The following is a 72,089-nucleotide window of genomic DNA, read 5'->3' on the forward strand; positions in this document are numbered from 1 at the left end:
CACATTATCAGCGCTTCCCAAAATGCCCGATCTTTTAAAATATAAAAACGGTTCCGGCCGGTGGTGACCTCAGAGACGGGAAATAACGCCCAAATGTCCGAAACGCGACTTTTACACCTTTTTACATGACATAAAAAATGATCAAAATGTCGCACAGTCCTAAAAATGATAGCAATGAAAACATCGGCTCATTTCGCAAAAAAATGCACATCCCCCAGCTCCGAACCCCAAAGTATAAAAAAAAAGTTATTAGTGTCAGAAGATGGCAACATTTTTTTTTTCTATTTTGTACACATTCGTTTAATTTTTGAAAATTTATTAAAACGCATTAAAACCTGTATAAATTTGGTATCACCGCGATCGTACCGAACCAAAGAATAAAGTAGAGGTGTTATTTGGAGCGCAGAGTGAAAGTCATAATAACTGAGTCCGCAAGAACGTGACGCACACACGTTTTTTAAAAATTTTTCCACATTTGGAATTTTTTGCCGGCTTCCCACTACATGGCAGGGAATAATAAATAACATCACGGGAAAGCAAAATTTGTTAAGCACAAAATAAGCCCTCACACAGCTCTGTACACGGAAAAATGAGAAGGTTATGGATTTTTGAAAATGGAGAGCAAGAAATGAGCGAAAATACCCTGCGTCCTTCAGGGGTTAATGAGCAAAAAAGAACTTTTTTGATCTTACCAATTGGCTGCAATGAAACAAAGAGTGAAACATTTAAAGGGCACCTACCACTACAAATCTACCTATAAAGGTAGATCGGGTGGTAGGTGGATCAATGGGACGTGAGGATAGCCCTTTTAAGGGCTAATCCTCACGTCCCTGCAATTTTTTGGTAACTTTTATCTAACGTTTATGCTAATTTTATTATGCGGCTACTGGGGCGTGGAGTAGCCGCATCTGAGGTTACACGAGGTGGCTACTCCACGCCCTGGTAGCCTCTTTTCTCGTAGCTGCGCGCCCTCGTCCGACGATCCTGCAGTCTGTGCATGTGCAGAACAGCAGGCCCGCGTCTGTGCAGCCTCGGCTTCGGAGCAGTGACTGCGCAGGCGCGGGCCTGCTGTTCTGCGCATGCGCAGACTGCAGGATCGTTGGACGAGGGCGCGCAGCTACGAGCAGCTGTGCGCCGAAGATGGTAAGTAGGAGAAAAGAGGCTACCGGGGCGTGGAGTAGCCGCCTCGTGTAACCTCAGATGCGGCTACTCCACTCCAGTAGCCGCATAATAAAATTAGCATAAACGTTAGATAAAAGTTACCAAAAAGTTGCGGGGACGTGAGGATTAGCCATTAAAAGGGCTATCCTCACGTCCCATTAATTCAACTACCACCCGATCTACCTTTATAGGTAGATTTGTGGTGGTAGGTTCCCTTTAAAGAAGTCTGAGCACTGTAGATGCCTGCACACTGTGTAATATTGTATAGGTACAGAATACAGAAGGGACTAGTTGTTGATCAAACCCTTAGGGAACAGTCCCATGTCGTGATGGTGGTAGCAGAATATCAAATAGCAATTTCCAATCATTCAAAGGAAACTGATTGGCTAATGACAACAGACTAGTTATGAGACGACACAATGATAGCTGTAAAGGGGACATGTTTCCTACACTTTACGGAGGGGGTTGGCCAGAGTACTCGGTGTCCACATAGCGCCCCCTTAAGGTCACATAACGCGACGGTCAAGAGATGTTCGCCCTGAACACAGGATCTTCACTACAGCCTGTGAGAGGTCACGTCAAGTCGCTGGGCACGTGGAGCCCCTTATACTCCGCCTGCTCCTCGTTGTCCACATGAGTGTCACATGGCAAACCCATGACTCGAATGAGGCTTGAGGCGCATCTTATTTGTACGGCGGCCGAAAGGGGTCAATGCGGAAGCGGGCGCCTCCTTATAGGTAAAATCTTTGATATTTTGTATCCCAGTGCATTATGTTTACATTTTCTCTTCGCTTCGTTGTGTGTATATTCCCTCAGTAACGCCGCAGAGTGGGCTTCCTTGTACCATAGTTATGGATCTATAGTTATGAATTTGATTCCTGTTTTCCAGAAGTAACAGTCTCTGGTTGTGGCTTATCAAACATGTCTTGTGTATAACCAGAATGGAGGAGGAGCGGAGTTATTCTTTAATTCTAGAAGCAATGTCAGGGGTCCATGACAAACGCAGTACAGGATCAGGGGTGTGTGGGTTATGTAGTGATCCCTGTATGCAGTAGTCATGTATATTCTGGTGTACTGGCTGTATTATGACCATCTGTAAATATATGTGTGTTAGTGTCAGAATTCTGAGCTTTCCTATGTGAGTGGATAAAAAACTAGAGGGTCACACAGCCCCCTATGTGAGGGGAGCAGAGTGCATGTTTGACTTCCTTTTCATTCACTTTTATGAGGCTCTTGGTTGATTAAAGAGATCTGATGTGTCTATAAAAGTGCATAACACCCACTATTGTGCCATTTACCATTCTCATACACTGGAGTTTGTGACCAAATACTTATTTCATGTTATGGATTAATAGGAAATTGGGGCAACAAGGGAAGAGAACCCAGACCATAAGTTAGTGGGAGCTATTTAATGGAAACCTGCCATCAGGGATCTAAGAAGGTAGATCCGATGTTAGGTTCCCTACTACCTGCCTCTTCCCCATACTACACCTTGGCTTATCTAAGAGTTTAGTAGAATCTAAGCAAAACATATATTTTATTTATGCAAATCAGTGGCCGAGGCTGGGCGTTTGCACTTCCCCGCCTCGCTCCTAACTTAAATTTTGCATCCTTGGTGATGGGCGGGATTGCCAATGGCTACAGGGGTGTCGAGTAGCCATTGCTCCAGGTCCACAGCATGGATACTCCATGCGCAGGTAGCCGCGGCCGATGATTTGAATAAATGAAATATAAGTTTTGCATTGATTGTACTAAACCAGTGATGGCGAACCTATGACACGCGTGTCAGCCATTTTTGGTGACACTCGGCCGCCCAGAGCCCGCGGTCCACCCCCCCTCCCTCTGTAATGTGCTGTCCCTGTGTAAATGTCCCGCCCCCGTCCCTGTGTTTCTACCCCCTGCTTACCTGTCAGGCGCCGCGTTGGTCCGCCCACCGTCTGCAACTCCTCCGGCTCCTCCAGGCTGCAATGCGCGCTGCTCGTCACGTGACTGAGGCGACCTGACGTCAGGTCACTTCAGTCACGTGACCCGAGGCGCGCGGTGCAACCTGGAGGTGCCGAGCCGTCTGCAGTAAAGCTACAGGGAAGAAGACATCACTGGGTAAGTATATAATTTTATTATTATATTATATTTAAAGGGAGGCGGCTAGGGGTATTTTTTGTAGTAAAAGGAGGCGGCTAGGGGTATTTTAGTAGTAAAGGGAGGCCACTAGGGGTAATTTAGTAGTAAAGGGAGGCTGCTGGGGTATTTTATTAGGGAAGGGAGGCTGCTGCAGCACATGTTATTAATAAGGGGAGGCCGCTGCTGGACATGTTATTACAAAATTAGGTTTTTTTTCTAAAGGTGACAGAGCATCCGAGTTTTGCTCGGTTTTTGGGCGAATTTTGACACACCAAGCTCAAAAGGTTGCCCATCACTGTACTAAACGCTTAGCTAAGATGAATACACTATGGGAATGAGGTTGATAGTAGAAAACTGCCATCAGATCTACCTTCTTAGGTAGATCTCTGATGGTAGGATTCCATCATTATGGTAACTTCTATCTCTATGCAGCACTGATGTTGTAGGTGTTATAGGCATATCCTAAACAAGTCTAATCATAGAATCAAGTTATTACATGAAGTGGCACTCATTGAAATTGCTAGTTGTACCCCATCCTTGGCAAAAATGATTTACGGGGTTAACTGTGATAAGAGAACTTCTTTGCCCTCCGTTCGTGTAATATCCACAGGGAGCCAGGTCAGCTTAAAGAGAACTCGTCATGCAAAATAACCCCCCTAAACTAAATATATTTTCATAAACTGCCATTAGAGAGCATTGCCTCTATCCCTTCATTGTCCCTCTACATGCCTGTAAACCTAAGCAATGAGGTCCTAAAGCTGTATGCAAATGACCTGTGAAATGTCCAATGAAGCATTAGCATATTCAAGCTGTCCACTCTATTCATGAGTGGGAGGCACAGCCACACCCTCAGTGCTTGACTGACAGCCTGTATAATGATGTGAGGCTGTATAATGATGTGTTTCCTGGTGCTGGTGGCCACGCCCCCTGCAGCCTGTGTGTGCATGTGTGTGTGTGTATAGGAGAGATACAGCAGCTCCAGGCAGCCATGTTACAGCAGAACATGTCAGATTCATGTGTAGCTGATGTCTGTGTCTCTGTATTAGGAGGATGCAGCATGTCAGCAGATGCAGCACACACACTAGCCATGCTTTACTATACATTACACACAGACATGAGAAGGGGGAGGAGAGGGGAGGGGGAACAGGAGTGACATCACTGCCTCTGACCATGTGACCAGCCTCATTTACATGATAAAGAATAGATGATTTTACAATGAATAATGTATGAAATAACTAGATAAAGGCTGGGATGGATCCTTGTGAGCTGCTCCAACAGATAGAGGTGACAGGACTAGTGACAGAGACCTGATGACAGGTGTCCTTTAATCAGTGGATATTACACGAACGGAGGGGAGCTCAGTTGTGAAAGTAAGAATAATGGAATGTACTATGCAGTGCCTTTTGAGATCTGTCACCAGTGAAATTCAGCCTTCTGGTGACAGGTTCCCTTTAAGGAAAAATTAGTAATATTTTATTTTGTCTCTACAGCAAAGGGAACTGTGACTTGAAAATATGATTACATTCTCAAACAGTTCTGACAGTGAGGAAGAGGAGGAGTGCAATGAAAGAACGTCACTGATCGCCTCTGAAAGCCCGCAGCTTCCTTCTTATCAGGATGGATCACAGCCTACTGAAGATCCTTCTGTTAAAAGGGTCAGAAAGGAATTTCACATATAGTAGTAACTGACATCTGAGAATTATATGTAGATGATTTTATTCACTATTCTGATGAATGTCATGTATACCCTGTATCTCACAATACCTGACAAATTTTGCCTTTTGTAACAAAAATTATGCAGCTATACTTCCAGTCTTTCTTGGATGTATTAATTGCTATTGACTCAATAGTGTAAGGGTATGCTTTCAGAAAAATTCAGTTTCTTCACTTCAGGAGTGTCTAAACATGCCTTAATAATTGTAACAGGTTTCCACACATATTAGGCCAAAAACTGTGCAGACCCATCCATGTTGGTTCAAACGGCAAATCATATCAGAAATCTAAAGCTGAATTTCTGATTTTAGGACCGTGGCAAAAATACATATGACATGTAATTTTGCCATGGTCCTTAGTTTAAGCAAATATATATTTATAAAGTTTATAATATTTATTTATAAAGTTTATTTCTGCCTCATGTCATGAATATAACCAAAGGGGTTAAGCAGCCAAGGGCAGAGCTCTTCTATGACCATGCATTCCTTATAGCGAGGCATTCCAGGTACATTCACTTCATCTTCCCCCACTCCTGATCTATGATAGACCCTACTTTATCCTCCCATTTCCACCTTTGCTTAACCATTGGGTCTCCTACCACCTAATCCAAAATTCCCCTATACAAAATCGCTATTAACCCCTGCATATTTCTAGGCGGTACAGCCTCACCTTTAACCTGTATGGAAGAAAAGGACATAGTCTTGGGAATAAATTGAGCCTGCAGAGCTTTTCAAATTTTTAGGTACTTTAAAAACATTGAGCGAAGAAGACTAAACTCATCAACCAATTGCTGGAAGGACTTCAACACTGATTGATCATATAACTGCGTAAGAAACTGCACACCTCTCTTACTCCACCCATGCATACCTTCCAACATATATAATTCCCCCAGAAATGGATTATCCCATTCTGTAAGGGTCCTACACATTACACTTAAAAAAGGTGCTAGGTTTAATTCAATATAATCCACTAGGTGGGATCCCCCATCTTTGCAAACATGCCAAGCTGGTAGCCCGTAATGGCAACTTTGTCCAATTGATTTGTAACCCGAAAAATCTGGGAGAGAAGCTCTATAACTATGGGAAGTGCTGATGTCACATGTGGCGTTTTGAACACGTCTTTGGCACGTTTTTAAGCAGTCCGTCATAAAGCACATACGTTTTTTGAAAACGCATCCGTTTTTGACAGTTTTGACCAATTATCTAATCAAACTGGTCAAAACTCACTCAGGGCATTGGTGCCATTTACAGCAATTGGACCAATTTCACAAAATTCGGCACAAAACTCCATTTCCTTAATGCCATAAGTGTTCCCATAATTATTCCCATTCAATGCTTAAAAAGCCTTTGACAGCATCTAATGAGACTACTGCCTCCTGCTCCGCGGCCTTCTGTGTCGCTTGCAGGTTCAAGTAGAGTTTCCAAATGTTAATGACGGTGGACTTGGATGGGATAAATCCTGCTTGGTCCTGATGTATTATTGACCCCACAACTCTACCCAGCCAGATAGCTAACACTTTCGCTAGGATTTTTATGTCAGATGTTAAGAGTGACACCGGTCTATAGGACTCCTTTCCCTCCTTAAGCAGACTATGACCACCTTGTAAGACAAGGCAGGAAGGCAATTACACTCAAAGTTTCCCCTATTGCAGTAACAGAGTAACAGCTGTATTCATAAGGCCCGTTCCACACTTGCGAGTGTGATGCGATGAACTCGCAACACAAGCTGCCGGGAACGCACGGCCCGAACGCTGCACCGCGGGAGTGAACTCAGCATGTCAGTTCACTCCTGCGGTGCAGCGTTCGGGCCGTGCGTTCTCGGCAGCTTGCGTTGCGAGTGTGATGCGAGTTCATCGCATCACACTCGCAAGTGTGGAACGGGCCTAACTCTTCCAATCTTGTAGGCCTCTCCAGCATATCCCTTGCCACCTAATCTAGCCTAAGCATTGCTATACTGCTCAGAAAGTCCTCCACTTGGGTCGTAGAATAATTTACCCTAGAGCAATAGAGTTGGGTTTTAAAAGTCTCAAATACTCCTAGAATACCCAGTGTATTGTCAATCAGCCTGCCCTCTGCATTTTGCATGTCATGCACAAAGGTATTTTCCTTCTGAGCCTGTGCCATCCTTGCCGATAACATTCCCATCTACTCCCCCCTCCGCATAATATTGCTGTTTCAGAAACATTTGTTTATTATCAGCCTGCTAGAACTGATAGTTTGTTAGCTGTTTCTGTGCTTCCATCCACAATCCTTGAGGGCGCGTTCACACGTTGCGTTTTGACCTGCGTTTTCATTGCGTTTGAAACGCATATACAACAGCTGAGGAGAGGTGATTTGCCTAATTACATCACTGTTAATGTTTCCGTTTACAAAACGCATCGTAAACGCGATGTTAACACATCCGCTAACAAAGCGTTAACACATATGTTAACATTGTGTTTACAAACATAAACAGTAATGTAATTAGGCAAATTACCTCACATCAGCTGTTGTATATGCGTTTCAAACGCAATGAAAACGCAACCAAAACGCAACGTGTGAACGCGCCCTGAGACTCTGGAGTTCCACACAATATTTGATTACCCCACCTGCCTGCATTTATCCTTACCTCTCTTAGGCCCCTTCCACACTTGCGTTGCAGATCATGTCAGAGCCTGAACAGGGTGCGATCAGGGTTTGGTCAGTGAAAACTGACATTTTGCTTCGGAGTTCAATCAGTTTTTCACGCGCAGGTAATGCACGTGAAAAGGACTCTGGACTGAGCTCTATCTTTTCTATGGCAATTGATGCATGAAAAACGCATTGCACTTGCATGTGTCTCAGGACGCGTTTACACGTTGCGCTTTGGTTGCGTTTTCATTGCGTTTTAAAATGCATTACAACAGCTGAGGAGAGGTGATTTGCCTAATTACATCACTATTTAAATTTGTTAATGCTATGTTAACGCATGCGTTTTGTAAACACAAACGTTACCAGTAATGTAATTAGGCAAATCACCTCATCTCAGCTGTTGTAATGCGTTTTAAAACGCAACCAAAGCGCAACGTGTGAACGTGCCCTCAGAGTGCAATGCGTTTTTGATGCATCTCCATAGACTTGTATGGTGCGTTTTTCACGCGCATAAGTTGCAAAAGTAGAGCATGCCGAGATTTAAACGCGTGTAAACACACGAACCCACGCACGCGTGAAAAAAAAGTCTGAAAAAGACCATTGATTACAATGGGTCAGAGTGTAATGCAAGTTCTGCACGTCAAAAGCACGCGCGAAAAACGCAAGTGTGGAAGGGGCCTTAGGTCGCGTTCACACGTTCCGCTAGCGCCGCGTTCATAACGCGACGCTAGTGCACAGGGGGCGGAGTTTGAGGCGATCGCATATGCGTTTCCAGAGAAACGCATGCGATCGGGTTATTAATTGCATGCGTTTCCCGGGAAACACATATGCGATTGGCCCGAGCCCCGCCCACTGTGTGCTAGCATCGCGTTATGAACGCGATGATAGCGGAACGTGTGAACGCGCCCTCAATCTTGTTTTTAAAAATCTCCCATAAGTGCACCTTCAGAAAATCCCACAAGATCCACCTAGACACAGTAGTCCCTCATTAAAGGAGTAGTAGTTTTTCTTTTACTTCAAGCAAATCTCAATAAAACGCCACTCCCAATCAGGTACCTATCTATACTGTCATCCAGCAATGTGTTGAAATCCAATACAACCACGTAGCGTACGTGTAGTGGATAACCCTGCCGCCAACAAATCTAGAAACTCTGCACATGCAAGAAAATGGAGGTTAAGGCCCCTTCTACACTAGCGAGTGTGATGCGATGAACTCGCATCACACTCGCAACGCAAGCTGCCGGGAACGCACGGCCCGAACGCTGCACCGCGGGAGTGAACTGACATGCTGAGTTCACTCCCGCGGTGCAGCGTTCGGGACGTGCGTTCCCGGCAGCTTGCGTTGCGAGTGTGATGCGAGTTCATCGCATCACACTCGCTAGTGTAGAAGGGGCCTAAGTAGATCACTCCGAACTCCAGCGGCACATTTTCCCCCTGGCACCTTCCACAGTTGAGGATACTTGAGCTTTATAAACAGAACATAACACAATTCAGTTTTCCCCATGATACCACTTTTATCTTCTGACCTACTCGTTCAGATACTCCATTGATGCCATTGTGTGAATCTAAATCTACATTCACGTAAATGTCTATATCCTTATATATTAGAATAGTAGCAGTTGAGATTGCATTGGATCCTTGCATGGTCCGAATTAAATCAGCTACATGAGCTTAGCAATGGGAAAAAATTCTAATAGTTTTCCTGCAACATAATAAAAGAAAAAAAAAATCTAAAACCCTTATAATTTTTTTTTCATGATGGGTTTAACAAGTTTCCATTACTCCAACAGAACCAATACAGTGGCAGCACACAAGTACTGGGAGATGGATCAAATGGTGAAACCTCAGGAGCAGCAGTCTCTATTAGAGAAGTTCCACTGGACAGTGAAGAAGAAGAGCTGACACTTAAATACGGGGCTAAACATGTTATCATGCTCTTTGTGCCGGTCACTCTCTGCATGGTCGTGGTGGTGGCAACAATAAAATCAGTCAGTTTTTACACTGAAAAAAATGGACAGCTGTAAGTATTTTTCAGTGATAGCGATATGACTTTCATTGTCTTACATAAACATTTGTCCTCTATCATTGCAGTAGATAGCGGTGATATAACCTGAGCTTTGTTGCCTGATCGAGTATGTTAGCAAAATGTCCCAATCATAGTTAATTTTTTATATTAAAAAAAAAAAAAAGTTAAGCAAACACATGGCTATTTGTAATCACCTCTAAACATTGTGCATGTTCTAAGTACCGTAGAATGTCCTGGTGTTGCTGATGGCATTTTGGTTCTCTCCATGTTCCTTTATGTAGGTTACTGGTAACTGTGATGTAATAGACAGCTGCAGAATATTATGGTTTCAACTATTTACTGTCACCATGGGCTCCAAAAATTAAATGATTTATTAATAATTTAAGGCAACCTAACATGAGGAGTCTACTATTAGAAGTACATCTGATTGTAGATTCCTCCTGCCTGCCCCTGCTCTAATCTATAATTTACTAAACCTGGAACCTGACCTAACTTGTTAAAATCTTTATTTTAGTAATATGTAAATTAACTGCAGAGGCTACTGGGGCATGTAGTAGCCTGGCCGGCACTGGGAGGTATGGCTACTCCACGCCTACTAATGGCTATGCAGTTAATTTTATATATTACTAAAATAATATTTTTTAACATGTTGGGTTCCAGGGCTATTACATTACAGATTAGGGCAAAGGCAGACAGGAGGCATCTACCATCAGATTTACTTCTGCTGAGCAGAGGATGACTTGTCAGCCCAAGAGAGGGGGAGGAGGGACTTGCCATCAGACATGACACTCGCTGCCTTGCATGAGTAGCACATGCTCTTGGTACACCATGCTCTTTTAGGCAGGAATGCTTACAAACTTCATTTTCTGGGGATGTAAACTATGCATTTTTAAGCTAAAAACTGTGTGGGTTATAAGGCTAGTTAGGGACAATTTTATGGCAGGGGGTTACTGTTCAACATAAGGTACACGCTGCTAAAGAACAAGTATTAGTGGGAGAGGTTCAGGAAGCAGTGAGTGCTTATTTGGCTAACCCTGGGATGTTCTCTTAGGGGCAGTTGGTTAGTGCGTAGCATAAGGTGCTGCATTTGGCAAAGGAGCAAATGAGGAATTTCTTGCCACTGAAGCGGTATCTGATGGGGGGTTTCGTACTGACCCTGCTGAGATTAATGTCGTGTTTCATGACTTTTATTCTGATCGGTATAGCTCCAAGTGTACAGCCCCTGTCCAAGTGGTGAAAGATCTATTTGAGGCAGTGGTGGAGAGGAGGGTCTTCTTGGAATCTATGTGTCAGGCCCTGATTATTGTCCTACTGAAACCGGATAAGGACCCTTCCTCTCCTGACTCATAGCACCCATCTCTCTCCTTAATGGATATTTGAAAATCCTGGCTAAAATTTTGGTAACTAGCTTAAAAGGAACCTACCACCACAAATCTACCTATAAAGGTAGATTGGGTGGTAGGTGGATCAATGGGACGTGAGGATAGCCCTTTTAAGGGCTAATCCTCACGTCCCTGCACTTTTTTGATAACTTTAATTTGATATTTATTCAAATTTACTTATGCGGCTAGTGGGGCGTGGAGTAGCCGCATATGAGATTACACGAGGCGGCTACTCCACGCCCCGGTAGCCACTTTACCCCTCCTATTCACCCATCTTCGGCGCGCAGCTCCGCGTAGCTGCGCGCCCTCGTCTGGCGATCCTGCCGTCTGCGCATGCGCAGAAGAGCAGGCCCGCGCCTGTTTCGGAGTTGTGACCGCGCAGGCACGGGCCTGCTCTTCTGCGCATGCGCAGACGGCAGGATCGCCGGACGAGGGCGCGCAGCTATGCGGAGCTGCGCGCCGAAGATGGGTGAGTAGGAGGGGTAAAGTGGCTACCGGGGCGTGGAGTAGCCGCCTCGTGTAATCTCATATGCGGCTACTCCACGCCCCACTAGCCGCATAAGTAAATTTATCAAAAAAGTGCAGGGACGTGAGGATTAGCCCTTAAAAGGGCTATCCTCACGTCCCATTGATCCACCTACCACCCAATCTACCTTTATAGGTAGATTTGTGGTGGTAGGTGCCCTTTAAAGGGGTTTTCCCACAAAGAAAAGTTAGGCCCTATCCACAGGATAGGGCCTAAATTGCTGATCAGTGGGGGTCTCAGTGCTGTCAGACCCCTCGTTGCTCTGGATCAGGCCACTGTGCATGACAATTCTGCTACATTAATCTCTGTGGAGCTGCCGGAAATTGGGGGTCTCAGCACTAACTTTTCTTAGTGGGAAAACCCTGTTTTAAATAAAGTTATCGTATTTCTTGTCTACCCAGATCAGACCGTGTTCATGCCTGGAAAGGGGACAGATATTCAGATATTCAGAGGTTGTATTTTAATATTGCAGCCGCATCAGGACAGAGATCCTGGATTTATTCTATCCCAGAACACTGTGATTCCGTTGCGTGGAAGTACCCATGGTTGAATATTAGACCTCACTTTCAGGATTGGATTTATCTGCTTAATGTTTTCTCTCATGGTGCGAACAAATCTAAATATCTTTGAATCCTTTCCCTTAGAAAGAGGGACTCGGCAGGGTCGCCCCTTTTTTCGCTTTGGCCATTGAACCATTAACTTTAGCTATTTGAGAGGCTACCCTGATGAAATGCATTGTAAGGGGTTCTATCTTTGAAAAGTCCAAATATGCTGATGATACCCTAGTGTACCTTGCTGACAACGGTCCCTCCCTATCTTATCTTTTAGAACTGATTTGAGAAGTTGAGATTTCTCTGGGTTATGGGTTAATTGGATGAAATCTGTTTTGTCCCCCTAGTCCCCGGGTTATGTCTCAAATATATCCCTGTTTCACTCTTGGTAGTATTTCAATCCAGGTATTTGGGGGTTTAGGTCTACTTAATCCTTAAGGCCCCTTCCACACTTGCGTTGCAGATCAGGGTGATCAGGGTGCAATCAGGGTTTGGTCAGTGAAAAACTGACATTTTGCATCAGAGTTCAATCAGTTTTCAGTCAGAGTTTGTTCCGTGTCTCAGTTTTTCACACACATTTTCAATGCAATTTTTACGCGCAGGTAATGCACGTGAAAAGGACTGAGGTCTATCTTTTCTATGGCGATTGATGCGTGAAAAACGCATTGGACTTGCATGTGTCTCAGAGTACGATGCGTTTTTGATGCATCTCCATAGACTTGTATGGTGCGTTTTTCACATGTGTGACTTGCAAAAGTAGAGCATGCTGAGATTTAAACGCGCGTTATAAAAAACATGTGCGTGTGAAAAAAAAATGCAAGTTTAAAAAATCCCATTGATTACAATGGGTCAGAGTGCAATGCAAGTTCTGCATGTCAAAAGCACGCGCGTGAAAAACGCAAGTGTGGAAGGGGCCTAAGACTTTAAATTTTAGATCCGCTGATCGCCAAAACTGAAAAACAACTTTGTTAGTGGCAGCTATTACCGCTGTCCCTCTGTGGTAGGATAAATTCATTTTTAAATGATTTATCTCTCTAAATTTGCCATTTTGCAATATGTAGACTTCATTATTGCCATTGTCTTATTGTGTAGTTCTTTATTCTAGAATGCAGGGAGACCCATCTCCTCCCTGGCAGTTGGCTACCTTCAAGCCAGTGGTAATGTTACCTCTCAAAATACTTTTTTGCATTTACTGTATATACTCGTGTATAAGCCGAGTTTTTCAGCACAAAAAATGTGCTGAAAAACGTCCCCTTGGCTTATACACGAGTCAATACTACCAAAAATGAATTAAAAATGGACTAAAAAAATAATAAACTTATATACTCACCCTCTGGTGGCCCCGATGCGCAGCGCTGCTCCCCCGATGTCATCACGGCTCCTCTTCTGGCTTCCCGGCTGCTCTTCTTGCCTCAGCGTGCTGGGCGCCACCATGTTCTTCTCGCGGCGTATCATACTAGGCGCCGCCCGGGAAAGAACAATGGCGGCGCCCAGAACGCTGAAGCCAGAAGAGGAGCCGGGAAGCCAGAAGAGGAGCCGCAATGACATCGGGGGAGCAGCGCTGCGCATCGGGGCCACCGGAGGGTGAGTATATAAGTTTATTTTTTTTTTATTCTGGGCTGTGCTGTATACTACTGGGGGCAGTGCTGTATACTACTGGGGGCAGTGCTGTATACTTCTGTGGGCAGTGCTGTATACTTCTGTGGGCAGTGCTGTATACTTCTGTGGGCAGTGCTGTATACTATAGGGGGCTGGCTGGCTATAAACTGGGGGGTCTGTGACCAATGCATTTCCCACCCTCGGCTTATAATAGGTTTTCCCAGTTTTGGTGGTAAAATTAGGGGTCTCGGCTTATACTCGGGTCGGCCTATATTCGAGTATATACGGTAGACTGTTTTTTCACACTACATGCATCATATTGCGCTTCTCTTTCACTACTTTGTACTCCTACTATTCAAATTGATATAGACTTGTTGAAGCTGTCATTAAGTGGGTACATTACCTTTTGATATTTGCACTTTATTTATGCCAGGGAGTGTGTTTGTTTCCACTGTTACCAGCTTTCGTCTGGCTTTTTAAGTGTTTTTAACATTGCCCCCTATGTATTGTATATCTAATTATGTAAACCAATAAAATATTTTGTTCCCATGTATACACATCGAACTTTTCTTTTCTCTGTTTATTAGTAATCCTTTAATACTACATTTTTTTTTTGTTATTTGTAGCAGCAAGATTGTAAATACTGAACTGTATTGTAGGCCTGCTTTATAAGTGCTGCTTGGGAAGATACAGCATTTCTGCTTGGTATATACTGATGACATTTAACAGCTTTAAATGTTTCAACCATTTATAACATAGCTGGGATAGGCTTGTATATCAGAGCTGATTTTTCCTCATTATCTTTCTGATTCTTTCTTAATGTTTCTTTTTAGAATTTACACACCTTTTTCTGAGGATACCCCATCTGTTGGTGAAAGGCTTTTAAACTCTGTATTGAATACAATTATTATGATAAGTGTTATCCTTGTGATGACTATATTTTTGGTGTTGCTGTACAAGTATCGCTGCTACAAGGTAAGTAGATGGTTCTAAAACTCAAGTTATATTCAAAATGAAAAGTGGAATACAAAAATTTGTATGTAAATATGTACAAACAAAATAAGACCTTACAGAGCAATAAAATGGTCATATGAAACAATAGGAAAAATCGATTGTTACCAAACCACATTTATTCTGCCAAGTTGGTCATTTAGGTCTTCCTAGAAACCAAATTAATGGTAAGACTATTCTATTTTCGATTGCCCCTGATCTGTTGGCTAGAGAAAATCTGCCATGATGTCTACCCAGGACTGCATATAGAGAAAACCAGCTTCCTTATTCTCTCTCACTTAAAAGCAGTATAATTTGGTAATTTTTTGAGAAATACTGAGTATTAGTGATGTGACTTAAGCACTTGGGTTGAGATGGTAAGCTTATGTGAGCAGAGCCAGATTCCATTTTCTGTGTTGCCGCCTGCGACCATAAAATGTTGAAAACCAAAGCCAGTAGATAGGGTTTCTTGGTTGGATTAACTCAAAAGCCTTAAGATGGCTAATACTAAAAAAATACCCAGCCTTATTGTTCAGTGTTGGCTTATACGGTAATAGTGATGTGGAGCACAGGGATCCAATGTCATACTAGCTTGGTTTGTAAGCATGCGCATAATTCTATGAACTTTTGAAGTATCTTCTATTGGGTGAGGGGGATGGGTCTCCAATGTGATGGTGAAATAACCCCAAAGGAGACAGGAGAACATGGAAGTTGGAATGCAAAAGAGAAAAGCTCAGAGAAAAGCGCATGTGGGGTATGATAACCATAGTGTGAGTGATGCTAAAGAGGTGCTCCCCTATTGGCAGACAAAGTGCAGCATTTGATAAAGGTGGCACAGTCAAAGTCCTGGAACCTCCTTACTACCGCACCGCACAGACTTTGAGTAATTTTTGTTGTGCATATAGGTAACTCACAATGCATTTTAGCTTACCATCTAAGCTTTGTTTAGGAGAGGAACCTGCACTTTCCTCACTTAAAGATGGCTTAGATGGTACACCAAAACACATTATGAGCTATCTGTATGTACAATAAAAGATACTCAATCAAAATCTGTAGCAGCGCCTCTATTCCCAGCTGAAGTTCTACGTGCTCTCTATAAAGTATCTTCTAATAAAAATGCTCCACTGCCTCTCAGTTCAGTTTAAAAGACATCTACCATCAGAATTTCTGCTGGTAACTTACTGCCAAATATTTACTTGGTCAATGCATTGTCTAGAACAGGTTTTCGTAACTGTAGGATGTGCCTAAAAATGAAGCCCCCCCTCTAGTTTCTAAAACCTGTCCCTCAAACTATAAAATGCATCAGCGAAGTAAGTTTGGGCAGTCTACCATCAGAAATTAAAATGTCCTTTAATATTTATTATTTGATATCATATGCATTTTGTGAATAATGCAATGTCATTGTATGTGTAAGCACTGTGTTATGAAAAATTCGATGGATTGGATTAAGGCCCACAAACTTCACAATGATGCCTTCGATCACATGTAAGGAGTAAAAAGGTTGGCTAGGGTAACACTTAGATGCCTGCTCCTGACTTGACTAGGGTGTCAATAGAAGCTACATTCAGCAGATGCAACCAGGTAGTTGATTTATGATTAGAGATGAGCGACCCAAACTTTCCTTTCGTGTGTTCCCCGCACAACCTGGACATATTACTGGATTGGCTTCCGAACAGCCAATTAGCAAATTAATGTTTGTCCCGAAAAACGAGCGGGAAGTTGGGGTCCCCTCATACTTATGATGACTTTGGAACATCAGTCATGGCCTCTGAACATTTCTCTTCTTCATCCCCATAAACCCCTTGTTAAGTACATCACTTATTACAAGAAAGAGCTATGACCTATGTAATGTGTCACTGGCAATGGACACATCTTTTTAGCCTTTGATAGTATATAAGCATATTTCTATTTAAACTTGAACAATAACTTTTGTGTCACCTTTTGTTATATAATGGCAGTTTAATTTCTATCCATCTACAGTTAAAAGTATACAAAGCACATAATAACAAAGCCGACCAGACCCACTTTAACAGAATCACCTGCTATTTTATGAATTTAGGACTGTGCAGGCTCTCACATGATAGAAAATCTTAAATAAATGTATTAGGTATACAGACGGTCCCCTACCTAAGGACACCCGACTTACAGACAACCCATAGTTACAGACGGACCCCTCTGCCCACTGTGACCTCCGCTGAAGCTCTCTGGATGCTCTACCATAGTCCCAAACTTCAATGATCAGCTGTAAGGCGTCTGTAATGAAGCTTTATTGATAATCCTTGGTCCAATTACAGCTAAAATTTTGAAACTCCAATTGTCACTGGGGCAAAAGAAAAAAATTTGTCTAGAACTTCAATGATACAATATACAGTTTCGACTTACATACAAATTCAACTTAAGAACGAACCTCCGGACCCTATCTTGTAAGTAACCCGGGGACTGCCTGTATTTATATTGAATTTCAGCATGCCCCATCCTTTGTTCTCACAGGAGATAAGCTAACACTGGCAGCATATTTCTATAATTTTACATGTTGTTTCACATGTCCCCCAAACTGTGTTGCTGCTTTATCTATAATACTGCTGTGCTGTTTTCAGAGAATGTGTATTTTTGACTAATAAATAATTAAATCTGTATGGTTGAAACAATCTATTTTCAATCCTTGGCCCTCTTTTTATGTCCCATGCAGCTTAGTGCTGACCAGCCAGGACAGCTGCAAATATCTCATTCCCAGTCGTCCAGGAACCAGTCAATTACTTTTTAACACGCTTTCACCAACGAAAATGAATTCTAGTAAAAACTATGCCAGAGGTGAAGCATGTGGCCTGTAACAAATGTATTAGGTTTTAGCACCTTCCTTAAAAAAGTGTCATGACTTCAATTAAAATCGTCTAACAATTTCTACCAAATTCCCTTTATCTTATGTGCTTTGGTCTTTTCACCTCTGAAAAGAATGTATTTAGTGACCATACGGTTAAACTTCCCCAATTGGGTTGTTTTGTGTCTTTAATGTTCTAAATCCACATCATATTTGAGTATATGTTAAATACATCACAAAGTTTTTAGATTTGGTTAACATCCTGTAGACTGATTCCTCTAGAATGGTTCCTGAATTCTGACTATTTATTTTACAGTTCATTCATGGATGGCTCATTCTATCATCTTTGATGCTGCTTTTTATGTTCACATATATTTATCTTTGGTAAGTATGTAGTTATGGATCTTTTATTAGAAAAGTTTTTTTTTCCACATTATATGGTTTCTACATTTTATATCCAATGCTAATGATCAAGTTGCCTCATGGAGGCATAGTACCATTAAGTGCAATTGTATTTCAGTTGGCACATGACTAACATAGAAGATCATTTATTTGTATCAAGAATTTGAAGTAAGAGTAAAGCTACATGCTTGCTTCAGTGCCTTGACAGGCACTGTTCAATTGCAGAAATACAGAAGTCCTGTCCCCTAGAAGCAATATGGTGTCCTGAATAGGTCCATTATATCTACTCACGACACTGCCTCACATGGTTCAAGCATACAAGCTTGTCAAAAGATTAGAATATCAGCAAAAAGTATTTTTATATAAAAATTAATTATATAAAATAATTACAAACTGTGAACTTTTACAAGTATTTGTTAATGTTGATGATTATAGCTTACAGCCAAGGAAAACCAAAAAGTCATTGGGGGAGATTTATTAGAAGAGTCTGAGAGCAGAACTGTTTTGGTTGCAATAGGCAACTAGAACAGTTCTGCTCTCAGACACATTTGATAAATCTGCCCCTTTATCTCAGAAAATTAGAATAATTAACCCAAAACACTTTCAAAAGCTTCCTAAGTGTTTTAAAAGGTCCCTTAGGGTGGTTTCACATTGGCATTTTTTCACATCAGTGATTTTTTACTGATCCCATTTTGGCCTATGGACACATACAGATTCACTGAAAAAATCACTGAAGCCAGGAACAGAAAACCAATCTGTATGTGTCCATAGACCAAAATGAGTTCAGTGAAAAATTTGCTGAACCATTTATTCCAATGGGCTTTTTCACATTTCAGTTTTTTTCCACTGATCCACTGTTGTCAGTGAGCACAAAAAGAACAGGTTCTTAACTGATCAATGAACTGTAAAAAACCCATTAAAAAGAATGGTTCAGTAAGGCATCAGTGAAAAGGGACTGAAGCCAGGCAGAGAAAACCAATCTGTATGTGTCCATAGGCCAATATGAGTTCAGTTAAAAATCACTGAAAAAAAACATCAATGGGAAATCAGCCACAAGGCAGTCATTGGCAAACTGCACAAGGAGGGTAAGGGACAAAGATCATTGTTAAAGAAGCTGGCTGTTCACTGAGTACAGTATCATAGTGTATTAATGGAAGGTTTAGTGTAAGGAAAAAATGTGGTAGAAAAAGGTGCACAAGCAATTGGGATAACTGCAGGCCTTTTGTTAAGAAAAGGACATTCAAAAATTTGAGGGGGATTCACAAGGAGTGGACTGATGCTGGAGTCAGTACTTCAAGAGCCACCATACACAGTCAGATCCAGAACACGGGCTCATTTAAAGGGGTATTCCCATCAGGGCATTTACATTTAATTAAATTCATTTGCCTTATTCAAACATTTCTTCAATTGGATGTTAATTAAAAAAATGTTCCTGTGTGAAGATAATTTGTCATAAATGTAGTCATGTTGTCCCTCAGAAACCAGATAGCTACCTCGGATACGACCACGTCATACTCTGGCAGCGGTGGGCAGACTTGCGCTATAGAGCCCTGCCAAACCACCAGGATTCAGCGATCATTACCACAGGACGGCTGTAGGACCTGCAGAAACTCCCGGACATTTCATATACAAAAACCTTTTGTTTCTTTCTGCACTCAATCTATCAGACGTGGCCGTATCCGAGGAAGCTATCTCGTTTCTAAGGGACAACATGGCAACATTTATGAGAAATTATTTTCACACAGGAACATTTTTTTTAATAACATCTAATTGAAGAAATTTTTACATATGGCAGATTAATGAAACTGAATGTGAGTGCCCAGATGAGAATACCCCTTTAATGGGTAAAGACAATTCTGACCAATAGACAACATCAGAAGCATCTTACCTGGGGCAAGAAGAAAAAGAACTGGACTGTTGCTCCGTGGTCCAAGGTGTTGTTTTCAGAAATCAAAGTCTCAGAGTCTGGAGGAAGAGCATAAAGGCACAATCTGAGCTGCTTGACATCTTGTTTGAAGTTTCCCTTATCGGTGATGGTTTGGGGAGCCATGTCATCTGTCCACAATGTTTTATCAATATCATAGGCAGCACAGCCATCTACCAAGACATTCTAGAGCACTGCATGCTTCCTTCTGCCGACAAGCTTTTTGGAGATGGAATTTTCATTCTCCAACAGAAATTGGCACCTGTCCTTACTGACAAAAGTACCAATACCTGGTTTAGTAACCACAGTATCACTGTGTTTGATTGGCCAGCAAACTTTCCTTAACCCCATATGGAATCTATAGGGTATCGTCAAGAGGAAGATTAGAGACCCCAGACCCAACAATACAGACGAACTGAAGGATTCTATCAAAGCAACCTTCCATAACACCTCTGGCAGCGCAATCTCCTGATCTCTCCATGCCAGGTTGCATTTTTAGCAGTCATTCATGCAGAAGGAGCCTCAACCAAGTATTGATTGAGTTTACTGTATGTACTTTTCATTTGGTCAACATTTCTGTGTTCAATAAATTTTAAACAGTTGGTCTTATATAAGATTCTAATTTTGTGAGATAATGGGGCACATTTACTTACCCGATCCCTGCATGATCCCTGATCTGGACTGTCCAACAAGGATGAACCCTGACAACATTCATGAAGATCGTGCACCCGATATCCTGCATGTGTCGCTTCCCCGATCAGGTCCACCAGACTTCACCTTCTTCTTCTCGGTGTATGTAAGTGCATGGCTTGCAACACAATTTTTAAGTTAAATCCGGCGGTTTGTCCGAATCCGTCGGATCAGTCGATGGCCCGCCCCCTGATTTGTGTTGCATGAAAGCCGGCGGCAAAATCCGATCACGTGCGCCAAAAACCCCTTGTAAATCCTTGTCCCAGTGGCCCAAAACGTAAATAGTCGGGATGTACGAAGAAAGTGCAGTCCCGATGAGCCCCAATGACTTTTGGGTTTTCCTTGGCTGTAAGCCATAATCATCAACATTAACATAAATAAACACTAGAAAAAGTTCACTCTGTTTGTAATGACTATATAATATGAGTTTTACTTTTTGAATCGAATTACTGAAGAAAAATTTACTTTTTGCTGATATTCTAATTTACTGAGAAACACTTGGACATTTTATTTAAAGGGACAGTAGGAATGCATAATCTGACTATTTAACTGCTGGAAACTTATGACTTTATTCTGCTTTTGTAGTGAAGTTTTCAAGACATACAATGTGGCAATGGACTATCCAACCTTGTTCATGGTCATCTGGAATTTTGGAGCAGTAGGAATGATCTGCATTCACTGGAAAGGGCCTCTTCAGCTTCAACAGGCTTATCTTATCATGATCAGTGCTCTGATGGCCCTTGTTTTCATCAAATACTTGCCAGAGTGGTCAGCTTGGGTAATTCTAGGTGCCATATCTGTTTATGGTATGTATCTATTTGCCCCCTGTGTGTTGGCCCTTGGGCAATAGAATTGTACAGGATACAGACAGAATGTAGGTTGGAAAACCAGAAAAAGGTAAAGAGATATCGGTGTCTGCTGGCTTACTCAGACACGTAGAAAGCCATAGTGAGGTACAGTCATATGAGAATGTTTGTGCACCTCTATTAATCTTAATTATTTTTAGTTATCAAAATTTGTTTTTTTGCAACAGCTATTTCAGTTGGATATATCTAATAACTGATGGACACAGTGATATTTCAGGATTGAAATGTGGTTTAGTGTACTTACAGAAAATGTATGCATTAAAAAAATTTTTTGAAAGGTGAAAAAGTATGGGTACCCTTTTCATTTGCTTGATTTGAATACTCCTAGCTACTTTTTACTGACTTACTCCAGCCTTAGTGACAGCACTCCCACTGTACTGATATTGTTAACCTATGCAGGGCAAGTGTCAGCAATATTACAGAACCTCCTATAAAACTTTCTTTTTCTAAAACTGTAGAGATGTAAAATGTATTACCCTTAAGAAACTTGAACCCTGGTGATAACTGTATTATGCTTTTGCTGACAGACTTGCTAGCTGTATTGTGTCCAAAGGGCCCTTTGAGAATGCTGGTGGAAACTGCACAGGAAAGAAATGAGCCTATATTTCCAGCATTAATATATTCCTGTAAGTAGGTAACATATGTGTTCATCACATGCCAAATGTATACAGTGAATGACGGTGCGTGAAATGCAGTGACTGGGAAATGGTATTTTACAATTATATTGTCTAAAACATTCAGTCACTTGATCAGATGAGGTCACACCTTATGTATCGCTGTTTCCATTACCTTTTCACAATTACTGTTCAGTAAAGATTTAGACCTCATGCACACATCTGCATAGTAGTTCTATGTGTACAGAGCTAGGTTTCATACAGTACTGCACATGTTATGTATTACATGATACAGTAAAATTGTAGTGTATGGGTTTCATGACAAACTCATACACACATTGCGGACATGTCACTTATTGCTGTGGATCATGGTGCAAAGGTTGAGTTTCACCTCTTGCAACAGCAATATAACAGTATTATATGCATCAGAGGTTTCAGCTGGTTTCTGATGGATGCATATTGGGACTTAGCGTAGGGGCACATCCTGCAGCCTCTATGCAATGTGGTCAGACAACCGTACCATGTAAGGGGCCTTAGGCTGGGTTCACATCACCCAATTGGCTGCTGCCGCTGAACCCTGTGATGTCAATGTTTTAATATTGATAGTGACCTCTCTGGGTTCTGCTGAGGAACGTACGCGGGGGTGTGGGGAGAGATGCAATAAGCTGCATCCGCTCCCCTAGCCGTCCATTGCCTCTGTTAAGCACATATGTTGCTCAGGCGAAGGGTGAAAGGCTACGTCTTTCCATTCTGCTTTTTTCTGCGTACATTAGGTATAGTGGTCAGATGGAGGCAACAACTATGCCTCCAACTTCCACTATTTGTCAGTGGATACACTAAGAGTATACATCTGGTGCTTTTCCAATGTATACCCTTAGCATTTACCAAAAACTAGCTGTGAACCCAGCCTTACTCTGCAGGTGGCTGATGTCATATAAGACAATTAAAGGATACCTCTTACCACCAACTCTGCACATAGATGATGCCACACTTATTCCAGCATTTTTTGTTTTATTCATAGCCTCCACAATTCCCAAGCAATACAGTCTATCTCAATCAGCGCAAACTTGTCCAGTACAGATTTAGAACATTAATATTTATGTATTTTCATTGTATTTTGGTTATTCGATAGGATTTCAAATTTTTTATCTTTCTCTTTTTTTTTTTTTTTTTTTTTTTTTAACTTGAAAGCTGCCATGGTATGGATTGTGGGTATGGCTGATTCTGAAAATACAAATAGGAGAGTAAATCAGAGTTCAAAAGGTAAGTTTCCTTTAAGAATTTAAATATCCACCAAAGGGTGGTAAGTCAGCCCACCCAAAATCTCCTTCTGCTTCCACCCACCGTTCTGTTTGTTGCATGAGGTAATCTGAAGTCAGCAGATCAACACCAACAAAGATGGAAGCCTGACATGTTGAAGATGCCTCAGAAGATATACAGAAGTGGAGATGTACCGTAATAAAAATTATTATTTTTTTTTTTTTACATATCAACATATGTATGACCACACACCATGAATAGAAGACCTGTTTCATTTATACCTTCTAAGGCGTCCTGAATGTGTCAGGCTTTCATGTTTAGGCTACATTCACACTAACGTATGGGGGACGTATATACGGCCGACGTATATACGGCCGATATACGTCCCCCATACACTTCTATGGGCGCACGGCACCCTACGGGAGCGGTACGGTGGCGCACACGTGCGGCACCGTACCGTTCCGTACCCGGGAAAAAGATAGGACCTGACCTATCTTTTCCCGTAATACGGCGCCGTGCGCCATAGCAATGGAGAGGGGCGGGGGTGAGCTGCGCTCACCTCCTCCTCCTCTCCCCGTACACTGCCGTTGCCCGCTACGGTACGGTACGGGTGGGCAACGGCAGTGTGAATATAGCCTTAAAGTGACCTTCATACTGAGCAAAAAAAAACATAAGTCTGCACCATGTGTGCCAAGCAATATTTCCTCAAAGTGTTTTGCCTCTCTGTCACAATTTAGTACCTTTTTTGGTGCAATCATGTTTTGCAGCTCTGAAAAGACCTCCAATCAGGAAAATAGAGGGGTGGAACAAGCACGTGCTACTGACCAATGAGACCATAGCTTGTGCATCTTAGACACACCCACACAGACAAGTGTGGAGCTTGTAGCTAAGAGACTGAATCATATACATAAGTGAAAATGTGCAGGTTTATTCAGTGGCGAGAAATGTTTCAGTACAGACGGTCCCCTATTTAAGAATACTCAACTTACAGACGACCCCTAGTTACAAACGGACATCTGGATGTTGGTAATTTACTGTACTTTAGCCCTAGGCTACAATAAACAGCTATAACAGTTATCAAAGGTCTGTAATTTAAGATTTATTGTTGATCCTGGTTCTTATGACAATCCAACATTTTTAAAATCCAAATGTCACAGAGACCAAAAATATTTTGCCTGGGGTTACAATGTTAAAGTATACAGTTCTGACTTTCATAGAAATTCAACTTAAGAACAATCCTACAGACCCTACCTTGTAACCCGGGGACTGCCTGGTATTATAATTTTTGCAACTAGAGAAGAGTGTAATAACAAACCTTCCACCTCTCCCTTCCATCCATCAAATATCTATTGCATCTATCTATCTAAAACTGCAACACAGCACATTGGGCAGGTACTGGAGAGGACATAAAGCACATCATCACTGCTCTCCTGTCTGCCATTCCCTGCTGCTGATTGTAAGGTGAATAGGGGAAGCGTCACTCCTGTGATCCAAAGCTGCAGCCTCTCACGGGCTGAGCCCTCTCCATAGCCGGTGAGTCTTTGCTGCATATTGCAGCTAGCACCGATCGCGGGTGTTATTACAGCGACTGATGCCGGTAAAGCTGCTGGCAGCCTCAAAAAGATAGCGGCGCATGGGCGCCGCCATCTTGCCTGGGATCGTCGCTCCCCGCGACATCATCGGGGTGCGGCGATTCATCTCCACGGTAGCCTCGGGTCTTCCGAAGACCCGAGGCTATTTCGTTTTAACCCCTTCATTACAATGTGCTGATTGCACATTGTAATCAATGAGGAGGAAAATCTACATACTGTAGTATGGCAGTATATGATAGGATCGATCAGACAACCTAGGGTTAAAGTACCCTAGGGAGTCTGAAAAATAGTAAAAATAAAAAAAAAGTTATTTAAAAAAATATATATAATTAAAAAACCGAAAAATTAAAGTCACCCCCCTTTCCCTAGAACTGACATAAATATAAATAAACAGTAAAAATCATAAACACATTAAGTATCACCGCGTCCGAAAATGCCCGATCTATCAAAATATGATAAGGGTTTTTCAATGCGTTTAACTCCGTAACGTAAAATAGTGCCCAAAGTCAAAAATGGCACTTTTTCTGCCATTTTGAAAAATATTTTTTAAAAAATCTATAAAAAGTGATTAAAAGGTCGTACAGTCCTAAAAATGATATCATTGAAAATATTATCAAATGTCGCAAAAAATGACACTACCCACAGCTCCATACAACAAAGTATAAAAAAGTTATTAGCGCCAGAAGATGGCAAAATAAAAATAAAAAAATGTTGTACAGGAGGTTTTAATTTTTATAAATGTATGAAAACATTATAAAACCTATACAAATTTGGTATCCCCGTAATCATAACCCAAAGAATAAAGTAGACCTGTCATTTGGGGTGCACAGTGAAACCCGTAATATCCAAGCCCACAAGAAAATGGCACAAAATGTGTTTTTTCACCATTTTCACTGCGTTTGGAATTATTTTCCCGCTTCCCAGTACATGGCATGGAATATTCAATACCACCACTATGAAGTGCAATTTGTTACGCAGAAAACAAGCCATCACACAGCTCTTTACGTGTAAAAATAAAAAAGTTATAGATTTTTGAAGGTGGGGAGTGAAAAATGGAAATGAAAAAACAGGAAAGGGCCTTAACCGGTTAAATACAGTACAGACCAAAAGTTTGAACACACCTTCTCATTCAAAGAGTTTTCTGTATTTTTATGACTATAAAAATGGTAGATTCCACAATTTTTCTGAATTAACAAACAAGTGTCAAAAAACTGAAAATATGTCTTATATTCTATGTTCTTCAAAGTAGCCACCTTTTGCTTTGATTACTGTTTTGCACACTCTTGGCATTCTCTTGATGAGCTTCAAGAGGTAGTTACCAGAAAAGGTTTTCACATCACAGCTGTGCCCTGTCAGGTTTAATAAATGGGAATTCTTGCCTTTTAAATGGGGTTGTGTTGTGCAGAAGTCCAGTAGATACACCGCTGATCGTTATACTGAATAGACTGCCAGAATTTGTATTATGGCTAGAAGAAAGCAATTAGGTAAAGACGAGTGGCTATCATTACTTTAAGAAATGGAGGCCAGTCAGTCCAAAAAATTGGGAAAACTTTGAAAGTGTCCCCAGGTGCAGTTGCAAAAACCATCAAGCGCTACAAAGAAACTGGTTCACGTGAGGATGGCTCCAGGAAAGGAAGAGTCACCTCTGCTGCGGAGGATAAGTTCATGAGTCACCAGCCTCAGAAATTGCAGGTTAGCAGCTAAGATTAGAGACCATTAGAGACTGTGCAGTAGCCTTCATGGTAAAATAGCTGCTAGGAAACCACTGCTAAGGTCTAGCAACAAGCCAGATTTATTCAAAATTGAAGGTATACTGAACCAGCATGGATATCCCAGCATCTTGCAGTGGCATGCTATTCCTTACAGTTGGACCATCTCTCAACAGTAAAATGACCCCCAAAACACCTCCAGTTCGTGTAAGGGCTACTTGACCAAGAAGGAGAGTTTTGGTGTGCTATACCAGATGACCTGGCCTTCACAGTCACCAGACCTGAACCCAATCGAGATAGTTTGGGGTGAGCTGGACCGCAGAGGGAAGGCAAAAGGGCCAACAAGTGTTAAGCATCTCTGGGAACTCTTTCAAGACTGTTGGAAGACCATTTCAGGTGACTACCTTTTGAAGCTCATTAAGAGAATGCCAAGATTATGCAAAGCAGTAATCAAAGCAAAAGGTGGCTGCTTTGAAAAACATAGATTATAAGACCTATTTCAGTTGTTTCTCACACTTGTGTTAAATCATAGTTGTGATGCCTTTATAGTCATGAAAATACAGAAAATTCTTTGAATGAGAAGTTGTGTCCTGTACAAGTGTAAAGAAAGTTGAGGGTATATAGGGAGAGATAAGAGTGTAGGTGTGTGGCTAACATGTACATTCTCACTCTGTATTGTGGACAGAATGTGCCTAGCAATGGCCATCTGAGGGGTCACTGACAGAAGCTGATAGCAGTGGGAAGGCTACCGAATAGCAGTGAAATGAGCAACATTTTGATAACTAATCCAATTGCAGAAGGGCTGTAAATTGCCTGCCCCACAACATATCATTTTTTTTTTTAATGACGGTTACTCTTTAATGTATCTCTATAATGTCTGAAGCAGTAATACTGAATTGACCCACCCGTTTTGCAGCATTTTTGGGATTGTTTTTGTAAGCCCCTTTGCATCTGATGATGTTTACTGTCTAGCTTATAAATATATGAAGATCTTTTGACAAATTTTGGTTTCTTATGTCTCTTGATTGTGGAATAATGTATTTAGTATTGATGCTATGAGAACTATGGGATTCCCCCTATAGTAAGGCTGCACAAACCTTAACCATAATAACAACAAGTGAGCCACAAACTTAGCAATTGCCCTATTAACCCTCACAATTGGTCCCAAATGTTTCATGTCATGTCAAAGTGGCAATAATTGTTATTTTTGTTTTTTAACATAAATTTAGATGCATCAGGAAGCGATAATCCTGTATCTCAAGTGGACACGGAAGCTCCAGGGTCTCAAACTCAGACACCTAACAATAGGACTGCAGTGTCAGATGATGGAGACGAGGAAAGTAAGTGTAAATAGTATATTTACTCAATTACAAATGCTTAGTGCTTTAAATTTCGAATAATAGTGTACACACACATACATACACACACAGTATATATACACGGCCATTTTTTATCTTCTTGTATCTCCAGTTCTTTAGTTCACAGAACCACAAGCTTGATGCGATGTAAATAAAGGTCACACCACAGAATATAGAGAAGGTCAATATTTGCAGGGCACACAGCCCATTGTTTGCAGCCTGGATTCTGCACACATGTGCATGAGGGCTGAGAGATGTACACCAAGACATCATAGATGCAATAATAATAATAAAAGATAAATTGCCCCATAGGCCTAGTGTTAATGGATAAAATAAGGCCCTAATACCTGGGAGATATGGTTGATTGCTTGTCTCCCTTAGCAGTGGGGATAATACTTTCTGTGTCCCACACTGCAATGCTTATTTAGATTAGAGCTAGCCAAGTCGAGACATCTAATCCACAGACAGTAACCATCCCTATTATAATTATAGAGATGTTCCAAACCAAAAATTGCCTATTGTCAGGATTCGGGATCCTCTGGACCACCACGGAAAGTGGTACTAGCCGACACCTGGGACCGGAGTCTAAGTTACACCTGGTCTTCACCAGAGTCCACCGGGATGGTCTTGCTGTGGCAGGGTACACCAGGTTGTTCCACAGGTGCGACTAGCCTGCGGTGGCAGCCGAGGTCGAGGTACCCAAGTGGAAGACAGTCTTGTGGTCAGGTCCAGGCACAGTGTCAGGGCAGGCGGCAGAGATGCAACATCAAGTCCAATCTGGGGTCGGCAATGGGAGGTCCAGGCAGATGGGACCGGGGACACAGGCACATGGGACACAGGAACGCAGGATACAGGAACTCCTGAGCAAGAATACACAGGAATACGGGAATACAGGAATATCGCTGGGGAGCTTTTTCTAAGGCTGTAAGGCACAAAGATCCAGCGGGGAATGTAGGAAGCGGCTGGCTTTTACAAAATTCCTGGAAATGGCCAGCACCAGTGTGCTGGCCCTTTAACCCTGGTCGCGGGAGCCGTGTGCGCCGCGCTGGCGAATCCTGAGTGGGAGCGTGGAGAGGTAAGGCAGTACTTGGGGGACGATGTGAGCCTCGGAGGTGTCAGGGACGGAGCTAGACATGAGTTGCGGGGACACCCGTGACACCTATACATAGGTTTCATATGTTTAGAAGTTAACCACCTATCAATGGACAGGGGCAATTTGTGCTCATAGCTAGCTTAGACTAAAAATAAAAATAAATCATGTGCATGTGTTTAAGGCAAAAAAGAGAATGAAAACCATCTGCACAACTTATGAAAAAAGTTAAATAAATTCAGCCCTTCTATTTGTGGCATAAGCTGTGTGTAGGACAGCAATAAGTAACAAGCATAAAAGATTTCCAAAAGGACTTCCAGCAGACTTCAGGAAGGAAAAAACTTTTCCTAATTAAAAAAATATCACTTTAATGCATCTTAATGAAAAGGAATTAAAATACACCATAACATCTAGACCAGTGGTTCTCAACCTGTGGGTCAGGACCCCAGCGGGGGTCGAACGACCAAAACCGGGGGTGGCCTAAAGCCATCGGAGCTGCAATTTTACTGTGTTTTTACTGCGAGTTGCATGGTTTGGGGTCACCACAGCATGAGGAACTGTATTGCGGGGTCACAGCATTAGAAAGGTTGAGAACCACTGATCTAGACAGACTGACTCGTTTCGGACAGTTGTGTCCTTAGTCTTAGTCTAAAAGCAAAGATGAGGTGCACAGTATTTAAGGAGAAGTAACCAGGAATAATGGAAGAAAACAATGCACATCTGTTACCTGATTACAGCACATCTGTTACCTGATTACAGCACAAATCCAAAGGCAAAATACAAAAATAGACACAACAGCCATATATCATGAATAATATATACAATCAGTATAGAAACATCAAATCATTCTTAAGATTCATACCTGCAGGAGAGCGTGTACCCAAAGCTAATATCCAGTAAGCTTCTCACATCCACAACTTATGTACTAATCATTGGCCAATAATTGAATAACCTTAAGGGGATTTCCAACAAATTACTCTTACATGACTTATACATTCAGTCCCCCACTTGAGAACACTCACTTACAGATGACCCCTAGTTTTAAACGGACCTCTGGATATTGGTAATTCACTTCAGTCCCAGGCTACAATAAACAGCCTTAACAGTTATCACAGTTCTTATGACAATCCATAAGTTTTAAAATCCAATTGTCACAGAGACCAAAAAAATTTTGTCCGGAGTTACAATTATAAATTATACAGTTCCAACTTGCATACAAATTCAACTTAAGAACAAACCTACAGAACCAATCTTGTACGTAACCTGGGGACTGCCTGTTTCTTAATCACGGAATGGGGAATAGTGTCTGATCTCTTTCCATTTTGTTTGTTCAAAGGGGGAGTGAAGCTGGGTCTTGGAGATTTCATATTTTACAGTGTACTTGTTGGAAAAGCTGCAGCTACAGCAAGTGGAGACTGGAATACCACACTAGCATGTTTTGTTGCCATTTTAATAGTAAGTAACCTATTTGTTGTTGTAAGGTTATTCATATGCACATAATTAATAATATGAAACAAATCACTAATATGAATAGTTACACTACATTTGCAGTTTACTCTCTTCTTTTATTTTACAGGGTTTATGTCTGACTCTATTGCTTTTGGCAGTTTTTAAAAAAGCCTTACCCGCTCTCCCAATCTCCATCACATTTGGCCTGGTGTTCTACTTCTCTACAGATAATATTGTACGACCTTTCATGGACACTCTAGCTTCCCACCAGATGTACATCTGATATTTGTAAGGAGGTGATACCCCCTACTACTGTATATTTTATAGATTGCAGGGGCGTTCTACACACCATTTGGTAATCAAATCTTTTTAGAACAATAAGTATTTCTATGTGATACTGTAAATGTATTATATTAGGAAATATAATGAAGTTGTGCATTTTTAGTTCTTGTTTACTAATACAATATAATACCAACTAAGGCAGCATTCACATTACCGCAGCACAGTGGGCACATGTTGGCGCCGGGGAGAGAAGGGGGAGGTGAGCGCTGCTCACCCCCGTCCCACTTCATAATAATATATGGCGCCGTATTCCGGAGAAAGATAGGACTTGTCCTTTCTCATGGCTGCGGTACGGTACAGTGCCGCACTGTACCGCTCCCATAGGGCTCAGTGTGCCACTTGGCTTGTATGGGGGACGTATATACGTCCCCCATACGTTTGTGTGAATGTAGCCTAACATCATCTAATTTATATCTCTGTTTTCAATGCATCACATTAGTAATACTAGATTTTGTATGGGTTACTGCACATTATTGCCTTAGACGTGGGATATTGTTTCCACCCGTATCTAACCAGCATTATTACTTCATCCTGTTGATGAATGAAATTTGTAACTTCTCTAGCTTGTTTTGGCAGGCAAATAGTGCACAGAACAAAAGGTAGACGTCTGTCCTTCAGTTGCATAGGATAGAAGCCTATCCTATGAGATGCCTGTGCAAAAGAGGCTTTAGGTAACCAGATATTCTGCCAACACTTCTTAACTGTTGATAGATTATGTTGCTGAGATAGTTTGTCCCACTAGATTTAATCATCTCCGTTTTAAGGAATCTACCCCCAACCCAACACTTATAACCTGCTATACATAGGCCCCCCTTCCCCAATGTGAATCCAAACACATCAATATAATGATATATGTGTGAGAAAATGAGTCTTAAAAAATATACAAAAGAGTTTTGGTGTACCCAGGCTGCTGAATTCACTCCCTGAGCACCTTAATGGATCACCTCCATAGTATACGAGTAATCCATGATACAGTGGTGCAGACAAGAACATGATAAACTTTTTAACATAACAGACACATGGCCTGTTGAAATAACCAATGTTTACTTTGATCTGTTAAAAAAAATAATGCATTTAGTTCAGTCATGTGGCATTCGTTCAAAAAACTGATGGCACATGGCCAGGCTTGTACATGTAGCCCAACTACCTGGAAACCAATACCTGGCTAAACAAATATCCTCATTTGCATATTCTTTTTAGACTGTTTGGACCAAAATGAAATTTTTATTATTTTTGAGTGCATGAGACACAAATACGGGCTGAAATAGGACCTGCTGCAAAATTTGTGGCTTGGGCAGTCAGCTCACACACAGGTCTGCGGGAACCACGTGTCGATGCGTTTTGAAACTTTGTCTATCTCACAGCTAAAACGTTTGTGGACATGTATCCTTACAGTGATGTTTATTTTTTACTTAAAGGACACCTGTCATCAGTTCTGTGTCACTTGTCCTGTCACTACTACCTGTTGGAGCAGCTCACAAGGATCCCATCCCAGCCTTTATCTAGTTATTTCATACATTATTCATTGTAAAATCATCTATTCTTTATCATATAAATGAGGCTGGTCACATGGTCAGAGGCAGTGATGTCACCCCCGTTACCCCTCCCCTCTCCTCCCCCTGCTCATGTCTGTGTGTAATGTATAGTAAATGCTGCATCCTCCTAATATACAGGTGAGAGACACAGACATCAGCTACACATGAATCTGACATGGCTGCCTGGAGCTGCTGTATCTCTCCTAAACACACACACACACACACATGCACACACAGGCTGCAGGGGGTGCCAGTACCAGGAAGCACATCATTATACAGCCTCACATCATTATACAGGCTGTCAGTCAAGCACTGGGGGTGTGGCTGTGCCTCCCACTCATGAATAGAGTGGACAGCTTGAATATGCTAATGCTTCATTGGACATTTCACAGGTCTTTTGCATACAGCTTTAGGACCTCATTGCTTAGGTTTACAGGCATGTAGAGGGACAATGAAGGGATAGAGGCAATGCTCTCTAATGGCAGCTTATGAAAATATATTTAGTTTAGGGGGGTTATTTTGCATGACGGGTTCTGTTTAAGAAAATCGGACACAAGTTGAGCATGTTGTAAAAATTGTTAAACAGGAAGGTATTTTGAGAGAATTTTACACCAATTAAAATATCTCAGTTGGTCGCACTAAGGCACAGCACACACAGATCTGCTACATCCATACATTTACACACACAGCACTGCATCATCCATATTGTTACACACACAGCACTGCATCATCCATACACAGCTCTACTATACACAAATAAGGAACACAATGGGATCTAATCTACACACACAGAACCCCACTCTTCTCCTCACCCTGTCCCAGCTCAGCATGTCCCCATTCTTGGCAGTATGCGATGATGTAAGAAGCATGTGATCAGTCACATGATTCTGACATCACCGCAGGTCCTGTAGGCAGAGGGAGAGAGCAGGATTGAGTCTAAATCCTAGTGGACTGAATGCCCTGGCCCTACTGCCCACTTGGATTTAGCCAGTTCTATATAGAAGATGCTGAATCCTAATGGACTAAAGGACCAGGTCCCTCTATCCGCTAAGATTTAGCTTTTTCAACATAGAAAAACTAATTTCTAGTTGGCTAAAGGACCTTTATTGTTCAATTGAATATAAAAGCAATTTAAAAGGGTTTTTTTTTAAATTTCCCTTGCATTTGGTGGCAGTATTATTAGTCCTCCTACACAAATTCTGATCTAAAAATTATTCGAGATTTATTAAGACTGGCGCATTGTGTAATATAACTGGCCTGAGTCTGAGCAACTAAAAAAATATATATATTTTTTTTTAAATTGTCATTTTAACAGATGTCTAAATGGCTAAATTAATAATAACGGTTCTTTTTTTAAATTTTAGCAGACCTGTTTTTTTTATTAGTGTCAGTGAGTTTCCATTTATCATTATTTTGTAGCCATCCGGTTAATTCCTACCATCTGCTCAAATAAATGAAGGTATAATGGAGAGTAAAAAATCGGATACTATTGCAAGTCCAGTGTAATCAATTGGAGAAAACGGATTTGTTATTCATCCAGAAACTGCAAAACAGAAGTCAAAATGCCGATGGGACATGGCCCTTAGGTAAATGACCCCCATTGTGCCCAGACGTGATGCTCTTTATTTGCTAAGATGTTCTTACCACTTAGTAATTCTCGTGTAACACTTGTGCGCTGGAGTTGACATCTATACCGTGTCCCACCTGGCAGAGATTTTATCAATAACCTGCGCTATTATTTTGATACAGGCTATAGTGCATTTGGCGTACTGGCCTACTTATGCCCCACAACATTTTTTTAAAAATTGGCTTGCAAGATTTAAAACTGACAAAAAGTCACAATAACCTGGCAGTGCGTCAGAAATGCGACTTTTTCATGTCTTGTATACAGAAAACTGTTAGAGGGGAAAAGGACCACGTCCCGCTGCCCACTATGATTTAGCTTGCTTTATATGAGTAGGCTAAATCCTAGTTGGCTAAAGTGTCTGGTAGAGCGTCTGGTTAGAGGTGCAAGAACAGGTCCTTCTTCCCATTAGGATTTAGCCTGTTTTATATCTGCAAAAGCCTGCCTCGGGCGCTGGTCACAGCAGGGACAGCAGAGAGCTTCAAGAATGGCCTAGATGCCTTTTTATACCTATATAACGTTGAGGGTTATGTAATATAGAATTGTTTCCCCTAAATCCTTTCCTCATTCAATCCCGTTCCCTCTCTTCCTCAGTTGAACTTGATGGACATGTGTCTTTTTTTCAACTATGATACATAATTTTTTAATTGTACAAAATGTTTTAAAAATCTTTTAAAACCTAATAAGCCCTACATAAATTTGGTCTGTGATTGCACCAACCCAAAGAATAAAAGGGAGGTGTCATCTGGAGCATAGAATGAAAACCAAAAAAACAGGGCCCAAAATAAAATGGTGCAAATACATTTTTGTCAATTTCACTGCACTTGCCATTTTTTTCCCAACTTTCCAGTAGATTGCATGGAGTATTAAATTGTGCCACTAAAAAGTACAATTTGTCCCACAGATAACAAGCCGTATACTTCTGTTAATGGAATTAAAAAAAAAAAAAAAAAGTTACCACTTGGAATGAGAAGAGTAAAAAAACGCAAAAACAAAGAATGAGTCCTAAATGGGTTAATTAAGTTAATCTGTATAAAAAATAATCTTTATTTATATAGTGCCATCATATTTTGTAGCTCTTTACTACTTGTGCTAGCTGCTGACCTATATAAATTTGGAACACTTTGGCCCTTGCCTTGATATATCAACCTTAAAATGGCCTTTTTAATTTACAACAAACGAGACAATTGTTTTTATTTATTCAAAAACAATATAAAACGTTAAATTAAGAATCTATGCATCTTAATTGGACTTTCTTGTTAAAGGAATTCTGTACAATAAAGATTACATCACAAGAGACATAGCAGTTTTGTTCTTTTTATTCATTTGTACTGGGCTTTAACAAACAATCATAGATAACATAAACAGATGAAACAAAAAAGGTCAAGTTTAATAAGCAAAGTGCCAAAAGCAAAACTTTGTTGCTTCAATAGCAATTACAAGGTTAAGTATCATGTGGATCATCGCTATAAGGCGACATGCACACAAACTTATGGGAGATGTATATACGGCCGCAAGCGTGCGGCTGTACATACGTCCCCCATACGCTTCTATGGCTGCATGGAGCCATACCGCTCCGTACATGGGGAAAAGATAACACATGTGCTATCTTTCCCTGTATTATAGGGCCGGCCGCAATGGATCGCTATGGAGAAGGGGGGGAAGCCCTCCTCCTCTCTATGATGCCTGACGAATGAACACCGGGCTACGGCCTCGTGTTCATACGTGTGTGTGCATGCAACCTAATACTGTATGATTAAATCAGGAATTTTTTATTTCACATTTTTTGCACAGAAATTCTGCATTACTATTTGCCCGTTCGTCATCGTTGGAAATTCCTGCACATGAAAAGTGCAACCACACTGGATCATATCTTCCTTGGAAAAGAGGTGACAGTAGCAAAAAGCTGTTAAATGGATTTTTATTTTTTTTTTATTTTAGTATCCATGTATACAAAAGGCAACAGCTCTAACTTTTTGTTTTCAAGGCACTGCAAGGTGCTGCCTCATTTTGTCTTGCAAAAACCTCATTTTCCTTAGGTCCATATTATGGGCTAAAGCCAAGCCATTGGCAATCAGAAAGACCCCACAATCATTTCCTCCAACCTGCTCTTGGCAACAAAGATGGTTCACAGTCAATTTCTCTATCACCAGTACAGTGCTGTGCATATAGTGTAACCATCTGCTTTCGAAGATTTGTGCAAATGTTATAATATGGCAGAGAATCACACACATAAACCTTTCCATCATACAATTTAGAAACAACCCAATGGCCCACAACATGGTGAATCTGAAGCATATGATCTGCTGGCTGAACATTTGTACCACCATGAGAGATAATGATGGTATCCACCAGCCCACCCACCAAAGGATATTGATCTGCGATCAGGTATTGGCATGCATTTATTATGTTGCCATCCAACTACATGCCACTACCAATTTCTACTTTGTGTCTGTTGAACAGATTTATTTTCCTTATGGAAACACACTGCTCTGTGTTCTGGCCAGTTGCTGAAACCTGATTACTTTCGGTTAATAAAGAGGATTGCCAAACATCCAATTTTAGCAAGCCATATCTTTGTGCACCAAGGGCTTTGAGCTTACCATTCTTCCTTTTAGGAAGCGGTTTAATTTCCACTCTTTGTTCTACGGTGCTGGAGGTTTTAGGAGTAGGTATACCATGGTCTTTTGGTACTAATGAGTAGACCTTCTTTAGAAACTCTTCTGCACTGGTGCTCAACTCTGTAAGGGCATCCACATCACGAATCAGGTATATTATGTCAATAAACTTTTTAAAGGTTTGGGTGTATTTTCTTCTCAAATAAGTGCAGTTCTACCTTTTCCTAGGGGGTAGGGGTTGTATTTCCTGTACAGGTCTTCCAACAGCTGGTAACTCTGTGTCAATCAAACCATCTTTCTTTAAGCCAACATGACTTTCAATGAATTCACTGTCCAAAACAAATAAATTGTTGTTCCTGCATCAATTCTTTCCCGTTGCCAAAGGGAACATTGCAAAATCGCACACGTGTTTGCATGGCATAATATACTTTTTCCAGTCTCCACACATGCAGGATGGCAGCTCTCCTCTCCATACAACAGTGTATTTAGTTTCGGGGACAGATTCACTGCACACAATGTAAATGCCATTTTCCTCACTTTGAATTGAGATTTTTGATTTGTCAAGTGTACTTTTCCACCTTATGAGCACATGTGTAACAAATTCTCGTGGACTGTTTCTTAGAAATGTTGGCACTTCTGCGCAAAATTTTTTGTAGTGTTCACAGCTTTGAATATTAAGTTGCACATACCTGTAATAAATAAATGAAACATTAAGACCCACTAAAATATTGTCTGCCAATTTTCTAAAATAACATTTAACATCAGTATCTGATCAATGTAGTTGCAATAGCAACCTAGAGAACCAAAACATTAAATTTGATCTTTATTTAATATACATTGAATATTTATTAAACTCCTAATGGCTGTATAGCATCTACCTTTCGAAGGAATAGAAGCTGTTCTGCAGTTCCTCAGTGCTGCTGCCATACCTTGAAGTAATCTCTTCAAGGTTTGTTTAAATATAGGCTACGGTATGTTGAAACTAGACTCAATATATTAACTCAAGTAAGTGTTCAGTCTAGCTGTTAAATGGGACATACACTGAATATTCAGACTAGTAGAAGTATAATTACTCTTAAATTAGTGTGTTAATGTTGACTTATAATGCACTGCGCGCCGCTAATCACTCATTATAAATGCCTCACTCTTCCTCCTAGAAGACAAACGGAATGTCATCTTGATCTGAAATTAAAAAAAAAAATTGGGTATAATCAAAAACAAGAATTTCACACGGAATAGTACAGCATTAAATATGCAAAATGTAAGCATTTTGCCCCTGCTACTGTCACCACTTCCTACCTGTCTTCTCTCAGTTTTTTTATGTTTCAGGGTCTTGGAAATAGACCAATCTTTTCCAAGATGGCAGATAAAAACTCTTCTGCCAACTATAACATAAGGAACAACTGAAAATTCAGAGTCCGGTTAAGAATTTGGATTCAGACTTTGCCAATGTATTCTTGATTTAGAGTTTGGCAAAAAATCTATTTGAAATTCGACATTAAAAATTATGGTGAATACAATTTTATTAGGTTTTGAAAAATTTAAACCTTTTGTACAAAACAAACAAACATTCTTCATTTTGCCATACATTGACGCCAATAACTTTTTCATACTGTGGTCTATGAAGCTTCACATTTTGAAGGATGTGCTGCCGTTTTTGTGGGACTCTATGACCGTTTGATAATTTTCTATTTGAAACATTTTTTACAGAAAAATTTAAAGTGCGAAGTGATGTTTCGTATATTTGTACTCCATTTTCCATTGCAAGGTTCACTGCTGGGAATAATAATTTTTATATATTAACAGGCATTTTTGGATATGGTAATAACGAAAATGTTTATCTTTTTTCTTAATACAAGTTTTAGTGAAAGGGGAACGTAAATGCCACCGGTGGCTTGGCTGCTGGCATTTAACTGCTGCATTATGCATGGTATGTCTGGCATATATGAAAGGGGCTCAGCCCAAGATCCATATTCATACTTCCTAAATTGCTCCATGACATACTAGTGTTAAGAGGTCAAGGGAGTTATCCGAGATTAAGAAATAATTAAGGGGCTGGGGCAGGCTATTTAAAATAATAAATGTGTATTTACCTCCTCCGTCGCTGCTGGTGTCCCACAGGTTTGCCTTTTGGGTATACTAAAGGATGTGATCCATGACCGCTATGACAAGATATTTTTCTGCTTTGTCCTATACTATGCTCCCAAGGTAGTGCTGTCCTGGAAAGATCGGGAACCCCCTCCCCTGAATCGATGGATAGAGCTAATTAATAGCGTTATCTCAATAACCCCCTCTCAATAGGAAGTGTCCCCAGAAATTTGAGCTCATCTGGTCTCGTTGGTATTTGAACTCACACACATCCATGTAATTTCCAGTTACTATGCTTTGGGGTTTCAGTGTAGATGGAGGAGGGGTTGTCTTCTGTTATTTTCTGTCTTATATATCGTTGTGCAGTCCTGTGGGTTTGTTTGGTGCTGTGTTTGGAGGGGCGGTAGCCTGTGGTCCTCGCATTGTACATTTTGGCAAAATGTAATGATTGGCGCATATCTCCTGCATTACAAATTGCTTGCCATCATTGGAACATATTGTCACTATTGCCGATTAACTACTGTCTAACATATTTCTGTAGTCCAATGCCTTTTATTGTATTTCTATGTATTGTTGTTTATTTCTTACTGGTTGCAAAAATTCAAAAATAAAGACTTTTGGAAAAAAAAAATAGTTAATTAGTACAATGCAAAAAAAATGGCAACGAAAATCGACAGGCTGTAAACAATAAGCAAACAGGTTAATGATTTAATTTGCCAACTTGAAGGTGAAGAAATAATCAAAATATTATAACTTGGTTTATATGATGTAGGATTAGAAAATTAATCTAACTTCATAATGAAACCTAAAATTAGGTCACAATGGTGGAATTTATAATACCAAAGTACTTTGAGCATTCAATCGACACAAAGTTTGACTTCTTTGTATTCGACTATTGCAGTGATCATTTCTTCATAGGATGTGAAGTTTTTGACAATTTTTGGGGTGCTGTGGAACATCAGGCAAGAGAAAAGGTATAAAAGGATGCTTTATCAACAAATTAACGAAAAGGAGCTCCAGGAAAAATGAGGGCCAGCTGGAGCTGGAGGGTAAGCATACAAGTTTATTGTTTTCATAGCATAAGCCGAGTCAGGTTTTTTCGGCACAAAGATAAGTGCTAGAGTATATACGGTGTCAATGATTAGCAAGGCTATGCTCCCATTTTATTTTTTGTAGTGGTTAACAGCGAGCGTGGCACAGTGAAGGGGACCAGGAGCTTCTGTGCAAAGCTTCGTTCTAGCTGGCAAGGCCATGCCACCACCTTCACAAGCGGCCCTGCAGAAGGTGATTGGGGCATGTAGTACTCTTAGACGCGGGAGCTCACAGAGGCTACTCGATGACCTGAGTAGACTCTGATGGTAATTTTCATTTTAAGCACAAAGGCTGCATTCTATAGAAAGTTTATGGATGATGCAGCCATTAGAAATCTACCATGTGATTTAGATCAGTAAATAGATTCCCGATGGTAGATTTTCTTTAACATCACTGAGGGATTTGGCTTCCGCTTAAAGTATCCTTTACAGCATAATGAAAACTCCCAGCCTTTCACCATATTCCATCCAATGTTTACTGCTTTTGAGTAGACATAACTGTTACATTGCTACAGTTTCTTTATCTTCATTGTCTTCACCTACAACAGCACTTTCTTCTGTTGTCCACTGTTGGTCCATTTCTAAAGGAATAAAAATAAATATTTGTTTGAAAATAAAAAAGCCCCTATATTAAAGGGGTTATCCGGGTATACAAATTTACTTAGAGCCAGGCTGAGGTGGGCTATTTAAAAATAACAAACGAGTACTTACCTCCCCCGGAGCCGCTGATGACCAGCACCGCGGTCCGTCTGATTCGTGCCCGTTTGTTTACAGGGGCTTGCGGAAGCTCCCTGTACGCCCCTGTAAACAAACCAGCGCACAGATGAAACTGACCGCGGCCATAAGTAAATTTGTATACCCAGATAACCCCTTTAAAGGCCATCTACTAGCAGAATTGTAAACCAAGCACACATACATACTGGTGTGTGCCGCCTCTGGCAGGATCTGCTCTTCTTTAAGATTCTTATGCCCTTGTTTAAACAAAAAACAAGGGCATAAGGAGCTAATAGAAGAACAGATGCTGCCAGTGGGGACACACATCATATATGTATGTATGTCATATATGTGTGTATGTCAATGTGCTTTGTTTACAATCCTTCATCCGGGTGGTAGATGCTCTGCAGTACACAGGCCTCTGCGTGATTACGTCATATCACACGCCGCCCTGTGTCACTATAAACAATATGGCTGCCAGTGAAGGCTGTGTATACTGGGGGTGGGGGTGAGGCTGTGTATACTGGGGGTGGGGGTGAGGCTCTGTATACAGGCGAGGGCAGGCTTTGTATAGCTGTGTGGTACTGGGGGGGGGGGGGCAGGCAGTGTGGTATTGGGGTTGGCGAGGCTCTATATACCATTTATGGGGGGGGATCTGTATAGAGGGGCTAGATTTTAATTAAACCAGGTGGCCTTATTTGGAGTACTGTATATCATTTAATTTAGGAGTACCCGGTATGTATATGGAGGCTGTTATAAATAAATGAGGTAAACTGTATATAATCGGTGTTTATATAAATTAGCAGGGGGCTGTAAATCACGGGGCCGAGTACATATAATAAATTGTGGGAGTTGTAGATACTATAATTTATTTGGGGGAAAATAAGGATGCTTTATGTGGGGAATAGTGTGTTCAGTCGTGTTGTGAGAATAGTATATATTAGGAACACGCCCTATTATACTGTAAGTGACTGTGTGGAGTTGTTCTGCATGTAGCTGAAGACATTTGGCTGTGAATTTAGCATAGATAAACCATGACCGGGAGAAATCATAAAGACATGCTCTTCCTGATGGGGCAGATCATCACCTGTAAGGTACTAGATGTCACTGATGTCTATGCCACTACTAGTGTGTGAGGTAGCATCATCGTGGGCAGCATTTTCAATTTTTGCCTCAGGCAGCAAAAATATTAGAATTGGCCCTGACCACACCCTGTCCAAGACAAACTGCAGCAGAACATCAAACAATTTTCTCCCGCCTTCTAAATGGTACCACACCTTGTCCCAGACAAACTGCTGCAGAGCATCACACAATTCTACCTTCTAGAACAGTAGTGGCGAACCTATGTTAGCGTGGCAGAGAGGGCATGCAGAGCCCTCACTGCTGGCACGCGCCCCATCCTCCCAACCGCTGCCAGGTGCGGACTGGTCGCTAAGCCAGCTTCCTTCTGTACCTGCTCTCTACCGAATTTACTGCAGGCTCCCCAGCGCTGCTGTCTGCTCACAAATTAACGCACGTTACAAGAATTTATGCAGGCAGCAGCACGGAGCTGGATACTCACACAGCATCTGCTTTATGGTTCCTTTCCACGTGCTGTCAGAATGATCTGCAGATGATTTGAACTGCAGGACAGAGTTCTGTCTGTGAGAAGGTGAGCGGGTGAGGATTCAGATCTGCTCACTCTCCTGAGTCCTGTTTGGCCTCCTGTGTCTGGTTACTGATTGCATGCGTTTCCATAGAAATGCATCTGGATCGGGTCAAAGCCTGCCCCGATCCAGCAGCGCTAGTAGTCCTTGTGACCGCACCCTAAAGCTACGTGCACATGAACGCAGTCTTAAGCAGTCTTTGCATTAATAGGACTGCTGCCTCTTTCTCAATGTAAGAGAGTCACACATATATCAGTTTTGAAACGCAAATAAAACGCAATGGGAGGGAAGCTACCTCTGATTGGGAATGTATCATTTTATTGATTCTACACTAAACCATCAGTTTTCAGGTTAAATTGCCGTACTGGCACTTTGTCATAAGTAAGTAGGTTTTGGGTTGCAGTTTGGGCACTCAGTCTCTAAAAGGTTCGCCATCACTGTTCTAGAAGCTACCGAACCCTGTTCCAGACAAACCCCTGCAGAGTATCACACAGTTCTCTCACCTTCTAGAAGCTACCACACCCTGTCCCAGACAAACCCCTGCAGAGCATCACATAATTCTCCTACCTCCTAGAAGGCACCACTCCCTGTCACACCCTGCAGAGCATCACACAATTCTCTCACCTTCTAGAAGGTACCACACTTCAACTGTTACCATCCATGGAAAATACCATAACTTGTTACAGAAAGTATAGAATGAATAATCATGAATACGTTCCAGACACTGAAATCCCTGCAGTTTTTATGTCACAGGGGAATTACCTTAACTTCTGCATTCACAAGTGACAGCTTTGCACCACAACCTCCATCAAGGTGTCAAATCTCACACCTCAAAGAGCACAGGAAAGCTGGCTTTTTTTTTAATCAACACTACTCCTCCTCTCACTCCACCCACAAGTCACGTGATTTGTCAGAGATCCTCCCAGAGAGGAGAGCCTCCACGCTGCGCTCTCGGTAGATGCTATCTCCTAGTGTAGACCAGGCTTTCCTCTCTGGGAGATCAGGTGCAGCGCTATGTCAGCGCATCACCCAATCTCCATTATAGCGCTCAGGAGGGTCTGGCAGTGCTGGCTCCTCCTGACCTTCGTTCTATAAGACGCAGGCACTTTTTAGCAAGATTTTTTTTTTGCTAAAAAGTGCGTCTTATAGTCCCAAAAATATGGTGTATACATACATACACATATATAGGAAATAATTAATTATGAAGGGCAGTCTAATAATTAATGGGGGGGGGGGACCTTATTCAATAATGAATGGTGAGGGGTATATTTAATAATTAATTGGGCCAATATATAAAATAGTTCACAGGGGACCTTATTCAATAATGAATGGTGAGGGGTATATTTAATAATTAATTGGGCCAATATATAAAATAGTTCACAAAGGGGTGCAGTGCATTAAATAATTACTTAGCGCAAACCCAGTATATTACGGATGCGGTCACATCTACCGCATCAAGGAATTTCTTTTTTTTAAACTTTAGTCCGGCCCTCCAATGGTCAGAGGTGGATAATGAACAGCCCCCTACGTAAAAAGTTTTGGGACTGTATTAGGCAGTTTCACAATGCAGCTGTCAGTCTATGAACCACAGGCCAATGTAATTCCCGGGGGCTGAACTCCGTGCATAATTTTGATATATACTGTCAAGCTGCTGCACATCGGGTAACCAATGTATAATGTATTAATATTATGCACAGAGTTCAGTCCCTGGCGGAGTGTTCAGTCTGACAAAGCATTTTTTCATGGTCAGTGATCACAGACAATGTGACTTCTAAGTGTCCCTGCATTTTCCCCAACATCTAGAGTTAGAGAGGGTCGAGGGGTTTGTCCGGGGGTATAAAAAAACCTTGGGATGGCCAAGATGTGCAAGACCGGGCACGGACCGGAGAAAGCGCAGCGCTTTTAACCCATTTCACGTCCTGACACGTAATTGCACGTCACAGGTCGGCCGCGGGTGAATGGAGAGTGCTTAACCTGCACGCTGCTGGCGGCTTCAAAAAGATGGCAGTGCATGGGTGCTGCCATCTTGCCAAGGAACGTCCCTCTCCTATCAGCACATTGTAATGAATGATGAGGAAAATCCCCATATACTGCCATACAGTAGTATGGCAGTATATGGTAGGATCAATCGGACAACCTAGGGTTAAAGTACCCTAGGGAGTCTGAAAAATAGTAAAAGTAAAAAAAATAGTTAAAACCAAAAAATTCAAATCACCCCTTTTCCTAGAACTGATATAAAAAAAAAAACTGAAAATCAAACAGTAGCTATCGCCGCATCCGAAAATGCCCGATCAACATAAGTTTTTCACCCTGTAACGAAAAATAGCGCCAAAAGTTGAGAATGGCATAAAACATGAAAAACAAAAAAAATATATATCAAAAAGTGATCAAAAGGTCACACAGTCCTAAAAATGGTAGCATTCAAAACTTCATCAGAAGCTGCAAAATATGACACCACACTAAGCTCCGGGCACCAAAGTATGAGAGTTATTAGCGCCAGAAATGGCAAAATAAAAGAAAAAATGTACACAAGTTTAATTTTCGTAAATGTATGAAAACATAAAACCTATACAAATTTGGTATCCCCGTGATTGCACCGACCCAAAGAATAAAGTAGACATGTCATTTGTGACGCACAGTGAAAGCCGTAAAATCCAAGCCCACAAGAAAATGGCGCAAATGCATTTTTTTCACTGCATTTTGAATTTTTTTCCCCGCTTCCAAATACAAGGCATGGAATAATAAATACCATGACTATGAAGTGCAATTTGTTACGCAGCAAGGTCCTTAAAAGGAATAAGGACGGACTGAAGGAGTGAGAAATCGGAAGTTGTGTGGAGATGCAAAGTGCAGCATGTTGATAACAGGGAAAGGCTGAAGCTCTCACAGGAGGCAAAGACACAGCTATATATACATACATACATATATATAGATTTATTAAAAAGTGGCTAACCCCTTTAAAGAGGACCCTGTCCCCTGAATATTAGCTGTAGGAGCTGCTTACTAAAGTAAGCAGCACCCTAAGCCCTACCCCAGTAATAGTAGCTTTATTGGAACATACTGATAAAGCTACCGAACACTGCACTGCCATAACCTTCAGAACACCGGACCAAATTTTCAGTGCTCTGGCGTATTCATAATGGGGCAGTCAGAGAAGGCAGTGTCCGGGAAAAAAGCAGAGGAGAGTGCCTCAGACAGTCCCTCCAATACGTCAGACCACTGTAAGCTTGGTCCGGCATTCTGAGCGCTATGTAGTGTTCACCATCTTTATAGGAATGTTCTGATAAAGCTAGTGGTTTAACACTGCTATTACTGGGGTAGGGCTAGGGAGCTAGAGACAATATTCGTGTGGTTTCACAATGGTGTATTTTTCTCATGTTAGTGATTTTTCACTGTAGCCATTTTGGCCTGTGGACACACAGATTGAAAAGAATGGTTCACACAAAAAAAAAAAAACACATTTCAGCTCTTTTCCACCTATCCACTGTTGCCAGAGAGCACAAAAATCTCATCTTTAATTTGACTCCCAAAAAGTATGGTACCAAGTATTGTAAAACTGAATATTAGGGGAGCATATCTGTAGACACCCTACCACCTCTAAAAGGACTCGTATCAGGCAAAAATACTGTTCTCTGCCCATATGGAGCTGATGTTCTGTATGTAAAACAGGCAAGTTTTAACATAAGAGAAATGCTATTTATGATATTTCATACCTTATACCTAAATGGTTCATTTTCAAGACTGCAATGTTACAAAATCTCCTATGCAACTCACCCAATGTGAGCCATTACACTACCCGAGTCCAATGAAGCCCTGTATATTTATGAATTGCTTGCACTATTCTGCCTACATATTCACAATTGACAGGTCAAGGCTATAAAATATTCTTCTGTATCAAACATACAGCTAAAAAAAAAAAAAAAAAAGTGACCAGGATGATATCATCTAAGGTCCTCTTACATCTGCTACTCCATCTGATAAGATGCATTTGTGAAAAAGTGGTGACAGGCAGTCTACCACTCCACTGAAGAGTGAGTCAAAGGACCACTACAGCAGGATTGTTATGAGATTATAGATCTGGTGTCCCAACAGTTTTAAGCATCAGGACCGTGAATAGTACAAGCTTTCACCTTGCAGCATTTCAAAACGCATAAACTTTTGAAACCACATGGCTGAGTCTTCTTATTCTTGCAATCAATTGTAAATTGATGTGAAAGGGGTTGTCCAATGAACCTAGTTGGGCCTTATTGTGTGGATAGGGCCTAACTTGCTGATCGGTGGGGGTCTCAGTAATGAAAGCCCCACAGATCATAAGAACAAGGGGTCCCAGATACCTTAGTCGGACCCCTCATCACTCCTGGAGATGAATGGAGCAGAACGTTCTTCTCCATTCATCTCTATGGAGTTGACGGAGATTGCAGAGCAACCCCCTTTAAAAAACAAACATCCATCAAATAAGTTACAACACTGTTTCATAAAAGTTTTTATTTCTCTAGGTAACATGCAATATTTGGACCAGAAATGTGAAAACTTAAAAAAAATCAGTCCGCTATGATGGGAGTTGTATGAGCTTGAGTCTTGATTGAATGCACTTTTTAAAAAGATGTGTTGTCAAATGTCACCTGTTCATTTCTATCATTTTCCTTTAGCTTCGCTCTTCAAACTGAGTTTTGTTCTTTAATAAGTAGGCTGCTAAGAATTCTATTGGATTTGGAGGCCTATAAAAGGTGAAAATAGAAATAATTAAAACGTTTTATTTTTCATTGTAGGGTTTGCATTGCAAACTGAATAGATCGACACCAACTGCATGGGATGTGAAGTTTGCATAAAAAAAAAAAAAAAAAAGCTACAATTATAAAATATACAATTTCGACTTGCGTACAGATTCAACTTAAGAACAAACCTACGGACCCTACCTTGTACACAACCCGTATACTGTATAGTGAAAAACACAAAATCTATGGGTCCCAAGTATGAAATAATCTTTCTGTAAAATGCAAAGAATTTAAAATAAGCTTGGAATGTAAAGCCGCATACTATTGCCATGTGTGAACAACTGATAGGTTCACGTTAAGATTATTGGACGAAAATCCTATCACATGAGGGCTTTCTTTTAGTAGTACCCAGATTCACACAGACATTCTAAAGCATAATCTAAAAGGTTTTTTTTTTTTTTAATTAGAATCTATGACCAATATAACTACACCAGCCATTAAAAAAAAAAAAAAAAAAAAAATCTACCATCAAAATCCAGCATGATAAACCAGGGACACCTACTCAGATTCAGGCACTGTTACTGTGGTGATCTTATATTTGTCATCCCTGGCTTCCCAGTATATCTGATGGTAGATGTCCTTTAACAGTAACCGGTTCTCTACTGCTGGATGCCTTCAGATACATTTGAAGGTGTTGATTCAAGGATGCATTACCTTTCCTTTGCCAGCACAGAAAGGCCTTGAAGTAGTATTGGTACCACAGTCTGATCAAGATATGCTCGTGTAGGCAGGGCTTGTAGATCCACTTTCTGCTTTGATACTTTTTCTGCATTTGCCTTTTCATTTTCTACTATTCTCTAGGAGGAACAAAATTTGGCATCACATATTTGTTTCAGTCACAGAACAGGTCTGTTTCTCAGATACTTCTGAGAACCTACACCAGGTCTCCTCTGGCATACGTTTCAATCTGGTCCCCAAGTGACCCTCCAGATTAAATAGGCGGGCATGAACTTATTAAAATAGTCATGCAGAGCGCTGCTGGACAGATTATTATGACCGATGCACGGAATTAAAAATTTATAGGTGCAGGTTCATCAAAACCAAATGGTCAACCTCCTCCCCCAAAAAGTTTTTAACCTACATTCAACTGTATTTGTGTGCAGTTTACCGTGAAGCACATTAACCATTTGTGCCATTCATGTCATAGATCCGATAAGTCCAACCTACGAAATTTATATTAATCCCAAGTAGGAGTTTGATGTAACAGGGGAATGGAGGACATTTTGTAAGTGTCAAAAAGGAGGAGAGAATGTTCCAACTGAAGGAACGGGGTGATTGAGAACAGGGAGGAATAGACAAGGGATAGCATCATAGGGATCTGCAGATCAAGGAGACCCGCAATGTCACTGCAGAAACAATACAAGTCACATGATCAGGTTGTAAAGCAAAGAAACATACCAAGTCCGGTAAAAAATATTCATGCACTGGTAGAGTGCAAGGACAGTTTTGAACACAAGTCTGTACAAAAATTCATGAACTATAACATTACTTACCTGCAAGAACAAACAATGCAGCATAAAGACAATAAAAAGCACAGGTTTACTGAGAACAGACAAGCAAAAAACATCTGCTTTACTTGACTAAATTGGAGTTCATCCTTAGGTTCTATTAACACAATGTGCAGTCCAAATGTGCCATTAGACCAGATCTTTTTTATTTGCCAAATACATTTAACCCATGACCAAAAGAAAACTCCAAGGAAAAACCATAGCAAAGCCAGATGCCTTTCTTTTTGATTCAATTAAGTAACCTCATCTAAAACATGTGCAGAAAGCCTAATACAGAAAATTCCCCAGAAACAAAAAAGTAACAATTATATGACGAGACCTTGTACCGGCTCTGACAAGTGGGAGGAAATGATTAGCTATTATGCCATACACTTCAACCTTTGCCACATAAGACCTTTCACCCCCCCCCCCCCCCAATACATCCCCCTCCCCAACACACCCCCTCCACGCCCGTCAGCGGGGACCTGTAAGAATAGCCATCAGCAGCGCATATATTGTGAAATCACTGCGCTGCTATTCTTACAGGTCCCCGCTGACAGGTGTGTGTCGGCCGGCCCACTCACAAACATGGCTGACTGCCAGGGGACAGGATATGAGGATCCAACCTCTTATTTGGCAAAAAAGGCAGGTCCATCAAAATGGTCAAAGATCAACAAAATGAATGCTCCTTGTTATAGAAAGGTGCATTTCCTTTACTCCTCATTAGTGCATATGGAATTACAGGATAAGAAATAAAATTGCAATTTAGAAGCTAGATCCATACACACGGGATGCACCACAATCTAGGTATGCCCTGGATGTAGCAGAAACCAAACACCAACCAGTACATGGACACTGTTTTCGTGTGAAATAATAGAGAACAGAAGATTTGCCATACATGCTTGCATCACTGATGTAAGACATTATATTAACCCCTTAGCGCTCTGCGCCGTAGCTGTACTGCGCTGAGTCCCGCGAATAGCGCTCAGCGCAGTACAGCTACTGCGCAGAGACGATGCCGGTTCAGCGCTGTATAGCAGCCGAACCGGCATCGTTAGCCGCGGGATTTCAACGGTAATCTACCGTTGACATCCCCGGCTAACACCCGCGGTCGGAGTGGGCTCCGATCGCGGGTGTTTAACCCGTTAAATGCCGCGGTCAACGCGACCGCGGCATTTAACCTGCCTTCTGGGGGTCTTTACCCCACGATCGGCCCCCCCGCACCGTTTTCGGGGGGGGGGGGCGATCGCTGTTTTGGCACCTCTGGGGTCCGATCGGGACCCCAGAGAAGCCTGGAGGGTTTACCTTTAAGATGGCGTCTGTGACGTCATCTTAAAGGCAAAGTGTCAGCCTATGCATCTGCATAGGCTGGCACTGATAATACCCTGCAATACATTAGTATTGCAGAGTATTATCAAGAACAAGCAATCAGATGATTGCTTGTTCATATCCCATGGTGGATCATGTAAAAAAAAAAATGTTTTTCAATAAAAAATTACTTTTTAAATCACTAAAAATGCCCCTAAGCCCCAAAACATATAAAGAGACATATAACACTCAAAAAAGTCTAAATCATAACACAAACCCCACATATATAGTATCACCGCGTCCGTAACAATCCATAGAATAAAACTAAATAACTATTGAACCCATATGATGAACGCCGTAAAAAAAAACGTTAAAAAAACCGCCAAAAATTATGATTTTTACCTATTATATCCCACTAAAAATGCAATAAAAAGTGATCAACAAAACATATGTACTCCAGAATGATATTGTTGCAAAGAACAACATGTCCCGCAAAAAACAAGCCATCAACCATCTCTGTAGCCAAAAACGTAACAATGTTATGCCACTTGGAAGACGGCGATGCAAAAATGATAGATTTTTCCCCACATTAGGGTTTTATTTGGCAAATTTAGTAAAACATAAGAAAAAATATTCATGTCTGGTATCCCAGTAATCGTATCGACCCATAGAATAAAGATAACAGGATTATTAGGCTATACGGTGAACACAAAAAAAAAAAAGTAAAAAATCCAGTACAGAATTGATGCTTTTCTACTCATGACCCCAAAAAAAAGTTCCAAAATTTTCAACAATAGGTGATACCAACCCCAAAATGGTAACACTGGAAAAAGCATCTCGTCCCGCAAAAAAAATGCCGTCACATGACCCAATAACGAAAAAGCAAAAATTTTATAGCCTTCGAAATGGGGCAACGAGAAAACTAAAATCCTGGCAGCTGCAGGGTGCTCCTTCCCTTCTGCGCCTTGCTGTGCCCCCATAACACAAGTAATGTCCACATGTGGGGGGGTCGCTGCACTCAGGAGAAATTGTAGAACAAATTTTATGGTGAGTTTTCTCTTTTTATCTTTTGGAAATGTGTAAATTTTAGGGCTAGATGAACGTATAACCGACAAAATTTGACCATTCTAAATTTCACCGCCATTTTGATTCAATTACTATGAAGATCTCAAGGGGTTAACAATCTTTGTAAATGCTGTTTCTGATAGCTTGAGGGGTGCAGATTTGTAAATGGGTTGGTTATATAGGGGGGGTTTGTTGCCAAATATGTAAAATTTGATTTCAAACAGTATTTATCCCCAAAATAGTCAATTCCGAATCGCTATTCGATTTGTAAGCCGCGTGACGTCAAAATAAATTATCCAAACATTTCAAAAATTATGAAAATGTAAAGTAGACAAATGGGAAATGTTATTCTGCAAGTTATTTAGGTGGTAAATTTATCTGCCTGAAAACGCGGTGACTTTGAATTTCGAAAATGGCAAATTTTTCAAAAAATTCATCATTTCTTTTTTTTGTAAATAAACGCAAAACGTATCAGCCAAAATTTACCACTAAAATGAAGTACAACATGTGGGGAAAAAACCAATCTCAGAATCGCTTTGATAAGTAACAGTGTTCAAAAGTTATAACCATATAAAGAGACGCAGGTCAAATTTCAAAAAAAAGTTGCGAGCCTTAACCTGCAAACAGGCTGCATCCTTAAGGGGTTAAACAACTGTGAACAGCTGTTACCAAGTGAGATTTATAGGAATGAACAAAGTCTTCTACACTAACTCAGCTTATTGTTACCCATAGAATACTATTTGGGGAAGGGAATCACTAGACTAAAGTGTCCCCACATACTCAGAATTCAGGGACCAGTATACTGCGCCATCAAAATACAGTAGGTAAACATAATATGCGTTACTTATAATCCAAAGTCAGGTGGAACAAGGTCAAATTCAACCACAGGAGAAAAAAAACCCACACAACACACTGGTATTTTACTGGCGATACAGGAGACCTGCAGAAGTAGTAATGGCTTTAGCCAGCGATCACACGATCATCAGATCAAGCTACCAAAGTATAATGCCTATGTGTCAAGAAAACAGAATGCAAGATCATTTTAACAAATTAATTATGTAAACATTGCTATAGACTCCCTCCCCCCCCCCCCCCCCACAGGTTGGGCATTGCTATAGACTGGACTGACCGCTGCAGTTGCCCTCAACCAACACTTCACAATGGGCAGCGCTGTTTACTACCGTCTCTGTCCTATGTGTAGTGAAGATGCTTTCCTCTGATCAGCAGTGCTGCCAGGTGTCACATACCTTTCCATCTCTCAAAAAACCTATCCTACTGAAAGGGTGCAATATTTTGTGACTTAAAATACATTTGAAGTAAAGTTTTACAGAGGAACCTGTCAGCAGGATTTCACATATCAGGTTAATGGCAGCTGCTGTAGGTCCCATTATACACAACACAAACATGCATTTGAAGATATAGAATTGTTTCCCATAAATCTTCCTCATCCAATCCCTTCCCTGGTTAAACATGATGGACATGTGTCTTTTCAACTGTGTAAACTATGATCCTATGATATCTGCTGGCTTGTTTTTGAGAAATCACAATTAGAAAAGTTATCCATCTCTACAACTTCTGGAGTCATGTTGGCAGGTGTTTAATGTTGACTCCATGACTTCTGTGGCTTGAAACATTACAAGATTTGGGTCCCAGAAGCTGAAGAGAAAAGTACCTTTTCTTAGATTATTTTTGAGAAATCACATTTAGATAAATACATGTGTGTGCCGTGTATAATGGGACCTGCAGCAGCTGCCATTAACCTGATATCTGAAATCCTGCTGACAGATTTTCTTTAAAGGAAACCTACCACTTGAAGTGGCAGGTGTCAGATGGAAATACCGAGCACTAGCTCAGGGTGAGCTGGTGCCGGAGCTGATTTTTGTTAGTGTTTTAAACCGCTGTATTGCGGTTTAAAACACTTTTTAAACTTTATAGCCGGCGCAGGCAGGTACGCGCTCGGCGCTTACCATGCGCGCGGCTCTCCTTCACTTCCTATGTAGCCGCACGGTAAGCGGCGAGCGCGTACTTCCCTGCGCCGGCTATAAAGTTTAAAAAGTGTTTTAAACCGCAATACAGCGGTTTAAAACACTAACAAAAATCAGCTCCGGCACCAGCTCAACCTGAGCTGGTGCTCGGTATTTCCATCTGAAACCTGCCACTTCAAGTGGTAGGTTTCCTTTAAGGTTATGCAGCACCATATTACATATAGGGATTTAGAAGACTAGCAACTCAATTTGAATTATTTGAATAAATTTAGGTGCCATGGCTTATATCAGGGATTGGGCCCTATTCAGAAGTCTGCTATAGAATCAAAGGTTGGATGTTGCTATAGACAGGAGGACTACTCCCCCCCCCCCCCCCCCCCCCCAGGTGGGAATGCTGCTATAGACAGGAGGACTACTCCCCCCCCAGGTTGGATGTAGCTATAAACAGGAGGACTACCCCCCAGGCTGGATGTTGCTGTAAACGGGAGGACTACTCCTCCCCCCCCCCCAGGTTGGTTGGATGTTGCTGTAAACGGGAGGACTACTCCTTCCCCCCCCCCCCCCCAGGTTGGAAGTTGTTGTAAACGGGAGGACTACTCCCCCCCCAGGTTGGATGTAGCTATAAACAGGAGGACTACTCCCCCCCCCCCCCCAGGTTGGATGTAGCTATAAACAGGAGGACTACCCCCCAGGCTGGATGCTGCTGTAAACGGGAGGACTACTCCTCCCCCCCCCCCCCCCCCAGGTTGGATGTTGCTGTAAACGGGAGGACTACTCCTCCCCCCCCCCCCCCCCAGGTTGGATGTTGCTGTAAACGGGAGGACTACTCCTCCCCCCCCCCCCCCCCAGGTTGGATGTTGCTGTAAACGGGAGGACTACTCCTCCCCCCCCCCCCCAGGTTGGATGTTGCTGTAAACGGGAGGACTACTCCTCCCCCCCCCCCCAGGTTGGATGTTGCTGTAAACGGGAGGACTACTCCTCCCCCCCCCCCCAGGTTGGATGTTGCTGTAAACGGGAGGACTACTCCTCCCCCCCCCCCCAGTTTGGATGTTGCTGTAAACGGGAGGACTACTCCTCCCCCCCCCCCCAGTTTGGATGTTGCTGTAAACGGGAGGACTACTCCTCCCCCCCCCCCCCCCAGTTTGGATGTTGCTGTAAACGGGAGGACTACTCCTCCCCCCCCCCCCCCCAGTTTGGATGTTGCTGTAAACGGGAGGACTACTCCTCCCCCCCCCCCCCAGGTTGGATGTTGCTGTAAACGGGAGGACTACTCCTCCCCCCCCCCCCCCCAGTTTGGATGTTGCTGTAAACGGGAGGACTACTCCTCCCCCCCCCCCCCCAGTTTGGATGTTGCTGTAAACGGGAGGACTACTCCTCCCCCCCCCCCCAGGTTGGATGTTGCTGTAAACGGGAGGACTACTCCTCCCCCCCCCCCCCCCCCCCAGTTTGGATGTTGCTGTAAACGGGAGGACTACTCCTCCCCCCCCCCCCCCCAGTTTGGATGTTGCTGTAAACGGGAGGACTACTCCTCCCCCCCCCCCCAGGTTGGATGTTGCTGTAAACGGGAGGACTACTCCTCCCCCCCCCCCCCCCAGGTTGGATGTTGCTGTAAACGGGAGGACTACTCCTCCCCCCCCCCCCCCAGGTTGGATGTTGCTGTAAACGGGAGGACTACTCCGCCCCCCCCCCCCCAGGTTGGATGTTGCTGTAAACGGGAGGACTACTCCGCCCCCCCCCAGGTTGGATGTTGCTGTAAACGGGAGGACTACTCCCCCCCCAGGTTGGATGTAGCTATAAACAGGAGGACTACTCCCCCCCCAGGTTGGATGTAGCTATAAACAGGAGGACTACTCCCCCCCCAGGTTGGATGTAGCTATAAACAGGAGGACTACTCCCCCCCCAGGTTGGATGTAGCTATAAACAGGAGGACTACCCCCCAGGTTGGATGTTGCTGTAAACGGGAGGACTACTCTCACCCCCCCCCCCCCCCCCTCCAGGTTGGATGTTGCTATAGACAGGAGGACTGTCTACTACCCCCCCCCCCCCCCATCCATCCATCCATCCATCCATCCATCGATCGATATTCACTGGTCTAGGACAAGCTATCAAGCCCCCAATTCAAGTTACTGATAACTGAACCCCAGCTGTACCACACAGAACAAAGCCCCGGAGCTGCTCGGGTAAGAGCAGAGGAAGGAACTGCTCTGGTACCTCCACATTCTCTGTGAGACCAAATTCAGAATGGGGATTTTCCGTAACCTGTAAGATAAAACACTAGTCAGGACAGGTCAGAGACATACACGGCGGCTCAGCGGGGGCAGTAGGGAAGCACCGTACCTGGCTCTGTCCGCCGTCCATACTCTGCTCAGCATCCATGTCCGGAGCACGTCTGTAGCAGGCACCTGCGCAATACAACACAGGCACTACCGTGATACAGGCAATTCATACAACACAAGCCAACCCGATATTTATATACCTGGTAACTATGACTGCACGGACCGACCAGCGTGCACCGGAAGCTACGCAGCTGTATAGCAACCTAAACACTTCCCTGTCCCCGCCCACTCACTAATGGCCTCGTATCTACAGACTGCTTGACCCACCCAATAGCTGTAAAGGTTTCAAGAGTAAAAACTAACAAGAGCCGTGAATGGCTAGTGGTGTATAACTACAAAATGAAACCTTCGCTTTCCAGTCCTAGCGACGCAGAAGTAGTGGAGGCTATGAGGCTGATAGTGAAGTGAGCAGCAGGAACTTCAAGTGTTGTGCTGACAGAACTGGCTGATTCAAAGGGCCTCAGCTGATCTGTGGATGACGGACCATCCACAAAACACGACGTGTATAGGTGTAACGGGCGCAAACAAGGGTCATGTGCACACTTATTGTATCCTGTGAGCCATCCTCATATTGTGGCCTCCTGCCCTCCATCCGCCTTCATATTTTGTCCCCCTCCCCTCATAGTGTGACCCCCCAGATTGGTGGGGGGGGGGGGGGTAAGGTTACCAGGGAAGGAGCTACCTCTTCACATATCAGTGTTGAATGTCTGGAGGCAGCAGGCACTGATCCCACCTCCTAGTCTTGGCTTTGCACTCTAGTGTTTCAAGGCGTGGAGCAGAAGGCAGGACAACACGGGATATTCTCCTAACCGCCTGGGATGGCAGGACAGCCCCAGAAAACCATGACTGTCCTGCCAAATCGGTGATAGTTGGGTGTCAGACCCTTTTTTCCCACAGAGCAGGCAATGGCCTATGAGGCAACCCGGTGGAAGAAAGCAGCTGTCCACAGCCACCAGTAAAGAAACAAATCTAAGCACTCACCTTCGGCGCTCCCGTGGCTTCTTTTCTCCCCTCTTCTAGCTTCAGCAGTAGAAAGGCCTGGCTCCATGCGCTCAGCTGCTGCTGAAAATATGGAGGTGAGAAGAGGAGCATGGTGTACCTCGTGGCTCCTCTTCTACCCTCTTTTACCTTCAGTAGTAGTGCGACATAGCTCTGTTCACTCTGCCGGGGGAGGACATGAAGTTGGGTTGGGCACTCACAGGCAGGGTCCTCCTTCCACCTTTCTCCTGATCACTGTAGCTTTGTATCTTGTACTTGCATTTGTCTTAATGTAATGTATGTGAACCCCTCACTGATTGCACAGCACCATGTAATTAATGGTGCTCTATAAAGAAATAATAATGAGAGATAGAAGAGGAGCCACAGGTGTAATGTGCTGGATACCTATGTACTGGGGGGCGAGAAGTGTGTTAAATACCTATATACTGTGACCAGTGCGGTGGATACCTATATAGATGGAGGATTTTTTATCATGCTTCCAGCTCAGAGGTTCCGTCCTGAAGTGGTGATGCCTTAGTAGTATACTGCATGTGATGAATGGAGTCATATGTATACAGATACATCACCAAATATTATGTCTAATAGAGAGGGCCACAGCATATATATCTAATAGAATTGAGTGGTGCACAGTATGAATTAAAAGGGGGACTGTATGTATTCATTCAATATTGGGGGGGGACTGTATACATGTAAATTAGAGGTCCCTTTACATATGTAAAATCATACTTTATATATGCATATAGGAACTGGGAATTGGTCCTGGTGCTGTGTGTCTGTACGAGCAGATGTATAGGGTAGGATCCTGTTCACACAAATAGCGGAGGAAGGAACTGTTCCCCTTTTGCTTCCACACTGCTGCTACAATGTACACTCACCGGCCACTTTATTAGGTACACCATGCTAGTAACGGGTTGGACCTCTTTTTGCCTTCAGAACTGCTTCAATTCTTCGTGGCATAGATTCAACAAGGTGCTGGAAGCATTCCTCAGAGATTTTGGTCCATATTGACATGATGGCATCAAACAGTTGCCGCAGATTTGTCGGCTGCACATCCATGATGCGAATCTCCCGTTCCACCACATCCCAAAGATGCTCTATTGGATTGAGATCTGGTAACTGTGGAGGCCATTTGAGTACAGTGAACTCATTGTCATGTTTAAGAAACCAGTGTGAGATGATTCCAGCTTTATGACATGGCGCATTATCCTGGCGCATATATGTTGTATATATCAAAAAGTGATGTTCAATTTATTTTATTTGTTATATGGTTGCAGTGAAAAATCCAACGCTTTCAGAATAAATCAGGGGTCCCCAAACTACAGCCTGAGGACCACATGTGGCCTACGGACAGTTTCTATCCGGCCCCCGTCATCATTGGCGCTCTTGGAGCCAATGATTAGGCCGCAGCCAATGATTAGGCTGCAGCCCTCGGCAGTTGGGCAGGGGCCTCCGTCTGTCTGAACAGGAAGCTCTTGCCCGTCAATGTATAGTGCTCGTTGCGGCCGGAAACGCCCGCTCGTGCACTATTACTGCAGGTGGAGCGATGTGGCCGGGAGACAGCCCGGCGCACATCGCTCTTTGAACCTGGATGCGCAGCTGCGTGATGAGGGCATCACGTGGCCGCGCACCCCTTCCTGTCCAGCACCAGCGAGAAGAGAAAAGACACGGTAGCCAGAAGGAGCCAGAGGTGAGTACAGGGTTTTTTTTTTAATTAAAGAGGAAACAATTATCAGGGGTAGCATAGGAAGTAATTAATTATAAAGGTCAGCATAGGAAATTATTGATGGTGGAGGGGGCAGCATAGGAAATAATTAATGGTGGAGGGGCAGCATATGAAATAGTTAATTATGAGGGGCAGTCTAGTAATTAATGGGGGGAGGGGGGCAGCATATTCAATAACTAATGGCAGTATATTTAATAATTAATTGACCCAACTAATTTATTTGTTAGGCTAATATCTAAAATAGTACACAAGTGGGATGCAGTATATTAAATAATTAATTGAGGGGGGACCTAGTGTATTACGGATGCGGTCACATGTACCGCTTTTTATTTTTAAACATTTTTAAATTTAAAATTTTAAAAATTATTAGTCCGGCCCTCCAATGGTCTGAGAGGGATAGTGAACGGCCCCCTATGTGAAAAAAAAATTTGGGGACCCCTAGAATAAATGATTGTCTCATGTGGCTTTTGTCATTTTATCTCTGTAAAAAATACTCAATTGCCTTGCAGCCATCAGCAAACTCTTTCCGAATCTGCATTGTGTCATGTATGTACAAGGGTAGATTATAAATATATTGGCGAAGCTCGTTGTCCAACCCCTCTCTATTATCTTTGTAATAGGATGCTTCTCTGTACATTTGCACAGTACTTGCACTCCCAGATGGCTGTAATATATTGCAACAGCAGTGTGTGGAAGAAGTGGGGGAACAGGTCCTTCCTCTGCTATACAGGATCCTGCCCTGTACACCTGCTCAGCTGCCTGGATCAACTCCTTTATGGCTGTGATGCAGTGTGTATGAGCTGACTTTGAATGCAGTAAGACACATTGTTGCATTCAATTGTATATTATTCTTTTGGGAGTCTAAATATTTAGCAACCGAAGTGACTACAAATAATTTAATAATTTATACACCCAGTTTGTTTTCCCATTTACTTCCCTGGAGTAATTTTGTCCTTCTATATAAACTATTTGGGAGTTTCAATAGCAGTGAGGGAAAAATGGTATACTTTTTATTGTGGATGTCCCTCACTACCAGCAGGGCAGCCATCAGGAAATTCGGGGCCCCATACAGCAAAAGTGTCTGGGCCCCAACACAACCCAAAACCGAACAAGCCTCCTGCCCCCCGCAGTGACCTTTCACAAACAGGGTTTGAGGCCTGTTGCTAGGACAAGGCACACTCTTCTGGTAGATTGCCAATAGGAGTCATACTATTGAACGTCACGTGCAATTTTTCACATTTTCATAAAAAAAGCTAAATCCTGCTATTGAGGGACCTGCTCAGGTTTCAAGTCACTTTGAGAGGCCTAAATAAAGTAAAACCCCATAAATTACTCCATTATAGAAACTACACCCCTCAACGTACGTAAAACAACTTTTATGAAGTTTGTTAACCCTTTAATTGGTTTACAGGGGTTAAAACAAAATCGGATGCAATTTCGAAATTACATTTTATTTGGCTAAATTAATGTGTTTTTCATAAAATGTACAAATTCTCAGTGGATAAAATTCCAAAACGCTCCTCAAAATTTGATCCCCCATCTCTCCCGCGTATAACAATACCCCATATGTGGTGGTAACCTGCTGTATGGGCACACGCCAGGGCATTGAGGGGGAGCTGCGCCATTCAGAGCAGATTATGCATTGTCACTTTTTATTGGCTATACAATCTTTATTTTTTTGGCAATTTGGACATTTAAGGGCTTATTTTTTGCGACATGAGATGCACTTTACAAATACTTCATTTAAGTGGGTCTATAGCTTTTCGATGAGATTTTATTAACTCTTTAATGTATGGAGGAAAAGAAAATTGTCAATTTGGGGTTTCTTTTTTTTGTATATTTTGGGGGTCGTACACCATACACTAAAAATACTATAATATTTTCATTCTATAGATCACTACGATTACGGTGATACCTCATTTATATAGTTTTTCATTTATTTTTACAATTTTACTGGAGAAAAACTAATACAGAGGAAATCTTATTTGTTTCTGCATCGCCATCTTTTCGGGAACTTAACCTTAATATTTTTTGGTTGACAGAGCTAGTTTAGGGCTTATTTTTTACGTGTTGAGTTGTTCTTTCAATTGGTACCATTTTGGGGCACATAACTTTTTTTGATCACTTTTTAGAACATTTTTGTAAAGGGATTTTATGAAAATTTATATTTTTGGCGAGTTTTTCGGGTTTTGTTTTTACGGCGTTCACCGTACGGGTCCAATAATGTTTCTGACTTATTGTACAGATTGTTACGGACGCGGTGATACCAAATATGTGGGGGGTTTTGGTGATTTTCAGGTATTTTTACTTTATTAGATGTGTATAGGGAATGTTTGTGTTTAGGGGACTTTAACTCTATTTAATTAATTATTTTTATTAAAAATTGTGTTTATTCAGTGTTTTTAACTTTTTTTTCTTTACTTTTACAGGTTAGCTTGAACAAGTGATCCACTGATCACTTGTTCAAGCTATTCTTCACCTAATACAGTGTAATACAGATGTATTACACTGTATTATGTGAAACACTGAGCATGCTGCGCATGCTCAGTGTGTCACAGCCGGGTCCTGCCAGGAGGCACGGACCCGGCACCCGGAAGAAGATCGCGCAGCCCCGGGCACCGGCAGTCCCGGGGCTGCGATCAGAGCAGCGGGACCCCCCCGGTAAGCGCCGCGGGGGGGTCCGAATCCTGTTAAATGCCCCTAGCACGCCGCGGTCAGCGCGACCGCGGCGTGTTAGGGGTTAACACCCGCGATCGGAGAAATCTCCGATCGCGGGTGTTAGAGGAGGGTGTCGGCTATAATATATAGCCGACACCCGCAGCTTCTGGCCCCGGCTCCATTCAGGAGCCGGGGCCAGAAGTTTGACGTAATATTACCCCACCGGCCGGGCCCCATAGGGCCCCTTAGAGTCCGGGCCCCATAGGGCAGTACCAGTTGTACTGCCCTATCGGCGGCCCTGACTACCAGTGTGGCATTACACAAACTTACAGCGGTGATCAGTAATAGCAAAGATTAATACGCTTTGAAGAAAAATATAAAAGAGGGATTCAATAACCTATTCCTTTTTATATATATGAACCGTACTTACTGACAACAGCTTCCTTGAACTGTGCACAGGTCTGCCACCTGCTGGTCATTCTCCTTATAATCAGGTGCGCCTTATACTCCTGTGCGCCTATAGTCCGAAAAATACTGTAATAAAAGTTATGTTTTAAAAGAAACGCTCATGACTTTTCCATTATTCCCCTTCTCCCCTCACTTTATACATAAAATGAGAATGCTGGGGCTAGGGGAAAATCTACTTAAAGTAGAATTGTTGGAGTGACCTAGGAAATATATTGGTGGAAAAATATATTTTTTGGATGTAACAGTTTAAAAATATGTATGAAAAATGTGTGCAAAGTGAATTGATATCCAGGAGGCTCGTGCTGTCAGGGTATAGGGCCCTATATCTGCAGCATATAATTTGTTTAAACAATCCGTTGGACTGCTTTAAATTATATTGAACTTAATGTTATACGGATGAATCAGGCATTCACGGTTTGCTGGGTTAAAGTTGGGACTAAAGTTTGCGGCAGGCTCTGGCGAAGACCAGGTGTCACTTAGACTCAGGTCCCTGGTTGCTGCTAGCTCCATCACCTCCTGCAGTGGTCCAGACGGTCCACAGACTCTCAGACGGTTCGTCCCCTAACTGAACCATGACAGTAAGATCCGGCCACAGATCCCGCCAAGGAGTCAGACCTCGCCAAGGAACCACGTTGCCTTCTGGCTGAGCTCTCCAGCATTGTTGACAGCATTGTTGACTGGCAGTCCGAGCAAATTGCTTATCAGGGTGAACTACTAGGCAAAGTTGCCTCCACTCTTCAACAACTGATCAACTCCCAGCATTAGGCTTCTGAGTCTCCTCCTGCTACTCCCCCACCCACCCCAGCATGTCCTCCGGCAGCAGAGCCAAGACTCAGACTTTCAGGTTCTAGAGACAGCATGAAAAGTAATTGGGAGAATGGGCAACCTGTTGCTTGGAACGCGTTTTTAAATTCTGGTTCCGTTATAGGGGCTTCCAATGCTTCTGCTTCCTCGTCTGTCAGTGTGGGTAGTCCTGACTCAGCTATGTAAGATTGTATCAAGCGTCTGTGTTCCTCCTTAGCGTGAGGGGAAGTTGCTTGTTCCATGTTATAGAGTGTTTGATAGTAGTCCCTAAAAGCTGCTGCTATGTCATGACTGAGGTGCAAAGCTTCTCCTTGTGGAGATGTGATCCTGGGAATATATGTATGTGCTCTCTGGTCCCCTAATGCTCTGGCTAGAGTCCTACCACACATATTACTATATTCATGAAAGTGTCTCCTGCACTTAGCTAGAGTACTTTTGGCCTTGTCAGTGAGTAAAGTACGTAACACCTCCTTGGTGGAAATTAGGGAAGTTCTGACATCAGAAGTGGGTGTTCTCTTATGTGAGAGTTCTAATGTTTTGATCTGATCCAGAAGGATGTTAACAGCCTGGGCTCTCTCCTTTTTGACTGCCGTGTGATATGAGAATGCAACAAATGTTGAATTTATGTCCCTCCCATGCTATGCAAGGATCAATATTCTCAGTTTCGGTCCTATCAAAATGGGCAGAAATCGATTGTCTGATATCTTCTAATACAAAGGGATCCTCCAGGAGGGAGGCATTAAGCTTCCACTGCCACTGAAATGCCTAGGGGTTTGGGAGCAAAATGACCATTGAGATTAAGACATGGTCTGAGAAGGTGATGTTGTCTATCGTGGCTCTATGAAGTAGCTCGAGATCTCTTTGGTGTAGGAATAAGAAGTCTATCCTGGAATAATTGTCATGGGTTGCAGAGAAGAATGTGTAATCTTATCTGAAGGATGAATCAACCTCCATCAACTAGCCTGGTGTTCGTGTAGGAGGCCTCTTATTGTATGTAGGCTCGCTTGTGTAAGTGTAGACGCGCCTGTGGACGTGTCCATTACTGGATCAATTGCTACATTAAAGTCACCACCAACCACGACCATGCCTTCAGCAAACTCATCTACCATATCTAAAAAATTGCTCATTGCCTGGGCCCTCCCCGTTGCTCTGAGAATCTACAAAAGTCCATGGGATCGTGTTAGCTATCAGAATGGATGTGCCCCTGGACCTAGCACCATCAGTATAACTGTGATACGAGTGCGGGAACCACCTATTTTGAAATTATATGGTCTTGTTGAGGTGAGGCGCGTTTCTTGTACAACTTGAATTTGTCAACGTTTGAGTAGAGCTCTTTTCAGGACTATGAAGTCCTTTCACATTGAGGGAGTCTACAATTAGTGTATCCATGACTCCAACCGGACAAGACATGATCACCGCCGGGGAATTAGCGTTGGAGGAGGAGGGATTAGGGAAGTGGGCAGTGGGTTCGAAGACAAGAGGGAGGACCAAAGAAAGAAACAAGAAGGGAGAAAGAAAGAATGAAAGTGAAACTGAAAATGCAAAAAGGGGGGGAATACCGCTAATTCCCAAGTATGTATACTAGGGAGCACCAATAACTGGTGTGAGTGGGGAACGTAGAAGAATATGGATGGAGCTTATTGACCAGCAGGCATTAATTATAGTTAAAATGAACAGTTAAGCAACATCTCCCCCCTCCTGTCATGGACAAAGCTGCTTACGTAAGCTGCACCAATAGACCAGAGCGGGAGGTACGAACCTTAAGCGTCCCTGTCAAGAGATAGTGAGGCGGCATATGAGAATATAGTGTAGGCCAACATGGCCAACATCTATTCGGCAATTACTACAAGAGATGCAATCACTAAAATATGATCATTGAGTCACTCTATCCTGTGCATCATTCCAACTGCTGGGGTCAGCAGTGGCCAAGTTCCAGGCACTCAACATGGCATTATTACATTTCAAGCCCCCCCCCCTTTCAGAAGGGAGTATTTGCAACCGTCTCGTAGCCTGGAACCTCGCCAATGCAAGCCACCCCGTCCACTCAACATCTATGTAGGTTAAGTTGGTCAAGCAACAATGCAAAACAAAAAGAAAATTTGTTCAAGCAACCGTGTAAGAGTCACTAGCATGAGACAGAGGGAGGAGAGAAGAGGAAGAGAGTGGAACCTTAACAGGACTATGAACATAGGCCTGATGTTGAGGTAGATCTCTTTCCTGGAACAGTCCTTTCACAGGACCCAGTCTCCAACTCAAATGACAGTAGGCGCTGTTTCCATGACCCTTTCATCGACACCTATACAAACTTAGGCTTCTATGGGTAGTGCCACTGACTGGGTCTGGGCCCAGTTGGATGTTATCCTCTACGGGAGTAGGATCAGGATGGTCGGCAGTGGATATGGAAGATGTGCGACGTCATCTCAAAGAATCTCTTCTCCTTCTTGGTGGTGCAGAAGCATTTCTTGAGTGGTCAATAGTGAGCCAATCAGGGAATGTGACCGGAGGCACATTCAGAAAAAGGAATAGTCCTTGCAGGTCTTCCGGCTTCCTCAGGAAATAGTTGCCGCCATTATGTCTGGTATGATTTATCCCATTGTTTTCTATGTATGAATTCTGTTGTTATTAGTATAATACAATTACATTTAGAGTGATTAGGTCTGTTCTGTTGGAATATGCTTTGTACTATATTTATACTTTGGGTTAATTAGTGATATGGATTATAACACACACCTTAATTTTGTTGGCTTTCTTTGCCAATGGCTACATTTTAATCATGTTTTGTGAACTAAATAAAGATTTAAAGTTGAATTATGCTTTTTGGTGTAATTTTTTTTCTGACTTACAAACTTTTGGTTATCATTATGTCTGCCGATTACCGTATATACTTGTGTATAAGCCGAGTTTTTCAGCACAAAAAATGTGCTGAAACACGTCCCCTCGGCTTATACACGAGTCTATAACAAAAAAATTACCCACTTAAAAAAAAATAAACTTAAATACTCACCCTGCGATGTCAGAGCGGCTCCCGATGTCAGCGTGGCTTACCGATGTCCCCGATGTCAGCGCGTCTCATCTTCTTTCTTCTCCGCGGCTCTTCTTCTTTCTTCTATCTTCCGTCATGGACGCGGCCATGTCTTCTTAGTGGCCGCGCATAGTATGACGTCAGCAGCGGCCGCGTCATAGTATGCGCATGCTAGAAGAAAACATGGCCGCGTCCATGCCGGAAGAGAGAAGAGGAGCCGCGGAGAAGAAAGAAGACGGGACGCACTGACATCGGGGACAGCGGTAAGTCGCGCCGACATCGGGGAGCCGCGCTGACATCGGAGGGTGAGTATATAAGTTTATTTTTTTAAGGGCCGTGGGGGCAGGCTGGCTGTATACTACTAGGGGCTGCTGTATACTACTGTGGGCTTCTGTATACTACTAGGGGCTTGCTGTATACTACTAGGGGTCTTGCTGTATACTACTAGGGGTCTTGCTGTATACTACTAGGGGGCTGCTGTATACTACTAGGGGGCTGCTGTATACTACTAGGGGGCTGCTGTATACTACTAGGGGGCTGCTGTATACTACTAGGGGCTGCTGTATACTACTAGGGGGCTTCTGTATACTACTAGGGGCTGATGTATACTACTAGGGGTCTTGCTGTATACTACTAGGGGGCTGCTGTATACTACTAGGGGGCTGCTGTATACTACTAGGGGCTGCTGTATACTACTAGGGGACTGCTGTATACTACTAGGGGCTGCTTTATACTACATGGGGGCTGGCAGGCTGTATACAACTGGGGGCTGGCAGGCTGTATACAACTGGGGGCTGGCAGGCTGTATACTACTGGGGGCTGGCAGGCTGTATACTACTGGGGGCTGGCAGGCTGTATACTACTGGGGGGGTTTGACCAATGCATTTCTTTCTTCTATCTTCCGTCATGGACGCGGCCATGTCTTCTTAGTGGCCGCGCATAGTATGACGTCAGCAGCGGCCGCGTCATAGTATGCGCATGCTAGAAGAAAACATGGCCGCGTCCATGCCGGAAGAGAGAAGAGGAGCCGCGGAGAAGAAAGAAGACGGGACGCACTGACATCGGGGACATCGGTAAGTCGCGCCGACATCGGGGAGCCGCGCTGACATCGGAGGGTGAGTATATAAGTTTATTTTTTTAAGGGCCGTGGGGGCAGGCTGGCTGTATACTACTAGGGGCTGCTGTATACTACTGTGGGCTTCTGTATACTACTAGGGGCTTGCTGTATACTACTAGGGGTCTTGCTGTATACTACTAGGGGTCTTGCTGTATACTACTAGGGGGCTGCTGTATACTACTAGGGGGCTGCTGTATACTACTAGGGGCTGCTGTATACTACTAGGTGGCTTCTGTATACTACTAGGGGCTGATGTATACTACTAGGGGTCTTGCTGTATACTACTAGGGGGCTGCTGTATACTACTAGGGGGCTGCTGTATACTACTAGGGGGCTGCTGTATACTACTAGGGGCTGCTTTATACTACATGGGGGCTGGCAGCCTGTATTCTTCTGGGGGCTGGCAGGCTGTATACAACTGGGGGCTGGCAGGCTGTATACTACTGGGGGCTGGCAGGCTGTATACTACTGGGGGGGTTTGACCAATGCATTTCCCACCCTCGGCTTATACTCGAGTCAGTAGTTTTTCCCAGTTTTTGGTGGTAAAATTAGGGGTCTCGGCTTATACTCGGGTCGGCTTATACTCGAGTATATACGGTAAATGAAATGGGTGTCACCATCTGTAGGTGGCCCCTAGCTCTTTTATAGTCAGCAGAAGAGGTTGCAAAAGACGTCTCATGTTCAAAGTGCGAGCTGAAACGTCAGAGTAAATGTGAATCTCGGAACCCTCTACTTGGATAGTGCCCTCCGACCAGGCATCTCTGGTGATCTTTTATTTATCAGTGAAGAAGTGAAGTCTACACAGCACATCTCTAGGCGTGGTGGAGTCCAAAGTAGTCATGTGTTAAACTCTGTGGATAAGGTCTATCAGTAGCTCCCCGTCTGTGTCGAGCGCCATGCTCAAGTCATGCCTCTCTATGCATCTTGTCTTTAGTGGATGGGGTGTTTCGAAAGGCAGCCACGAGTGCTGGTATATATTTGGTCCCGTCCAAGCCACACGCCTCCTCCAACTAGGCCGAGTGCTTCCGGTGCTAGGGCGCACTCGCCGACTCGTGCTGACTTAAAGGGCCAGCGTCCTCCTAATTGGCGCTGGGTAATCCGACGCGCACTTATAGTCTAGCACCTCCCTTCACTCTCTGCCGGATCTTCAAGTCATTTCCCTGAAGTGAAAACCCTGTGTTTTCTAGTGTTCCAGCGCTCCCAGGTTTCCTGTGGCAGTCCTGTGCTCCTGTGACGGTCCTGTGTTCCTGTGGTGGTCCTGTACTCCTGTGGCGGCCTTGTAATCCCGAGGTCCAGCCGAAGTCCTGCCATCCAGCTGAGGTCCTGCCATCCTGCTGTTTGTTCCTGTGTCCAGCTCCGGTGATCCATCCCTGTGGTTCCCATGCCATCCTGTGTTTCCTGTTGCCTGCTTCCCTACCTTGGCTGCCTCCGCGGGCCTAGTCGCACCCGTAGAACGACATGGGGGCTCTGGTCTGGCGAACACCAGGGGCCACTTAGACTTCGGTCAAATACAAATTCAAATACATGGTACTCTATCATTCCTAAGCCCTGTTATATTTCCAGGCTTGTGATTAGCACAACCTGGGTCTCACATATTGGGCACTGAAATGATTTAATTCCAGAAATGATTGCACATTATTTCTGGAAAACAACTCTAGGTCGAACTGATTGCTTTATCCCTTGATAAATTTGTTTAGGGGTGTAAAATGGGGTAATTTGTTGTGGGTTTCCACTGTTGTAGGGATGTAGAAATGCGTCCTTACATCTAAAGACTATTTTAGACACATCTTCCCTCAAAAAGACAAACCATGCTCTTTCCCTTCCAAGCCCCACCCTGAGCCCATGCAACAGTTTAGGTGCACATATGAGGTATTGCTGTATTTGGGATAGATGACTTAATATACTGTGGTGTGCATTTTTTCCTTTAACCCCTTGTGGAAATAAGAAATGGGGCTCATTTGACAAAATAATTACATTTTTACCAACCAACGTTATGAAATGAGGTTGAAATGCTCACTTGATAAATTCTGTAAGAGGTATAGTTTCCAAAATTGGGCCACCTGTTGGGATTTTGACACTGGAATGGCCGCGGTCACACAAACCGCTAAGCATCCGTTCCTAACGCGATGCTAGCGCACAGGGGGCGGTCCTCCGCCCGAACGCACATGCGTTTCTCTGGAAAACGCATTCAGTTCAGTCTTAACCGTTTATCTAGTGGTGGTGGTTGCGCAGTTGCTGACAAATTAATCAGCCTTACTTTCCTTTGGACCCCCGTGTATCCTGCCAGGCCTGCCTCGGACCCCCGTGTATCCTGCCAGGCCTGCCTCGGACCCCCGTGTATCTTGCCAGGCCTGCCTCGGACCCCCGTGTATCCTGCCAGGCCTGCCTCGGACCCCCGTTTATCCTGCCTCGGACCCCCGTTTATCCTGCCTCGGACCCCCGTGTATCCTGCCAGGCCTGCCTCGGACCCCCGTGTATCCTGCCAGGCCTGCCTCAGACCCCCGTGTATCCTGCCAGGCCTGCCTCGGACCCCCGTGTATCCTGCTAGGCCTGCCTCGGACCCCCGTTTATCCTGCCTCGGACCCCCGTGTATCCTGCCAGGCCTGCCTCGGACCCCCGTGTATCCTGCCAGGCCTGCCTCAGACCCCCGTGTATCCTGCCAGGCCTGCCTCGGACCCCCGTGTATCCTGCCAGGCCTGCCTCGGACTCCCGTGTATCCTGCCAGGCCTGCCTCGGACTCCCGTGTATCCTGCCAAGCCTTTCATGCCTGCTTTGTACTTATATGTGTTTCTATGTATTCTTTGGATTGTGTTAAAGCTCTGGTCAAAGAGTCTGCAGTGTCCTTAACCCCGCACAGGCTTCTCAACTGTGAGACTGATATTTCCCCAGGGACTAAGTGCCCCAAGAAAGGGGATTTCAGCTTATCTCATCGAGTGCATGAGGCCATGCGAGATAATTCTCAGACCAATTCCTCTTAAAAAACCTTGTGCTCTGATAATGTTCTTGCTACCATTGATAATGGTCCATTTCCCCCTCCCGATCTCTGTGGATGGTGAGGGTCCGGGGCCCCTCTCAAAAGAAGGGATATTGTCACGTCCTTGCCAAAACGCTGCACTATCCGTAGGTGGCGTTAATATGTGTGTAAACTGTGCCTTAGGGTGAAGACACACATGGCGTTTTTGGGCCGTTTCAGATCGTAAAAAACGCATGCGTTAAAAAACCCATGCAGTTTTTAAAAACGCATGCGATTTTTGAAAACGCATCCGTTTTTGTCCGGTTTTAATTGCGCAAATTCGGAAAACCGGACAAAAACGCATGCGTTTTTAAAAAACTGATGCGTTTTTTAACGCATGCGTTATTTACGATCTGAAAACGCACTTAGTAAAAACGGCCCAAAAACGCCATGTGTGTCTTCACCCTTAGGGCGCGGTCCCACAGTGCGTTTGCAAACGCAGACGCAGACCAAACCACGCCCACCGGGGCGGTCCGCGGTCCGATCGCATCGGCGTTTTCCATAGAAACATAGAGGAACGCCGATGCGTTTGGACCGCGGACCGCCCCGGTGGGCGCGGTTTGGTCTGCGTCTGCGTTTGCAAACGCAACGTGTGACAGCGGCCTTAAGGCGCGTTCACACGTTGCGTTTTGGTTGCGTTTTCATTGCGTTTGAAACGCATATAAAACAGCTGATGTCAGGTAATTTGCCTAATTACATTACCGTTTACGTTTGTAAACGCAATGTTAACGCACGCGTTAACAAAATGAATGCGTTAACGCTTTGTTAATGCAGGCGTTAACATCGCGTTTACGATGCGTTTTGTAAACGGAAACGTTAACAGTGATGTGATTAGGCAAATCACCTCTCCTCAGCTGTTGTATATGCGTTTCAAACGCAATGAAAACGCAGGTCAAAACGCAACGTGTGAACGCGCCCTTAATGTTTGTGTTTGTCTGCCACACCCCTCAGATTCTGTCTTGCAAGAGTTAATACTCTGGACCTGTAATTGCTTGCTCCTTCCACCTGAGGCAGTGCCTAGTTCCTACAAGTGCCCAGTTTAGCCTGGACTCCTGGCTGGTTAATGTTTTTTCTGTCTCCTTTGATCTCTAGATCTCTAGTTTCAGTCCCCTGTGATTTCTAGTTCAGTCTTAACCGTTTATCTAGTGGGGGTGGTTGCGCAGTTGCTGGGCAGGTGCTGACAGCATGACACATAAAAAGTATTTCAGTTATATTTGGCCTCTAAAATCTGAACAAAACTCTGTCTCAGGAGAAATCGTATGACACATTGTGAGGTGCATCTGTTTAACTTGTGAATGTGCAAATTTTAGCACTAAATGAATGTATAATAAACATTTTTATTTATTTCATTATTAACATCGTCTTGATTTCACTTCCATTTTATTTTGACCCCTGTGAAACACTAAAAGGGTTATCAATAGAGATGAGCGAACATACTCGTCCGAGCTTGATGCTCGTTCGAGCATTAGCGTACTCGAAACTGCTCGTTGCTCGGACGAATACTTCGCCCGCTCGAGAAAATGGCATCTCCCGCCGTTTTGCTTTTTGGCGGCCAGAAACAGAGCCAATCACAAGCCAGGAGACTCTGCACTCCACCCAGCATGACGTGGTACCCTTACACGTCGATAGCAGTGGTTGGCTGGCCAGATCAGGTGACCCTGGAATAGATTAGCCCCTGCCTGCGCTGCTCGGATCATTCTGTGTCTGGATGCCGCTAGGGAGAGAGCTGCTGCTGGTCAGGGAAAGCGTTAGGCTGTTCTATTAGAATAGTGTTAGGCAGGAGTGATTCTACAAGAACCCAACAGCCCTTCTTAGGGCTACAATAACGTTATACATTTTTTTTTTTTTATTTGCAGCTAGTACCATATTGTGAGGAATTTGCAGGGGGACTTGCTACCGTTGTGTTTAGCTCTTAAGCCCCTTCCACACTGGCGTTTTTCACGCGCGAGTTCTGCGCGTGCATTTGACGCGCAGAACTTGCATTGCACTCTGTCCCATTGTATTCAATGGGTCTTTCTTCATTAGCGTTGGTTTTCACGCGCGTGCTTGCGTTCGTTTTCACGCGCGTCAAAATCGCAGCATGCTCTATTTTTGCATGTCACGCGCGTTTTTCACGCCCCATTCAAGTCTATGGAGATGCATCAAGAACGCATTGCACTCGCAATCATTGCGAGTGCAATGCGTTTTAAACGTAAGGGTTGCTAGGTGACCAGAATAACAGTATTTCCCCTGCTCGAGAACGATCATTTAATTTAAAAAACACAATGAAGAACAGTGAAGAATAGAATAAAAACAGTGAACACAGTGAACACAGGATCATTTAAGAGAAAAACACAGTGCAGAACACAGTGCAGAATAGATTACAGATGTTCGGCACCTCTGCTTACTTGTCGGGAGATACGCGCGGAACAGTGCGCCCAAAATAGCATGTGAAGAACAATATATATGTGTGAAGAACACATTGCAGATGTATTTAAACATCTGCAATTTGTTCTTCAGACACATATATATTGTTCTTCACATGCTATTTTGGGCGCACCGTTCCGCGCGTATCTCCCGACAAGTAAGCAGATGTGCCGAACATCTGTAATCTATTCTGCACTGTGTTCTGCACTGTGTTTTTCTCTTAAATGATCCTGTGTTCACTGTGTTCACTGTTTTTATTCTATTCTTCACTGTCCTTCACATCTGCTAACTTGTCGGGAGATAATATACACGGGGAACAGTGAAGAATAGATCGCAGATGTTTGCAACTTATCAGAAGACATTATTTTTCAATTAAATAACACATTTTAATCCCAAACCATGGTCCCTTTGAAAAATGCTCGAGTCTCCCATTGACTCGCGCGTGAAAAATGAGCCGAAAATGCAAAAAAACGCTAACAACACGCGCGTGAAAAACGCAAAAACGCTAATTACTCCAAGGAAAAATGGAACAAAAACGCAGCCAAAAACGTCAGTTTTTCACACATTGCACCCTGACGTGAAACGCAACGCTAGTGTGGAAGGGGCCTTAGTGACACACATATCCACCTCAAACACCGAAGTGGGAAAATTTATTAGGGGTTTGATTTCAATTAGGCACAGTCTGCCATTTACTTTTTATTTTACGTTTATTTTTTCATAACTCAGTGTCATCTCATCTGGCATAGCAGTGTGCTTTCATACTTGGCTAGAAAATAGCCATAGGAGAATCCAAACGGCTTACTTAGGCCTACAAT

General features: G+C 42.9%; 2 protein-coding genes and 1 long non-coding RNA gene across 6 annotated transcripts; 1 reads left to right on the top strand and 2 right to left on the bottom strand.

The window, feature by feature from the left end:
- Nucleotides 1-1,680: 1,680 nt before the first annotated feature.
- Nucleotides 1,681-35,250, top strand: LOC140121430 (presenilin-2-like). 2 transcript variants are annotated; one of them, XM_072140999.1, is made up of 11 exons: nucleotides 1,681-1,898; nucleotides 4,773-4,937; nucleotides 9,395-9,624; nucleotides 14,522-14,663; nucleotides 17,813-17,880; nucleotides 21,098-21,318; nucleotides 21,906-22,004; nucleotides 23,184-23,255; nucleotides 27,783-27,893; nucleotides 30,338-30,456; nucleotides 30,578-35,250. In XM_072140999.1, exons 2-11 carry the CDS (start codon nucleotides 4,797-4,799, stop codon nucleotides 30,731-30,733), a joined length of 1,359 nt encoding a protein of 452 aa, XP_071997100.1. In that variant the 5' UTR covers nucleotides 1,681-1,898; nucleotides 4,773-4,796; the 3' UTR covers nucleotides 30,734-35,250. The 2 variants fall into 2 exon arrangements, with proteins under 2 accessions (XP_071997100.1, XP_071997102.1); XM_072141001.1 differs by lacking the exon at nucleotides 1,681-1,898 and adding an exon at nucleotides 3,239-3,261.
- A 2-nt stretch (nucleotides 35,251-35,252) lies between these two features.
- Nucleotides 35,253-39,388, bottom strand: LOC140121431 (uncharacterized). The gene is made up of 2 exons (XR_011854088.1): nucleotides 37,448-39,388; nucleotides 35,253-37,258 (listed from the first exon to the last, which is right to left on the bottom strand). It is a non-coding gene; the product is annotated as an uncharacterized lncRNA (long non-coding RNA).
- Nucleotides 39,389-46,578: 7,190 nt separating this feature from the next.
- On the bottom strand, nucleotides 46,579-56,171 carry DPY30 (dpy-30 histone methyltransferase complex regulatory subunit). Of its 3 annotated transcripts, none has more exons than XM_072141002.1 (5): nucleotides 56,046-56,171; nucleotides 55,066-55,130; nucleotides 54,940-54,987; nucleotides 47,538-47,680; nucleotides 46,579-46,826 (listed from the first exon to the last, which is right to left on the bottom strand). In XM_072141002.1, the coding sequence occupies exons 1-5, from the start codon at nucleotides 56,110-56,112 to the stop codon at nucleotides 46,754-46,756; spliced, it is 396 nt and encodes a 131-aa protein (XP_071997103.1). In that variant the 5' UTR covers nucleotides 56,113-56,171; the 3' UTR covers nucleotides 46,579-46,753. The 3 variants fall into 3 exon arrangements, with proteins under 3 accessions (XP_071997103.1, XP_071997105.1, XP_071997104.1); XM_072141004.1 differs by lacking the exon at nucleotides 56,046-56,171 and adding an exon at nucleotides 55,205-55,338; XM_072141003.1 differs by lacking the exon at nucleotides 54,940-54,987 and having other exon boundaries at nucleotides 56,046-56,170.
- Nucleotides 56,172-72,089: the final 15,918 nt, after the last annotated feature.

This window comes from Engystomops pustulosus, chromosome 3 (assembly GCF_040894005.1).
Source record: "Engystomops pustulosus chromosome 3, aEngPut4.maternal, whole genome shotgun sequence".
Lineage (NCBI taxonomy): Eukaryota > Metazoa > Chordata > Amphibia > Anura > Leptodactylidae > Engystomops > Engystomops pustulosus.

Bases quoted from the DNA above. Each gene is read 5' to 3' on its own strand.
- LOC140121430 (XM_072140999.1), top strand. From the start codon at position 4,797: ATGATTACATTCTCAAACAGTTCTGACAGTGAGGAAGAGGAGGAGTGC. The intron at 14,664-17,812 runs GTAAGTAGATGG...TTTATTTTACAG, and splicing joins ACAAGTATCGCTGCTACAAG to TTCATTCATGGATGGCTCAT. The intron at 27,894-30,337 runs GTAAGTGTAAAT...GTTTGTTCAAAG, and splicing joins AGATGATGGAGACGAGGAAA to GGGGAGTGAAGCTGGGTCTT.
- DPY30 (XM_072141002.1), bottom strand. From the start codon at position 56,112: ATGGAGCCAGGCCTTTCTACTGCTGAAGCTAGAAGAGGGGAGAAAAGA. The intron at 55,131-56,045 runs GTGAGTGCTTAG...TGTATTGCGCAG, and splicing joins AAGCCACGGGAGCGCCGAAG to GTGCCTGCTACAGACGTGCT. The intron at 54,988-55,065 runs GTACGGTGCTTC...TTTATCTTACAG, and splicing joins TGGACGGCGGACAGAGCCAG to GTTACGGAAAATCCCCATTC.